The sequence below is a fragment of the Chelonoidis abingdonii genome, chromosome 14, assembly GCF_003597395.2.
Source record: "Chelonoidis abingdonii isolate Lonesome George chromosome 14, CheloAbing_2.0, whole genome shotgun sequence".
Classification (NCBI taxonomy): Eukaryota; Metazoa; Chordata; order Testudines; family Testudinidae; genus Chelonoidis; species Chelonoidis abingdonii.
In genome coordinates, this window is record NC_133782.1 from 26,197,984 (window position 1) to 26,260,094 (window position 62,111).

Genomic DNA, 62,111 nt, shown 5'->3' on the forward strand with positions numbered 1-62,111 from the left:
TCTCCCCCTAACCTAGCTCTCCCACTCGGCACTATCCTTGGGCCCACATTTATACCCTCTTTGTTTCCTGGCTCCAGCTACAGCAGGGGCCAGAGTGACAGAAAGCTCATGAGAAGGCCTGTCTGCATGTGACAACTGGGCCAGGTTTGCATCCAGAGGTTCAGAGACATGGGAATCAAAGTGACTTAAACCCAAGCTGCTGAGAGCCCCTCTCCTCCCCCTATGCCACAGCCATGAGGGGATTGATCTAATTTTTTCCACGGTTCTGTTTGCTCATTCATTTTGTGTGTACTGTGGAGCTGGGAGATAATGGCTCCCTGAAAGCTCCTTGTTTGCTTTCTGACCTCCTGAGGGTAGGGGGAGATTGGGCTCCAGACTTAAGTGATTGAGCGGTTAATGAGTGACTTTAGGCCCGAGGTGGAAGGGTGAGAGGCAAAGCAGAGTTGAAGGGGTAAGAAAGAGTCCATCCAAACCTGGCAGCATCGCTCCATAAACTCCTCAGGGGTGCCCATGTGGCTGGCACAGATGCCCAACATTGAATGGTAATTAATTGGGGTATTTGGGAGGGGAAATGGGCACAGATTTAGCTCCCTCTGAAATGCCTTGGGCGCAGCTGGTCTTTATTATAGCAGAAAGACAGAAAGAGAAAAGTATTTAAAAGTAATAGGTACCAGCTTTATTGACTAGGGCAGGTTGGCCCCTGTGTTCTTTGCACGCACCTGCTGGCATCTGAAGACTAGACTAGCGTACAGGGAGGAAAATGGGGCACGTCAACTAACCCCATAGAAACCCTGGGGCCTGGGGAGTGTTTGAGATGACCAATGTGGAGGAATGGCAACTAGTTGAAATAAATAGAGGCAGATGGCAGGGAGTGTGGGCAGCTTGATTATTGTTTATTGTTGTTATTTAAGTGCAGACAATATGCTCTGCACTAGGTAGGACATAAAAGGAACCTGGCTCTGTCCTACACAGTTTATAATCCACCTGGACGTCTGGCTTGTAAGCAGCCAGGAGTAGCATCCAAGGGCTGATATCATCCCAGGGCTTTGAGGAGTGGGTCACAGTGCCATCGGCCAATGAGAATGCTCTGTAGGCTCCCATTGGCTGCTAGCACTAGAGACAGGCAAAGCAGCTGGGAGGTGTAAATGTAGTGTAGTGGATAGAGCACTGCACTGGGAGTCAGGAGCGTTCTTATTGGCAGCCCTGTCCCTGTGACTTGAGTCAAGTGACTCCACTTCTGTGCCTCCTGTGGCACTTTGGCCATTTTGGATTGTAAGGGCTTTCATCAGGGTCTTTTCTAGGTAAAAGATAAGACCCCATTGTTATCCACTGCTGGTTACAACGGTGGGAAAAGTAACACACAAATGGCTTGGGCATTTTTACAGCTCTGTGAGTTAGATACCACAGGGGAAAAATGCATGCACCTTGTCTACACTACAGCCTCAATGAAGCTACTGCTATTGGTAAAACAGGAGGTGGAACTTCCCGTTCTAGATACACCTAACAAGATTATTATTTATAAAGTCCCCTGAAAGTGTATGGCACCTTACAGAAAAGGGAGACAATGTCCTTGCCCCAAGAGTGCACAGTCTAAAAGTCGAGAGCTAATCTGTCCACCCAGGTCTTAATCAAGTATCTGTCACCATGGGAGCTGTGCATTTTTAGAAAAAGATGGATGCAAGTTTGGAGAGGGAAGCTCAGGGAAAGAGCAGTAAGATCATACCATTGCTTTGATTACTAACGCTCCCTCTTGGTCCCCCATTACCAAAGTAACTAAGTGACTCACAATCTACTGTATTTATCCTGACCACACTCCTGGCTGATAGACATGTGCGGAACTGAGGCATGGATAGGGCCGGCTGCAGGCCACAGCGTGCCAAGCGCGTGCTTGGGGCGGCATGTCGCGGGGGGCACTCTGCCGGTTGCCGGGAGGGCAGCAGACTGCTCCGGTGGAGCTCCCGCAAGCGTGCCTGCGGAGGGTCCGCTGGACCGGTGGCTTTGATGGAGCATCCGCAGGCACGCCCGCGGCAGGTCCACCGGAGCCGTGGGACCAACGGACCCCCTGCAGGGAAGACTGCAGGAGGTCCACCGTAGCCGTGGGACCCGTGAGTGGCAGAGCACCCCCCGTGGCGTGCTGCCGTGCTTGGGGCAGCGAAATTGCTAGAGCCTGCCCTGGGCATGGACATCTATTTTTGTACTACTTTCACTGTATCAGTTTAGGCCTGGTCTGCACACTGTTTTGTGCTGGTATAACAATGTCAGTTAGGGAGGTGATATAAAGCTCATGCCCTGAAATGTACAGGAGTAAGCTATCCTGATATAAGTACCTTTTGTTCTAGTGCAGCTAATGCATTAGGGGTTGTACTGATTTAACTCTATCCAGATCAAAATCATAATAGTGAAATCAGTACAGAAACTCAGGCCTAAGTGACTTGCCCAGAGTCACCCAGGAAGCTGTGGTAGAGCTGGGAACCATATATGCTAAGCAGTGTCCTGACTGCTGGACCATCCATCCTCAGTGGAAGCTTACAAAACTAGTGTATTTTTAATGGTACCATTCCTGAGAGGGATGGGCCCAGGCTTGTAGCCCTGCTGGCAGTCATGAATTTCAGGAAGTGTCTTGGAGGGCAGAGCTGTGGTGGATCAGGTTAGGAAGGGGATTCCAGGTAGTTGGTGGGTGCATGGACAGCAGTGGGAGAACCAGAAGAAAGGGTGTGATGTGCTACACAGAGCTCAGAAAGGAAGCTCCACTCCGTGGCCACAGGAAATGTCCGCAGCTGTGTGACCGAAGGGGGACTGCGGGATAGAACAGAGGTGAATCAGTTTACCGGTGAGCTGCTTGGCTTGCAGCGCCATCAGACACCGCATCAGAGGGTATTTCAGAACCTCCATTAAGTCCTGTCAATGGGGCATTTCCAACACACTTTTCCTGCCTGTGGCCTTGTCTGTTCACATAAATGGCACTTTAAAGGGCAGTCCACATTTCTGTTTTACTGGAATAACTATGTCAGTTGGGGGTGTGGGTTTTTTTTGCCCTCATGGTTATACAAGGAAAAGCCCTAGTGGAGACACAGTTTTACTAGTACAAAGGTGCCTTATGCCGGTAGAACTTATTTCAATTCGTGTCTACCTTCGGGGTATGTCTACACTGCGGCAGAAGGTGTAATTCCCAGCTCTGCTCAAGCTGACGCGCTAAAAATAGCAGTATGGCTATGCAGGTACAGGCAGAGGCTTGGGCAAGCCCCCGAGAACGTACGTAGGATCTCCGGCCTGGTCTACACCAGGGGTTCTCAACCTTTTTCTTTCTGAGGCCGCCCACAACATGTTATAAAAACACCAGGGCCCAGCAGAGGAGGGGGGAACTCAAGGCTCTTGGCTGCGGGGGAGGGGCTCAGGCATAGGTGTAGTTTGACTTTTGTTTTGGGTGGGCAGGAGCCAGAGGGGCTCAAGCCAGCTCCATAAGATGGGGTCTGAGGAGGGAGCATCACCTCCACCCCCGACTCACGTCAGCAGGCCACACAGCCTGTCTGAGTTGTGGGGGGGATGGGGACGCAACCAAAAATTATAACTCAAAGGTGGGGGGCTCAGCTCCAAAAGTTTGAAACCAGCTCAGGGTGGAGGCAGGGGGTAGTTAGGAGCTATGTGCAGGCAGGGAAGTAGCTCAGAGTGCAGGGAGGGGGTAGCTAGAGGCTGTGTGGGTCAGGGGGGTAGATCAGGGTGCAGGCAGGGGGTAGCTAGGGGCTGTGTGGAGTCAGGGGGTAGCTCAGGGTGCAGGGAGAGGGTAGCCAGGGGCTGTATGCAGGCAGGGGAGTAGCTCAGAGTGTAGGGAGGTGGTAGCCGGGGGCTGTGTGCAGGCAGGGGAGTAGCTCAGGGTGCAGGGAGGGGGTAGCTAGGGGCTGTGTGCAGGGAGGGGGTAGCCAGGGGCTGTGTGGGGTCACGGGGGTAGCTCAGGGTGCAGGGAGGTGGTAGCCGGAGGCTGTGTGGGATCAGGGGGGTAGCTCAGGGTGCAGAGAGGGGGTAGCTAGGGGCTGTGTGGGGTCAGAGGGGTAGTTCAGGGTGCAGGGAGGGAGTAGCTAGGAGCTGTGTGCAGGCAGGGGAGTAGCTCAGGGTGCAGGGAGGGGGTAGCTAGGGGCTGTGTGCAGGCAGGGGGTAGCTCAGAGTGCAGGTAGGGGGTAGCCAGGGGCTGTGTGGGGTCAGGGGAGGAGCTGGGGCTCAGGCTCTGGGTTTTAGCCATTAAGAACAACTGGTCTATGCTGTAGAGTTAGGTCAATGTAAGGCAGTTTATGTCTACCTAATTATGTCAGCGTCCGCACTAAGGCTTGCTCCCGCCAATGTTGTGCCCACCTATTCTGATGTAATAACTCCACCTCCATGAGAGGCGTAGGCTTATAACGGTGTAGATAGGGTGACACAGTGTCGCTGTAGATGCTGCCAGTTACTTACATCAGCTGTTGGCTGTCATTCTTGTCAATTTCACGGCTCCTCTTGGGCTGTCAGCCAGGGGTAGGTGGGGGGCTCCTGCCAGAGTCCAGCGGTACCCCCCCACCCGGCTCCCCGTTCCCAGCCGGGCTGCTGCCCACTGCCCCCTGCTCAGAGCTGGGCTGCCCCTGGGGTTCTCAATCAGAGCTGCTGCCCGGGGCTTCTTTGCCCAGCTCCCTGCTTGGAGCTGGGCTGCTGTCCGGGGTCCCAGCTCCCCACTCCCAGCCGGGAGCCTCAGTGCAGCTGGGATCCTAGCAGGGAGCTGAGTAAAGCTAAGAGCCCATGCCCAGGCCTCTCCCCCCACCGCTGCCACTCTTAAGTCAGTGGAAGCGCTCCTGCTGAGGACACGCACTGACAGAAGGAGGGCAGCATGGACATGAATCCCTGACTGCAGTGGCTGTAAGTCGACCTAACATAAGTTGACTTAAGTTTGTAGTGTAGACGTGCCCTCAGTTGCACTTGGGTGGCTAGCCAAAGTCGATGCCCATGTCCTGCAGTCACACTCCTTTTTTTAGTGAAGTAGCTTGAGCAGAGGTAGCGTGTGTACATCTACCAGTATTGTTAAATCAGCAAAGCCTTCTAGTGTAGACAAGCCCTACCTAAATCATTGCAGTTTAAATGGTGCAAACTTCTAATACAGTATAGACACAGTTAAATCAGTTTACACCTGGGTTCAATCAATTTAATTTGAATTAAGTTAAATTGATTTAAACGAGGTGTAAATTGAGTTAATTGTGTCACAGAAGGGGTTTGCTATGGCTAAACTAAATTGATTGCTAACCTGGTGCAACCTTTGAGTACAGACAATGCCTAATAAGAAGTAGATATAATTATCATCATCATTTCAGTTCATTTGCTAGTCACCCTGACTAGCTGTGTCAGTGAATTTTGTGTAGTTCCCAGAGGGAAACAGGCACTATCATTTTCAAAGCAGGTTCCTTTGTGAGGGAAAGAACCTACTTAAATGGCTGCTTTGCAGAATGTCATGTTTTAATCGAGCACCTGAAGAGTTGATGAGTTCTAAATTCATGTATGCTACTGTATTCCTGTGGGCTACATGCACCCAGGGATGCTAAAAGGTGATGCATTGTTGTAACATATAGTCTATATTGCACCTGTGTACAAGCCTGCCAAGAAGCTGAGAAAAATTGTGTTTTTTAAGCTGTTCTGAGGCTGGTTAGGCTTCTCTTTTGGTCTCTTTCTACTTAAGAATGACCATACTGGGCCAGAGCAGTGGTTCATCTAACCCGATATCCTGTCTTCTGGCAGTGGCCAGCACTAGATGCTTCAGAGGGAATTAAAAGAACAGGGGCTGTGATCCATTCCGTGTTGCTGTCCCAGCCTCTGCCTCTCATAGGTTTAGGGACACTCAGAGCATGGGGTTTGCATCCCTGACCATCTTGGCTAATAGCCATTGATGGACCTATCCTCCATGAACTTAGCTAGCTCTCTTTTGAACCGGTTATGCTTTTGGCCTCCATAACATCACATGACATGAATGCCACAGGTTGACTGTGTGTTGTGTGAAGAAATACTTCCTTTTGTTTGTTTTAAACCTTCTCCTTATTAATTTCATCGGGTGACCCCTAGTTCTTGTGTTATGAGGAGGAGTAAATAACACTTCCTTATTCACTTTCTCCACACCAGTCATGGTTTTATAGCCTTCCATTATATCCCCCCTTAGTCGTCTCTTTTCTAAACTGAACATTCCCAGTCTTTTTAATCCCTTCTCATACGGAAGCTGTTCCATACCTCTCATCATTTTTGTTGCCCTTCTCGGCACCTTTTTCAATTATAATACATGTTTTCTGACATGGGGCGACCAGAGCTGTATACAATATTCAAGGTGTGGGCAGACCACAGATTTATATAGTGGTGTTATGATCTTTTCTGTCCCTTTTATATTATCTGTCCAAGGGGTTCTCAAACTCCATTGCACCGCGACTCCCTTCTGACAACAAAAATTACTACATGGCCCTAGGAGGTGGGGCTTGTGTTTCAGCCCTGGGCCCCAGACAGTCTAACACCAGCCTTGGTGACCCCATTAAAACAGGGTCATGACCCACTTTGGGATCCCGATCCACAGTTTGAGAACCACTGATCTATCCCTTTCCTAATGGTTCCTAACATTCTGGTTGCTTTTTTGGCTGCCGCTGCACGTTGAGTGGATGTTTCAGAGAATTATCCACAATAATTCCAAGTCCTTTCTTGAGTGGCAACAGCTAATTTAGACCCCATCATTTTGCATGTATAGGTGGGATTACTTTTTCCAAAGTGCATTACTTTGTGCTTATCATCATTGAATTTCACCTGTCACTTTGTTGCCCAGTCAACCAGTTTAGTGAGATCCCTTTGTTCTTGTAGATCTTTTTCTGTGTGGAGATGGTAAATTAACCATTTGCCTAAAGAAAGCCATGGGAGCACTTTGTAATTCAAATCATAACGTTTTGGATGGACCAACCTGCCCTTGGATTGGCTGTAAAATATTTACTTTGGGTTTAGCATATGTGACAGCTATGGCTGGATAAATGTGATCTCAGAAGTTACTATGGGACAGTGTCCAATCCTCATGCTATCTTCAGCCACTTGAGTTTGTTCTGAGGATGTACCTCTTTTATCTTGTGTTTCATTGGTTGAAAATATTGTCACTCTAGTGTCTGGATGGAGCTAGGCAATGGGAGGAGATTTCCTGCTTTGGGATGCCTTTGTAGTTGAATTAGGCTACTTTATAATTAGCTATTTCTGGGATGCAGTGTGGTAGGGGTTAGAAAGTGGGAGCTGGGAATTTGTGTTCCATTGCCAGTTCTGGCACTGACTCTCTGTGACCTCGTTTAAATCCTTTAACTTCTTTGTGCTTTGGTTTCCCCTCTGTAAAATCAAGTTGACACATACCTGCTTCAAGGGTACACAAAAACGGAAGCACCTAAAATCAGGGGACACTTTGTAAAATTTGGACCTGAATTTCTAGCTTTCTGACTGCAACCTGGAATGGAAATAGAATGACTATGTTCCATGTAGACAATCTAAAAAACAGTAGCTCTGAGATGTGTTAATTACCTCATTCATAACAACAGGGTGTCAAAAGAACAGCATCAACTTGAAATCTAGTCAATTTAATACATGAGTTCAGAGTATTTCAGGTACAAAGCCTGCCCTGCAGTCCTGACCAAATGTTGTGGTTTTAGAATCACAGTTTCTTAATTTTTAAAAAAGTGTTTTTCACTCCCCTGAGGAAACACCCTACAAGCAGAACAGTGAAACTGACTATAAATAAAGGACTTGTTTAAATTTTTGCTACTTTAACTAAACCAGTATAGTTAATGCACTAAAAATAAACCCTTGTGTGAATGCCTTTGCGCCATTATAGAAGTGCTTACATTAGTATAGTTTATTTTAGTTGAAGACTATACTGGTATAATACTGGTATAACTGCGTCCATGCTAAGGCTTATAGCAATATAACTGTAGCAGTAAAAAAAATCACACACACACCCAACAAACATAGTTATACTGGTCAAACTTTTCTAGTGTAGACCAGACCAAAGTGCTGGCAAATGCGCTAAATAAACAAACTGAAAAATATATATGTTCTTCCTTCCAATCCCTTTCAATTCTAAGGGTTTTGCAGGTGTTACTTGTATCAACAGCAGGTACAATGTTATCAGAAGAAGTGAGGTTATTTTCAGTTGACTGTGTCTTTAGCTCTGATACCTGATTTTTAAATGTCAATATTTTTAACTCCCTGTCACTGTTAATTTTAGCACAAATCTCCAGCTAATGGGCTTATCTGGTGCTGTTGGATGCAGCAGCGAAGACAGGAGGACATATAGCTAGCCTCCATCTGCACTACGACTGTAACTGAGTTGGGGACATGGTTACAACAGTTTAAAAAAACGTAGATTACACAGGACCTAGCTATGACCCAGTAAAGTGAGCTGTAACCATTCAGGCACACGTATGTTAGGGTGATGGACACAGTATGGAAACCTGCGTGGGAGTGGGGTTGTCTGGGGTTTAACCTAGGCAGGGCCGGCGCTTCCATTTAGGCTACCTAGGTGGTCACCTAGGGCGCCAGGATTTGGGAGGGCGGCATTTTGCGGCCCTTGGCAGCAATTCAGCGGCAGGGGGTTCTTTCGGGCTCCATGTCTTCGGCGGCAATTTGGCGGCGGGGGGTCCTTCCACGCTCCATGTCTTCGGCGGCAATTCTGCGGCAGGTCCTTCACTCGCTCCAGGACCCGCCGCTGAAGTGCCCCAGAGACCGGGAGAGCGGAAGGACCCCCCCCACCGCAGAATTGCCACCAACTGGGAGCGTGGAAGGACCCCTGCTTAGGGCGCCAAAAACCCTGGCCCCACTCCTGAACCTAGGTTCTGGCAACCCACTATCTACAGCTACACTCCCTCATGTAACTGTTGCAACCAGGTCCCGTGACTTGGTGAGAGCCGCAGTGTAGGCAGGGCCTAACAAGATGCACTGCTCTTAGGGGTGGAGTCCTTGCCTGCCCTGATTCTCAGGGCCATCCTCTGCTCTAGTTGTACTCCCTGCCGAGAGAAGAGGTGGGTGCAAAGTGCGCGGCTCTGGGACTTGTTTGCCGAGGAGAAAGTGAGGGAATAAAAAATAAAAGTTCTCCCTGGCCATTTTTTACCGCTAGCCACTAGTGGCCCCCTCTTGGGGCAGCTCCTGTTCTCTCACTGTGCCCCCTACTTTCTGCTACCCCATGGAGCACAGCAGAGTGGGGAGCCACAGATGCCCGGGGGAGGAGGAGCAGGGGCAGGGCTGATCAGGGAAGAAGAGGATCTTGATTTTTCCTTTGTGGCCTCCTCAAAATGTGCAGTTTAGGGTCCCACAGCAGGAGGGTGCAGGGCCCAGCACAGACCCCCATGCTGCTTCTGGAGGTGGAACCACAGTGCATTTATTATTCATTATCCTTAGTACTGCATTAGCATCAGGGCCCCCCCACTGAGACTGTGCCAGGTGCTGTACAAACACTGAGGCCTGGTCTACACTTAAAAATCAGATTGACCTAGCAGCGTTGCTCAGGGCTGTGAAAAAGTTTGTGCCCTGAACATCATAGTTAGGTTGGCCCACCCCTGGTGTAGACACAGGGACACGTGGAGCTCCCATCGACCTAGTTACCACCTTGGAGAGGTGAATTCACTCCACCAAAGGAAACCCCACTTCCCTTGCTGTAGGAAGCATCTACACTATCCTGCTACAGAGGCAGCTGCTGCACTACAGCCATAGTAAGAGACACCCCCTTCTCTAGAGTGTACCAACTCCTGGCCACTCTGACCAGCTGTGCAGCTGTCTGTCTCTTGGAGGAGAGAGTCCAGAAGAGCAGTCTTTGTTATTAAGGGGGTTCTTCTGGGGGAAATTTGCAAGCTGTGCAAAAGAGAACTATTGAGCTGGAAGTAGATTTGCAAAATGATTGGTGGGGAGTGGGATATGGAGAATCCTCTGGAAATGTTGGGGTCCTGAGAGGCATACACAAGGGGCTGGTGAAGACGCATGGGAAACATGGGGTAAAAATGTCATGCATTGGAATAGCCTGAAAGTGATGGGATTGATCAAAATCAGTATAAACCAGGCTAAAAATCAGTCTAAATGCACTCACAAAGGGTTTTGTGCTAGTTTAACTAATGCAGCGTAAAAAAGGAATTGAACTAAAATGATGCAACTCCGACTATAGACAAGGCCTGAGTTTCTGCACATGCTCACAGAGATACCTGTGGGGAAGGACCTCTCAGAAGAAAACCCTTTCTGCCCCTCCCCCACACCTGGGCCCATGAGTCAGCAATCAGTCCCAGGGAGCTACATTGTCCTGCAGGGTTCTTTGATGAAAAAAAGAGCACTTGTTCAAGGGAATGCCTGTGCCTTTCAATTGATGCCCATGGGAATTGTCCTGGGCAGGTACTTCTGCGCTTGGGCTAATCCACATGCCGGCATCTCATGGCACTGCAGGCTGGGTAGCACGTCCTTCTGCACTCCAGCATCTGCCCAGGTGCAGTGCTGAAACCTCCAGCAGGTCTCTGGCTAATCTCAGGTGGAACAACTGTGCTTTGTTAAAAGGAAGACATCCCCAGGAGCTCCCCAGGATGTAAGGTGAATTTTGTTTTTAAAGTTGTAGTTCCATCCCTTAGACTCTGTCTGCACAACTGGAGCTGGGCCAGGAGACCAATTTACAACATTGTTGTCTCCTAGGTTGGCAACCATATGACTTCATTTTGTGGGATCCAAAGCTTTGGACATGTTGAAGGCTTCAGCATGCTGCAGAGATGCTGTTAAAACAGAGCTGGGGTTTCTCTACACCTCAAGTCTATGGGGCCCCAAAGTGGTGATGTGTAGTGTGGAGGGGGACTTAAGCCCTGATCTTGCAAGGGCATTAACATGTGAGTTGTCCCAGGAAGTAATTGGGACTTGTCATTTGCATAAGTCCTTGCAGGTCCAGGGTCTTAATTGCTGAAAGGAAGAGAGCTGTAGTTATTTTAACAGGAGTAACTGATGTCACCTGATTCTTGTCTTCTTACAGCTTGAGCTCACGCTGAGAGTTGCAAAAGAACATTTGTCTGCTAAACACTTGTGGCTCCCATCTCTTCAGGATACCCACCCACAATTTGCAGCAGAGGTCCAGAGGAGGCGAAATCTAGAGTTCAGTGCCCACAAGCTGTGATCTGGCATCTCAAGGCAGCTGCGTTTAGTGAAAGCTTTTCATGTGGATTCTATCATCGCTGTTGTTAGATTATTTCCTTTGAGCCCTGTGCTTCACCATGCCCCAGAAAATAACCTCCCTATTGTTTGCAAGAACAGTTAGGGGGTATTCTCTGTTATTATGGGGAACTGTCGTGCACGAGGAGATAGAATGCATCTTCTCCCTATAGGGCAAATAGGACTATCTACGTTCATATATCTGGCATGCGTCCAGTGCTTACTTTGTGCCAGGACTTGCCGGGACTAGGCCTGGCAGTTCATAGCCCCAGGACCTCTGGGCTTGCTGCATCAGTTATGAATGTAAAAAAATTGCTCTTTCATTACAAATTAAGCACTGCATGCATGCATTCATCCAGACTGAGACATTGGTGCCTATCACCTTAGCATCCAGCTTCCTGACGATTGTTAGACATTAACAACGCATTTGCTATTGCAAATATTCTAGCAGGTCTGAAACAGTGGACATTGAAATGGAGATTAAGATGGAGACGTCTAATTGGCTGGGTGGCAGGTGCAGCACTTGGGAACCCTCCTAGCTGTAGAGATGGGTCTGTGTCTCACAGCTAGTTTTCAGCACTCTTAGGTGACTCTTGATTTAAACGGACAAACTGGCAGCTTTTCAAATCAGCTCCCTGTGTTTAAAAACAGCCTCTCCTCAGCAACATGCTGTGTGTTGTAAAGGGAGCGACCAACTTCATCAGTTGACAAGGGCGGACTAAGAAGCTTAAGCTACATGAGCAAAAATGTCGGGTAAATGTTCAGAAGACGTTCACAACTTGTATATACAAGCAAATCTGTCACAGAACCTTCTGCCATGAGGGGAGGTGAAGTTGACGTTGACGGAGTAATTCATGGACAGACCCATCTCTCCGGGATAGCACACGATTGAGGCCACCAAGTGGGGCACAGCATTGGGAGGATACAGTGGATAACCCAGCAGAGAGGGCTCTTCCAACCTGGCTGATGCTACAGATGACTGCTTAGGACAAGTTAATCAAAGACAGAAATCTACCATGTGCAGTGAAACAAGGCGGCCTGGTAAATAAGGTACATGCACTCATTGGTATTATATCCTTTATATTTTATAGGTAATTTCAATTTTCTGAACCCCTTACATCACAGATTCTAAAACCACAAAAACATAATTATTCAAATAGAAAACAATTGTTTTTGAAAGAGAGGGGGCAGTTGTGTATTCCTTTCCTTGTCACTGTTCTTAAGGTCTGGATTTGTATTAGATAATAACTGCTGCAAAATGAATGGAAATGGTCTATATGGGTTTATGATTCCCTGCATATTACGTAATATACCCTGGGAATCAGGCTGGATAATATCTGAGGAAATGTGTGTAAGGAGAGGGGAGGTAATCAAAGCACGTGTGTCAGGGTGGAAAATGGATGTCTAGTGGAATGCAGGTTTTCTACTCTACGTACCCAGCATGGCACAGCTGGTGAGGTCAGAGCTGCCGGGGGAGGGGCATGGGCAAGTGGGGCAATTTGCCCCAGACCCCTAGGGGCCCACATGAGAATATAGTATTCTATAGTATTGCAACTTTTCTTAATGGAAGGAGCCCCTGAAATTGCTTTGCCTCGGGCCCCCTGAATCATCTGCGCAGCCCTGGGTGAGGGGTGTTCTGGGGAGGTCCCACCTGTCTCTCAAGCTCTGGGTATTGGCTGAGATGGGAGGCAGGACCTGGGATTGGGTGGATCAAGGCTCATATCCATTCTGGCAAATCCCATGGTCTGCTGTCTCTTGAGTCCAAGTGTAACGCGCACATCAGGAACTGCCATTCATTCATTCCAGTGGGTGACAGACCCATACTGGTGACAGGAGCTGTGACTGGCTTAATGTGGGGAAGGGCTCTTGTCTTATGGACTGCGACACTGGGGAAAGTTAGCCCTGAAACGGAAGGCTAACCGCTGGGGATTATGGGTAAACATTGTCATCAAGGTAAAATGCAGAGCAGGATTTTATTGTTCCTCATTGAGAGGGGCTAATTAGACACACAAATGTTAGTCCCCAGCAGAATGGTTTGACCACCCTTGCCTGGTGTGATTGCAAGATCTGTGCATGGCAAAGCCACCCCCAGGAATGCCTTGTGTGCACGCTCCATCTACCATGCAGCATCTCACCACCAGCACCCGGTAGAGGGACCCCTACCCCTCCTGGTCCATCCCACTGCAAGGATCTGTGCTGGACAGGCTGGGGCATGGCAGGGAAAATACGCAGGGGTCCGTGTGCTGTGCTATTCTCAGGTGAAAGGTGCTATCTAAGTGCAAATTATTATGAGTGCAGAATGGGGCGGGGCCAGCGGGGCCAAGGCAAGGAGGGATTCCCAGTGGGTTAGAAGAACAGAACTTTTAGCTCCAGTATGAGCCTGCTCTGAAATACAGCGAGAGGGTCGGACTGGTGTCGCTGGGAAGAGATTCAATGGCCAGGGGCTAAGCAGCAACCTCAACAGGCCCTCTCAGGGGTTCACACTCTGAGTGGCCATGGATCATATACACATTGCCAGATGCCACAGCACTGGTGAGCTGAGCCCATGATAACTATCCCGCTTTCCTCTGGTCACCTCCTCCATACAGCACTCGAATTCAGGAAGTCAGATCTTTGTGGGAACGGAAGCCACCTGGACTGACCTGCAGCAAACAAGATAGTCGGAGGCCAGGAATGGTTGACGTGCTCGAAGGGCTGAGGGATGGGAGCGTGAAGATTCATCTTCTCCTGGGAGGGGCATTTGTGTGGGGGCCAGCTCGTCCCTAATGCAGAACAGGGTTAAGGCCTCATGTCATGTGCTTTGAGGCATTTTCCATGGGGTCGGCCTGCTGGGACTCGGGGCCAGAGGCAGCACGGGTGCTCAGGGAGGAGGGGCATGGCAGGTGTACAGAAGGTGGGACGGGTGCCTCTCGGCTCTAGTCATCTTTGTCTTTGGCTCCATGCTTGAGAATGCGGGTGAACTCCACGTAGTTGAAGTTGCCTTTCTTGTCGATAGGGGCCTCTCGATACATCTCGTCCACCTCCTCGTCCGTGAACCTGTCCCCCATGGTGGTGAGCAGCTCGCGCAAATGATCTTCGTGAATGAAACCTGCAAGGGGGCAACAAATGGCAGGGAAGAGGAAAGATAAAGGAGGAGGAGTTAATGTAGCTGGAGTGCCCGAGGGAATGCAGCCGGGGAACAGAGCTCTGAACTGGCTCCTGAGAAGCACTCGCCCAGGACAGGATGACCCAGCAGTGTGGAACGGGGTGTTTCTAAAGAGTCTGGTCCAAGGACTTAGTCAGCCCTAGCTACACGGTGTAGCAATTACAGGAACCCAAGAAACTGGGCTGCAAACGTTAACAATGGCACCCCAATGGGACGAGAGCTGCTGCAAACAGGTGGCCGGAGATACAAACCTGAGCCCCTTAGAAACAGGATGGCCTCTTCCCAGTCAGCGCAGCGTGAAAAGCGACCCTGGAGGCTACAGCGAGTAGGATAGTGCCCGTGCCCAGGAGTCCTACTGCTGGGGGACTCATGAGGGGCGGAAAGGGGAGAGCGTGGATCTCAGAAGGAGCTCAATGGATCAGCATCCCCTCCAGGAAGGGTATCCCCCAGGAGGCAGCATTTTCTGAGTTAGTGGTTCTGTGGTACCTGCAGCCTGCACAGTGCCCCTCAATTGCAGCTGTCAGGATCCCCCATTATTCCCCTCCCAGGTGGCATTGAACAAAGGCAGCATCATATCTTTGCTCTGCAGACACACCAAGGGAGGACAAGGATGTTGGGTCCCACTCTGTGAGCTTTTGAACTAGGGTGAAAGGCTCCTCCTTTGGGCTGGGCATTGGATGGGCCCCAGATAACTGGCTTAGGCCCGAACCCTCAATGACACATAGGAGCCTTTCTCCCTTCTGGACCCTCAGCCCCGGGTTAAAGGCAGCCCCCGTGGCTAGCTCCACACTCCCCTGCCTGGGAGCCAGGCACTGGGAGAGCAGAGCTCTGTCTCCACTGGCTGGCTCAGCCCAGCATCCCTGGCTGACCCTTCTCGTACCTGTCGCGTCCTCGTCGAAGCAGGCGAAGGCATTGCGGATGACATCTTCTGGGTCGGTGCCGTTCAGCTTCTCTCCAAACATGGTGAGGAACATAGTGAAGTTGATGGGACCCGGTGCCTCGCTCATCATGCCCTCCAGGTACTCATCTGTGGGGTTCTTCCCTGCCATACGGAACCAGCGCAGGGTGAGCTGCTGCACTCTGATACTTGCTCAGCTGAGGGGCTGTGAGTGCTTGAAACACCACTAAAGCCTCATGACACATGGGCATGATTGTTCCCCATTTTACAGGTGGGGAAACTGAGGCACAGAAGCAACTAGTCCAAGATCACCCAGCAAGTGAGTGACAGAGCCAGGAATAGAACCCAGGAGTCCTGATTCCCAGGTCCCTGTTCTAATCACTCGATTAAACACAAACCCAAGGCAAGCACGTGACTCGGGGACACCAAAATCACTCTTTGGGAGGCAGAAATGAGACCCGCAGCTCAGCTGTTCATTGGTCAGAAATGTCAGCATGGAGGGGCCAGGATCTCGCTGGATCATTCTGTGTATTCAGATGATCTGGGACCTTAAGCAGCTGGTCCCGTTGGCCCTCAGGCTGCATTTTGGGTACATCTGGAGGATCCCCAGTCTGTATCTTCTCTGCCCCTTGGTTCTAAACCCCATGTGTCCTGACTGGACTATATGATAAAAGCAGCAGGTAAAGTCTTCAAAAGCACCTAAATCCCATCTTCCAAAGTGACTGAGGCACTTAACAGCCTGGGTCTCAGTGGAAGTCAATGGCCCAGCTCTTCAAAGGTACCCAGCTCCCTAATACCCTTGAGGATCCGGGCATTAGGTCCTTTTGAAAATGTTACTCTATGGGTTGGGACGCTTGTCTGCCCTTCTAGCTGAGTATCCTGGCCAGCTGAGTAATGCAAAGAAGTGCTTATGAATATTTATCTTCACTTTTAAATGAGCTCGCTTTGGCCACGTTCACACACCTGTAGCATCCGTTTGTCACAATCAGAAACTGTGCCGTGCCAGCATGCGTGTCCCTGCAGTGCCAGCACTCTGCTTGCTTTCCAGGAGGGTTTGCCCCACATACGGGACCATAAGGGTCCCGCCAGCCCACTCAAGGAAATGGACCGCATGACTGCGGACAACTTGAGTGCTGGCATTCAAATTCGGAATGACTGGCCTTGGGGGAAGCTAAATTCCTGAAACATGTCCCCAGGAAGTCTGATTAACCAGCAGAGTGGCGAGAATCCCAATCTACCCCTGACTGATGCCCAGAGAGAGGAGCAACCTTGTCTGACAATCTATTCCTCATCCAGATTCCTTCATCAGCTCTTCCCATTCCATCAGCCGCTTTTCCCTTAGCAGTAGCCAGCCTGTACAGTTCAGTGCCCTCTGGTGGGTGCAGCTGCAAACAGCTCTCTTTATGCCCGGCTTCAAAACACATGGTTTACATTCTGAGACCAGCCCTTCTTCCCCTCGCTTTTGTGTGTAGTTCGGGGCGAATGGGGGGAGCTCTGCCTCCTGGCTGCACTAGGACTTCAGAACAGGTTTGGTAGCCAGGTCAATAATTGACAGACCTCCAGGGGGACTGCGGAGGCAGGAAGAAAAGAAGAGAGAAGATGTTGAAAATTACCTGGCCTGCAGCTAAGCAGAAATAACTTTGGGTGGGGGAGCTTGGCAAACCTTGCAAGTCAAAACGAGCTGGAGCCTTGGGCTCTGCTTCTATCCCCAGAGCGCCTGCTTTGTGCTGGCTGACCTGCTAAACAAGCCAGGGCAGGACTAGCTGGGAATCTCATTCATACACGTACACTTTTCAGAAGGCTCTGGAGAGCAGTGTCTCCAAAGAAGACAGTCCCATACCTCTCCTTCCTCTCCAGTTCAGGCTGTTGTGGCCGTGAACTTTAGTGCTCGGGTAGAGTGGAGAAATAATGTGCAAGAGGGTACAAACAGTAATAACACTTAGTGCTTAAACAGACCTTTTCACCCACTGATCTCAGTGCAGTTTACTAAGGAGGCAGGGGAATCATTGTCCCCTTTCCACAGATGAGGAAACTGAGGTACAAAAGGGAAGAGACTTGCTCAAGATTACAGAGCGACTTGATGGCAGAGCTGGGAATAGTAACCCAGGACTCCCCACCTGGTGTCCTGGAAATACCTACCATCGTGATTTCTCGTGGAGTATTGGCATTTCCCTTATTGTTAGCTGAATGCAAGCAATTGGGGCGGGGGGGAGGGGAGAAAATGGAGTTTTAGCTCTCCCAAAGACCTTCAGAACATGGCACTACTGTTTTCCTGCAGCCTTGTCTACATTAAGTTTTGTCACTTTAATTATAGTTAAAGGGGAAAAAATACCCAAAACCCAAGTGTGGGTGCAATTGTACTGTTATAAAAGTGCTTAAACCAGTGTAGCTTCCTCCTGCTCAGCAAAGTCGACATATAGAGCCTCATACCACTATAACTGCGCCCATGCTAGAGCTTTACTGGCATAAGTGTGCTGGTAACAACACACATGTGTGCGCCACCCACATCTGCTCAACATAGCCATGCCAGTAAAACTTTTCAAGTGTAGACCGGGCCCAAGTCTGCCCACAGATACACAGCTGAGAGGTGGGCCTGCTCCTTCCACACCAAAGGAGTGTGAACATGGGTCTAACTGGGACATATCAGCATTAAAGTGCCAGCAGTGAAATAGTTAAGGAGAAACCTCCAGTTATTACGCTCCCCCCACCCCCTCGGTTAGATTGATTTAAATGACAGTCCACGGGGGGTGACTGAATGGTTTAGCACAGGGGTTCTCAAATTGGGGGTCAGGATCCCTGAGGGAGTCACGAGGTTATTGGATGGGGATGTCGTGAGCTGTCGGCCTCTACCCTGCTTTGCCTCCAACATTTATAATTGTGTTAAATATATAAAAAAAGTGTTTTTATAAGGGGGGGGTCACACTCAGAGGCTTGCTTTGTGAAAGGGGTCACCTGCACAAAAGTTTGAGAACCACTGATTTAGCACATATTTGGGAGGGGGTGTGGGCCTTAACTCAGGACAATGGAAGGGGGAAGACATGCAAGGTCAAAATCCAGTGGGAGGGGGATAGGAAGGAAGCTCTTTGGGGAGCTGTCTGTGCAGCACCTACCATGGTGGGGCCCAACCTGGAGGCCTCTGGAGGCTACTGCAGTATAAACATAACTAATAATCAGCCCCTTTCTGTATGTCCTGAGAGGGGAGAGACCCCTGCAGCATATGATGAGATTTCTCAGGCCCTGGCTCTATACCACAGCCAGAATACTTGTATTTCAGCCTACCTGGCTTCTCTCTTGGCTGCCCAGGAGCTCAACCTGTGCTTGCAACAAGCAGGAGTCAGGACCCATAGGGTATTAGCATGGCCAGGGGGCTGCATTTACACACACACCTCTTTGGGGCAGGGATGGGAAACCCAAATCACACCTCTGTGCCAATGGGGGCTCTGCTGTGGCCCAGGATATTGCCCCCACTCTTCCCTCCCCACCCCAGGGAGCTGCCATTCAGCCTTGGGGTTCTTGCAAGGGAAGGCAGGCAATTTGTAGCCCAGTCTCTCCTGGAGACCCAACCCTGTAGGCTTCCCAGGAAATGTTCTGAACTGCTGCATTTCCCGGGTCATGTTCCCTTCCCCTAACCCCACTAGTGCTACCTGCTTCAGGAGCTCACTACGCCTGCCCCCACCCCCCTGAGCTGGCCTCAGTCACCAGTGACCCCCTCTGGGCCATGACCAGGGAGCCGACATAGTCAGGGCAGATCCTAAACTGTGCTATAAACAGTCGGGCCTCTGGTCATTGGAACCTCAAGTGGCTGGGGTGAGGCAGGGAGAAGCGCTTTGAGTGACATCCCGTCCAACCCAGATGGTGGAAGAGGGAGGGAGAGATCACAAGTGTTGGACTAGCACTACCAAAGGGGTGGATAAAAAGTTTTGTCTTGCCATGGGGGACAGCAACCTGGGGTGGCCTCAAATAGATTTCAATAGCTGGGTGCCGATCCAGAACTCAGCACATTTCTCTGCATAGATGGAACTGTGTCAGGGATTGGGCTGGAGTGTTTGCCGCCCCTACTCTTGTATTTCTCTCCCTGGAGAGAGTGATGGTGCTGGAAGTGGAGCAGCAGAACAAAAGAGTTCACCTACATAACCCACAACTAACAGGTAGCTGTCACCCCCAGTGGCCAGCATGTGTATAGCAGTTTGATTCTGCTCTGTTAGCTCAAGGAATAAAGGCTCCTGTTTTCAGACTCAGAAGTCCTGTGTTTGATTCCCAAAGACACACCAACCCAGGGACAGTTACACATCTACAGAGAAGTATTTTGCACCAACATAGCTGTACCAGTACAGATTCCTTGTGCAGACACACTGCAGCAGTGTAAAAGGTGATGCTCACTGCGGCAAGTCACTTTTTTCACCAGTGTAACTCACCTACACTACGGGTTTGCACTGGTGGAGCAGTGTCAGTGATGCTTCACAGGTGCAAATAGTTCCTGGGATAGACAAGCCCTGGCCTTTATTCAACTCTGCTTCCAGTTTCCCTGAGGGGATAGCTTATTTAAATAGGAGGGTGAGGCAGAAGAGATATCTGAAGAGGTCAGAGACCTTCAACCTAGAGTAATTGTCAAATACCTATAGGAGAGAAGGGCTGCTCCCAGTTCCCCAAGCACAGTTCCTGTGGCCTAGCAGCCACCGAGTGCAGGCACCCTGTTGGATTGGCACTTGTTACCTAGAGACGCCAGCATGTCATGCAGATCCTCCTTGTCAATGAAGCCATCACGGTTCTGGTCAATCATGTTGAAAGCCTCCTTGAACTCCTGGATTTGCGACTGATCAAACATGGCAAAGACATTGGAAGTGGCACGCTGGGGGCGCTTCTTGGTGGTTTTGGCCTTGGCTCTCTTGCTGGACATCTTGGCAGCTGGTGATCTACCTCCTGAGTGAGACAGGGAAAGCAGAAAGGAGACTGACTGACCATGGGAACAGACAGACCCAACAGGAATGGAGTGGAGCAATCTATCTGAGCGATTGCAGCAGGGGCAGGGCTGGGAGACAGGCCATGTGGGTTCTGTTCCTGATTTGTCTGCTGGTCATGCAACCAGACCAGTCATTTAACTGCCCTGCCCCCTCAGCTTCCCCATCTGTAAAATGGGGATAATCATATTTCACTAACTTTTGTCACACAAGGAGAGGGGTGATTTAATTAATTAGCTGGTAAAGCATCCTGTAATCCTTGCAAAACGATAATGATTGTAGGGGAGGCTAGGGGTGACCACTCCCTTGGATTCAGAATTGGTGTATGGATGCAAGAGCAAACACTTGTTTCCTCCCTCTTCCCCCTTTGAAGAAGACGCTGAATGACCCCAGCAGGTAAAACAGTCCTATGTGAATTTCAGCAGATCATGCCCCTTGTATTGCAATACAGGGTTCCCCCCCCGACCACCCCTCTCCTTATAGCTTTGGGGTGGGGTGGAGCTGGAGCTGTTTTCTGTGGTTACATGGGGGCATGGTACGGAAGAGAGTGAGACCCACTGTTCTTGTATGTGGTGGGGAAGTTTAGTTATTTTGATGTATTGGAAATTGTTCAGATGACAAGACATCACTTTAAATTGTAAGGGATTTCCTCTGGTCCTGCTTGCAGCCTAGGGGTCTCTGAGGGAAGCCATGATCTGCGTTTCCTGGTGCAGTCTGCAGAGAGCCAGCATGGAGGTGAGTGGTGGCTCTCTGCTTTGTCTCACTCTGTTTTTGGTTCTTGTGCATTAGGATTCTAAATTCTAAGAAATGAAATTGTGCTATGATGCAACCTTCCGACAAGAGTATTTATGATTTTTTTCTCTGTGTGTGCCGTGAACAGAACAGCCATGACCTGATGTGAAGTTGCTACAGGGTAGCGAATTAGAAACAAGTTTCCCCATGGTAGCACCAGCACCAGTCCTCGCCATGGTGGCAGCATTGCTTTTGGTAGGCTCCAGGGCAGTCTGAGCTTGCTCTGAGCAGGGTTAATGGTTAAAGCACCCTGAAAAGTCTGCACTAACACACCCACCTCTAGGCCCTACAGCTGCTGAGGCACAGGCAGAGCCGCTCCTCTGCCTGCATCTACACTGCCTTTTTCTAGATCTTTTCCAGAGTCAGATCTTACACTGACCCACCCATGCTCCCACCATATCTGTAAGACATTAAAAATGTGAGAAGAGGAAAAATATTCCAGGAACCAAGCTAGCAGCCTTCTTGGCCTAGATCTGCCCATGCGGCAGCTTCTTGTGTGCAGTTACCGGGGCGCCAGATGTACCCACTAGTCTCAGGCTCCAAATTGTCCTTTGGGGCCTTTCTCTTTAGCCCAGTCTGCAGAGAGAGGCTTCTAGCTGAGCATCTCACAGCTTCACCATGCTAGGGACTGTGAGGGTCCTGGATCAAGTCTCAAGTGTCATGATGCTTATGCAACACATCCCCCTGCACTCCTCCAGGGAGGGCCTCCTCACTATGGGCACTTGGAGCCAGATTTTGTTCCTCTTGCTGCTGGTGTAAATCTACTACCCCTAGTGTATGTGCCTGAAAGCAGAATTTGGTCCGTCCTGAACCAGAAGAGCCCTGTGCAATAGACAAGTATCTCTCAGGATATTGGGGAGAGGGGGCTCTGTGGTCAGAGGGGGCCCAACAGGTGGCATGCTGCTTAGCTGCCTGTTACTGACTCCCATCCCCTGAGCCCAAGGGCAACCCCTCAGGTCAGGCAGAGTGTCCCCATCTTTAGGTTCCTTGCATGGAAGGGGTTATAGATGTGCAAAAAATTCCCCTTATCAGGGAAAGAGTCCAGCCATCCTCCCCTTCATCACAAAGCCCTGCAGTGATCTGCTTGCCTTGTACACTTTAAACACACAAAGAAAGGCTCACAAACAAGGCATGGGCTCTGGGCTGCCTTCCCAGTGCCGGCCCTGTTAGGAACAAGCAGGAAGTTGGTTATCTGCTCCTTGCAGATTCCTAGCATTCCACTCCCCTCCCCCTGCCCTCTTTGTTTCGCCAGAGAGCGGCTGCCGAGCTGGGCTCACCCCCGCAGCAGCAGCTTGTGACCTAGGGCTAGGGGGTCCCAGCACACTGAGCAGAGCTAAGAACTGAGCTGTAATCTGGGGGGAGAGGGGTCTGATTTACACTCAGGATGGCCTAATGAGCACATCCAGCAGCCCCGTGCAGGACAGCAGCAGCCTCCCTTGCATTGGTGGGCTCTGTCACGGCAGGGAGAGGGTTAACAGTTACAGATCTCTGGGCACCTGGCCCTAAGTTCACCCTTGCTGCCCTGGCAAGGCCATGGGAGCTCAGCTCAGAGAGCAGCCACTATTTCTCCCAGCTCCTAAGCAGGGTGTGGCATTGCAGCCAGCAGGGGAGAGGCCTGGCCACCCCCATGCAAGGCCCTCTGCTGAGCATTTGCCATGGGGGCTGCTGGTATCATCATGCTGGGCCTGCTTTCTAAACCCCAGCAGGTCTCCTAGCAACTGCCCTGGCTGCCCATTGTTCTGGCGATTGCCCCTGGCCATGCACCTGCCCATCATTCCTGCACTGGTCACCTGACACTCTATCCAGTTACTGGATCAGCTGGGTGTGAACAGGCCCCTAGCCCCAGATCTTCAATAGATGAACAGTCTGCAGCCTGCTACACAGCTGAGTATTTTTCCCCTGTGGCCTAGCTGCGGCTCTTCCTCTGATCGTCTGCTTAGGGATTTAATTGTTCTGATAATTTCCAATCACATCACCTGCTTAGTATGTGCTACTGGTACAATACATCTTGCTGCTGGATGGACTCCCCACCTACTTGGGCCATTTCACCTGCTCAGAACCAGCTAGAGCGAATGGCCCAGGATAGAGGACTCTGGAGATCTGTGGTTGGCGGCCCATACCCCGACTGGGGTGACGGGCATGAGTGAGTGAGTGAGTTCCTGCCTGAGAGCTCAATTAAGGGTGCCATCAGCCCACCCTAACTGACTGATTCCCACATGGCTGCACCTCACCTGCCAACAGGGATTCAAGTCATCTCTGCCCCTTTTCACCAGGCTCCTGCACATGGGAGGTAGAACAGGTGTCACCTGCACCTCCAGGGAAAATTCCCTCGTTCAGGGGGCCTACGCGTTACCACCACAGAAAGCTGTGGGTGGGTGCAGGAATCCTGGACAGGGAACACCTGCATCCCACAGTGGCCATTGTAACAGGAGTGGGAGTTACTGTAGCTGCCAAATGAACTCACACAATCTCATAGCAGCTGGAGGTAGAGACTTAGTTCAAGGCTGTGATAGCCTCTCACTTCATGCAGGTAAAAGCCCCCAGCTAGGGATGAATCCACTGTTATGTTTGCCACAGACCAGCACGGATGGGTCACAACTACTTACTCACCCTTATCGCAGGAGACTGTAACCTGGTAATGTTACTAACCAGTTAGTTGCAATAATACTGGGCACTTATATTGTGCTTCACACAGCTGAGTCCTTCCAACTCCTCTGGGGAAGTAGGTTGGTATCATCCCCCCATTTTGCAGCAAGTGCATTTTACTCCCATTTTGCAGATGGGGAAACTGAGGCAGAGGCAGGAGCCTATACTTCCAAGTGTTCACTCATAGACTCATAGGTCAGAAGGGACCAATATGATCATCTAGTCTGACCTCCTGCACAAAGTAGGCCACAGAACCCTACCCATCCACTTTTATAACAACCCCTAACCCATGACTGAGTTATTGAAGTCCTTTAAATTGTGGTTTGAAGACTTCATGCTGCAGAGAATCCACCAGCAAGTGACCCATGCCCCATGCTGCAGAGGAAGGCGAAAAACCTCCAGGGCCCCTGCCAATCCGCCCTGTAGGAAAATTCCTTCCCGACCCCAAATATGGCGATCAGCTAAACCCTGAGCATGTGGGCAAGACTCACCAGCCAGCACCCAGGAAAGAATTCTCTGCAGTAACTCAGATCCCATCCCATCCAACATCCCGTCACAGACCATTGAGCAGACTTATCTGCTGATAATCCAAGATCAATTGCCCAAAATTAAACTATCCCATCATATCATCCCCTCCATATACTTATCCAACACAAACTGAGTTGTCAAGAGCCTGATTTTCAGAGATGCTGTGCACTCACAGCTGCCATTGTCTTCAGCAGGAGACTAGGGTGCTTCTCTGAAAGCCAGACTGCTTCCTTTAAGGTGTCTCAAGTGGGGCACCAAGAGTTAATGTAGATGTTTAGCCCCACATTTCCAAGCAACTTGCCTAGCATAACTCAACAACCAACAGGAGAGACAGGATAAGAACTGGGGGGCCTCCTGGTTCCGAGCCTCTTGTGCATGGATTTGTGCATCAGGCCTGCTGGCTGATCAAGTTCAGAATGGCCTAGTAGTTAAAGCACAGGACTGGGAATCAGGAGATCTGCATGCTGTTTATAGCCTTCCATGCAATGACCTTGGGCAAATCATGTCACTGCTCTGTGCCTCAGTTTCTCCATCTGTAAAGTGGGGACTTTAGCACACACCTGCTGTGCGAGGGTGGAGGGGAGGTGTGAGGCTGAATTCATACTTGTTTGCAAAGTGCTTTGAGCTCCGTGGCGAGAAGTCCAGATTATTATGATTGGTGCATGCCTTCTATGCCGGGCTGGGGAACACACTCGCCTGCATTCCTGGCTTATGTGGCGTGGGACACAAAGCAGTTAAGACACCATGTCATGTCGCATTAGGCTGCACAATGCCACTCAGTGCTACGTGCCAGAAAACACACCCCGGCTGTTTTGGCCACCTCATGTGAGCTGTTCTGGGTCATTGCTGTTGACAAACCTGACAAGACCTTTGGGATGGCCAGACCCCACAGGGCCAGGATCTCCTCAGAGTCTGCAAGCCAAGGTTGGCCAGCATGCCCCTAGAGCAGGAGAGCCTGTCCCCACGTGATGAACTGGGACATGGGCACCCTTCTCTCGCCTTTTCTGCCATGCCGTGGCATAGCTGCCACCACCTAGTCCCTCACTCCTGTTTTTACTTCTCTCATTCTATTTTCTTTCTCCTCCTCCTCTGTTTGTGGCGTATTTCCCCCTTTCTTTCATGGCTCCTGTTCCCCTTCCCTTTCCCAGCAAAGCTGCATTGGGGGCAGGGCACAAGGGCAGTCAGGATGCAGGGCTGTGAACCACACCGTGTTGTCTGAAAGTGCTCCCTGCTGCCTGGCCCTTGTCTCACACTTGCATCCTTGGGAAGCAGCCTCCTCTCATGGAGCTGTGCTGGTGGGGGACTGCCCCACTGATGTGAGGCACCAGGCCTCCGAGCCCCAAATGCAGTTTTACCATCAGTACATGCCAGTACCGTCTGACATGGCTAGGGAGCCTCCGAGTATTGAATTGGAGCAAGGCTGTCATGACTGCAGCAATCTCCTCCTGCTGCTGCTTCCCTGAACCCTTGTCTGCTTAGCCTGTCTCCTACCACCTCCTACCCTCCTCCTATCTGCTGCATGAAGAGCACCTGTTATTGCCCCGGGCCCCAGCCCTAAGCTTCACCCGCTGAAAAAATGCTACAGGAGACCTTAGTGTTTGGATCACCCAGGGAGGGCTCTGACCAGGGAAATGGTACTACAAGTTAGCCCCTTTCTGAGGAATGACACATTTATGAGCCAATCTGGTAACACAGCTGCCCTCTGAGGGATGCCGGCTCATCTCTGGCCTGGGGGCTGCCTTGTGCCTGCTGCGACATGGGGGTATGTTTCTCAGTGCAACATCACCAACTGCAGGGAGACTTGGAGCACCTAACAGTGACTTCCCAGGGAGAAGCTCTTTGCCCTCCGACTGGGAACGTGGCTGGGCACTGAGGAGTGCACCCCTACTATAGACATGTATTCACCCAAAATGCAGAGAGCTGCAGGAGGGGGTGGGGGTGGGGGTGGGGGAGAGAAAGTGAACCTGAAGCCCTTCTCCATGGGGCGAGCAGGAGGAACCAGTAGCATTTACAGACTATCCTGCATTCCTGCAGCTAACAATCTGAGGCTCACAAATGGAGGTAACCCCTCCCCCTTTCCTTATCCTGCCCTCCCCACTGCTTGTCCTCACCTTGGGATGTGGTGCCCAACACGGGGCCTGACTCTGCAGCCCTCACATGCAATGACCAATGCATTGCACTCGAGGGACTATGTAGGCGAGCAGGTGTCGATCAGCAGGAGGAAAGGTGTCAGAATAGAGCTCCCTTGAGTGGCAAACTCTTTGACTGCAATTGTCTGTTAGCATTGTGCAAATCTATGGCACAGAATGAATAAGGAACAGTAACCAAGTCCTCCCAGCTGCCACGTCGGGCCACACAGATTCCCCCTAGAACATCGCTCCTTCCCCGAGGCCCATGAGGAGATGATAACATAACTGAAGCACCAAGATGTGCACATCTAATCTCCTCCTTCCTCATCCCACCCCTTCCCTACTGCTTTGATGCCCCTGCTTGTCAAGCCCCAGTTAGATTGTCAAGCGCTTTGTGGCAGGGACTGTGTCGATCTGCATGTCTTGGAGAGCACCCAGCACATGCTGGGTCCCTGTAACAATAACTGGGGGTCCAGATGGCTGCAGAGACTCCAGTCTGCCAACAGGAGAGTTCAGCCGATATGCACAAATCACCTGGGGCCTGATCCACAGCCCAGTGAAGTCAGTGGAAAGGCTTCCATTGCCTATGATGGGCTTTGGACCAGGCCTGCACAAAGCCAAAAATACACTGCAAAAATTAGCAAAAGGATAGGAAAATAAACACTGGTTGTGCTCTAACCATTATCCAAATATTTACCCTGCACCCTTGGTGCTTTGGGGACAAAAGAACAACTTGGATTGTTTTCCCTGCTCGATGGTTCTCGTTATGTAGCTGGAACGTGGTTTTGACAGCATGGAGTTTGGTTGCTCAGGGGCCTCAGACCAAAATGTTCCCTGGCAGAATGCTCAATATCAGGGCCTGGCTTGGCTTGCTCGCAACAGTCTAGCTATTTAAAATAACACCATAAGTCTCCATAGAGCTATTTTAATGGAATTCCTGGAAGGTTTTTGCTAACAGACTCACCTAATAAATGATGTAGCTGAGCAGGGAAAGATCAAGTAGCTTGCCTCAACTGCACTTCAGAGCATCTAAACCATTGCAGTCAATGGGATGCTGTCATCCCAGCTATCCTAGGAACCTGAGTCCACTGTCGGCAATAGTAATTAATAATAGGTGCTCCTGAACCAGTGCTGGAAACAGCTTCATGTATGTAGGAAATTGGCAGAAGACCATTCTTCTGTACCGGTGCTGAAAACCTGGTGCCATCTGGGTGAGCAGTTCTAAGCATAACATGCCATAAACAGGTCAGCTTCCTAAAGCAGACAGGGCATGATGGCAGGGAAGCTCCATTTGTCTGGCTTGTTCTTGGACTGTGTCAACGCATCCATGCAGCAACGTGGTTTTTGACAGGCCCTTCTTGGCATGTCCACATGCCGCCCAACTGTGTCTGTACTGATATTCTCTGGGACTCTTTTTCTAGTGCCCAGCACTGTGGCTGGGAACAGGGACTTTTAGGTCTTTTCCAAACACCCTGCACTGCAGAGTTAAGGGGACTGACTGAACTGGTGTAGCTGTAAACCCTATAACTTCCCATTCATTATGGGAGGAAACTGAAGTAGATGCCATTTGCTTAGCCAGACCTGAACAAAAGTCCTCATCCCAGGTGTTGTGACCAGTGGGTACAAGCAGCACTTGCTAATCATCTCGGACAACTGTGATGTGGATACCAGACTTTGAACAAGGGCTTGTAATTGGTGATGTATTACTTACAACAGAGTCCCTTCTCACCCAGTGTGAATGCTGGACAGGGGAAGGCTAACCTATTCCAAAGTGGCCACTGATTTTGGGTGCCCAATCTGAGGCTTGAAAATAGGCAAGTCAAGTTGGCCAAATGGTAAGGAAGGATCGAAAGCCCCGTGAAGTTAAAGGGCGATTTTCCACTGACTTCAGTGGCATTTGAGTCAAGCCATATGTCAGCAGCTGAGTGGGATTAGAATGCAGATGCCTCCAGCCCTATGCATAATCTGCTTGACCATGCTTCCTTTGTAAGCAGCACTTCCAAAGCACTGTATCTAGCCATCAATCTCTTCTCTTTTGTGGGAGCTACACTCCCTCTGCAGTATGTTATCTCTGTCTCAACAGTAGGGCCCCGTGCTGGAGCAACCCATGGAGACATTGCTTCTAATATTACTAGCACCGAGCATCCCAACTCCAGGAGCTAGAGCCTCAAAAGTCATGAGACTAGCTTAAAAATCAGATCTTGTAAATTAGTTTCTAAGAACAGTAGCGAAGAGCTCAGTCATCTGAATACTCAGTGTCTGCTTATTGACATAGTCCAAATGTGCAACCTTATTGCTTTGCTGGGGTCGTTAACAGCTAATTGCACTGCTGTAAGACTTAGAGGCCTCAGCCAAGAGGGAGGCCCCATGATGCTAGGTGCTGTACAAACACAATGACAGACAGATGGATGCATGGGTGAGTGAGGAGGGGAACAGGCACCAAAGATGCCAAAATATGATGATGACATCTGGTCTAAATTGCCAAGCCCCTTAGCTGAGCATGGTGAACAATCTTAGCGTTTCAGAGGTAAAGTTAATAAGTGGCTGCAGTGTTAACGTGTCATTGAGATGAATGAGGGAGTGGGGGAGTTCACACCTCTGAGAGCTATCGTTTCAATAGGCCTGGCTGTAGACTCTGTCATGTGTACTCCCATTTTCTGTCCTCCGTGGTTATATTGTAGCTCAACGTCTCTTTCGTGAAAGCAGTTGGATATTTGCAATCAGGCGTACAAGTCCTCTAGGGATCCAAGGTGGAGGTCTCTCTGGGATCAGAAACACCCACAAAGGCAGGAGGGGGAGGAGAAGAAAGCCACCAGCAGTCATTCAGTTGCTTCCTTTCCTCTGCTATGATGATGTGAAGAGGAAGGCAGCTGGGGTTGGACCTGGACCCACTCAAGCCTTGTCTACACTAGAGAAATGTTGCAACCATTTCTCACTTCTGCCAGCGCTGGCTCAGCTGCTCCACCAGTGTGAGCAACACCTCAGTGTAGGCAATCTAGTGCCTGCCACTGGTGGATTTAATGCCAAGTCATCTAACCCTGCTTAGAGTAGCTCTAGACAACATGGCGGTCAGTAACAGCGGTGCCTAGCCTACACAATGATGCCAGCCATTGCTACCACCTCTGGAGCTGCAACGCTGGGAAATTCAAAGGGCAAAACTTCTAGTGTAGACACAGCCTTGGGGGGTGGGGGTGAGAGTTTCTATTTGTGGAGTGGCAGGGACAACACAGTTATGGGAGAGGGTGGATTTGGGGTGCAGTCTAAGACCCCAGCCGGACTGAGCTGTAATACCAACCAAGCTGCTCTGATCCTATCACTGTATCAACCATCGGTGCTACAAACAAAAAGGGATGTTAGAACATGGGCACCCCTAGCACTGCAAGGCAGCTGTGCCCTGCTACCATGAGACTTGGAATGTAGATGAGGCCCCCAGATATGGGCATATAGGCCAAGATTTCCAAGCTGACTAGTGATGTTGGGTGCCCAAGGTGAAACACCTTAAAGGGTCCTGCTTTTCCAAAGGCAGCTACTCAGCTCTTCTGGAAAATCAGGTCTCTGTAAGGAGTCTCAGGCTTAGCTCCCTTTTGAAAATATTGACCATGGGCTTGCAGCAGATTGGGGCCTGCCTGCAGCGCTCTGCAGGTGGATAATGACAAACCTCTCTTTCTGCTGGCATGTGCTGCTAAAAGCCCCTTTCCGCCTGGCTAGGCTGGACAGTGGGCATCTAAAGCCAATGAAACGCGGGGTTTGTTTTCTGCTACCTTTCAGTTGGGCTTCATGGGGCATAAATAACCAAACGACCTGGACGACCCCAGATTAGGTTCTTGCAGTGTAAGTGACACCTTCGGCTAAGCGTTGGGGCAAATAATCCAGTCGCTCACTAAAACCCAGTCAAACTCTTCTCAGACCAATGAAGTTTGTGGCCAGAAAGTTCAAAACCAGGACAAAGCAGTATTTTGTCAGACTGGGTGTAGTGAATAAGCCCTACTGCTGCTCTAGGTCTAAGCCACCCACTCTAACAGGGTTGTAAAGCGTTATGACAAGTAACTTCGTGTAACAGAGGGGTCATCAGATGTCATGCTGTGGGGCGCTGAGTTGCAGAGGGGTGGGGAGCACTATCCCCAAAGCACAGTGCAGCATGACGTGCCAGCTGCATGGTGGGGGATTCGTGTTGTCCTTTGAAGCTTCAGCTATCAGCAGTGGGGACCAGGCATGGCCTGCTGGAGCACGTCAGATGTGCTTTTTTTGCCCCATCATGCTTTGCTGACTGCTCCAGTCAGACACCTTTCACAAACCCAACTAAGATGGTATTTGGGCACCAAGATGATCCCCCCCATACCCTGCCTCTTTTTTTTTTTTAAACAGCCGTTTCCTCTCCTTCCCCAGCTACTGATGCCACAATCTGCTGTCACTATGGCAAACAACTGAGACATCAGCCACAGCAATGTGGCATCACTGAGAGTGTGTCTTCATTGGGCAATTGGCACCAGGGCTGGCCTGGCCTGAGTGTGAGCAGCCACATCGCAGAGTCCTTCTGGAGCGACTGTGTCCTCACTGGTGCTGTGCTTCCCTGTGTGTGTCAGCTAGGGCTTCTGGGGGTCTCTCCCACATTTCTTTGTGCTGCAGTGAGCTGAGCCATTCTTTGACACTTTCCCAGTGAACTGTGGGAGATCCTGTATGTCCTCTGGGCACACAGGGAATGGTGGGAAGGCATAGGAGCACACCCAGCCCTCCAACAATTTAGCTTGCATCCTCACTGCAAAGCGAGCAGGTTACCAGCCCTGAGTGAAAGCAGCACCCAGGCTCTAACCTACCCCCAGCCAGGCCAGCTAGCTTGGGTTGAAAGCACTATCAAATTTGGGTGAGAGGGTTTTGCGTGTGGATGAGAAGGGGGTTAGGGGCAATACCAAGGTAAGAGCCCAGGCTAACTATGCAGTGAGAATCTGGAGGAGGCTGGGTAGGAAGCTAAAGCTGGGTAGGAAGCTGAAGGCGTTCAAAGAAGGCTGTGTGGATGCATGGGATGAATACAGGATTGAGCAGCTGGACCCCAAGGACCTAATCCCAGCTCACTGTGTAGCTCCAGGACAGAGTGTGCCGCTCTCTATGGCTCAGTAAAACAGGGTAATGGTAGAGGAATTACTAATGTGTAGGCAGCACTTTGACGATTTAAAGGTAGAAACCGCTGCTAACCCCAGTGTGCAGGCTGCCAGCACCACTGGGAGAAGGAAACTCAGGTCAGATTAAGGGGTTGCTGATAAAAGAAGACAAAGCTTGCCAGAGCGTGACTGTGGCTCTTTAATGATCCACACAAATGGTGTCTTCAGAGGCCCAGTCGTCCTTGCTGCAGGGAGTGTCACCTGATAGAAGCCACCCCAGCAACTCCTGGGCAAGACCTTTGGGAGCCAAGAACCTGAGCTGGATTTCTGTGTGCACCTCGTGAGGGTCTGGGAGCAGGGGGGTGGGTGGGTGCGATTGGCCACTCTCCGAACAGTCTGAAATTACCGTTTATATGTTCCTTTTCAAGCTCTGGAGAGGAAAGGTTTATCCTGAGTTTTCAGGCTTCTGGTGACCTTGTCCTTGCCATGCAGAAGATCTGAACTGAATTTTTATTCCCTCTTAGAAGAAATTCTGGACTATGTCCAGGGAGGGCATCCTGGCCCAGGCAAATGAGAGAGGAGGAGGATTTGGGACAGTGCTTAATTTATAGAGGTGCCGGGGCTCAAGCAACATTTTTACTTTCATAACTGATGTGGTGAGTCCAGAGGTGCCAGGGTTCTGAACTGCCAAATTCTAGAGGTGCCAGGGCTGTCACCTGCCAGGCCCAGAGGTCCTGGGGCTCTGAACTGTCAAGTTCTAGAGGTGCCGGGACTCTGAACTGTGAAGCCCTGGCACAAATTAAGCACTGATTTGGGAGCACAGCGAGATATTTAACTCCTCCCACTGGCGACACAAAAAGCCAACAGCAATGGGTAAAGAATTTAAATGCCCAGGGAAACACAGCCATCTTTGGTAACCAGCGACTGTTCATGCCTGGAGCTGTCTCATACAGGCACCGCACACTGGCGAATGCTGCCACTGCCTCCTCTTCCTCCTAGGGTTACATGTTAAAGAGCCTTCCCAACATTATTTTAACACCCCTCTAATATTCCCCCAAATACAAACACTCAGCAAGAGGCTCGATGGAGGAAGTACCTGGGACTAGGAAGCAGCCAGATCTCTGATTCTGATGGGCATTGTCTGAACAGGACAAAAGTTACTCCAGGCGCCGTGGATGCCACAAGCGCTCCAGTGGCACAGCTGCAGCTACGCCATTAGATACTTGCTGTGGAGTCGAAGGGGTTTTCCCGTCGCTGCAGTAAATCTGTCTCCTCAAGAGGTGAAAGCTAAGTTGATGGACAAATCCTTCCAGCAACCTAGCTGTGTCTACACAGGAGGCTGGGTCGACCTAATTTCAGTGCACCACATGCGGCATTTTTCAGAGCCTGGAGCAGCATTGCTAGGCTGTCTGAAGTTTTAGGTGTAGATCAGGCTTTAGGATTGAGAGAGCAAAAAGGAAGTAAATGATGTTTTTCTTATGCAAGAGAATTTATTGCTTCAGGCAGGGGTGGATTGGGGTTTTGTGGGGCCCCTGGGCCCCTGGCCCACACCACTTGGTCTTGCAGTCATCATTCCCCCACAGCGTGCTCCTGCTGGGGAAATGGAACGGGGGCTCAGGGGCTTGCCCTATTCCGCCCGCCCGGCGCTCCAGCTGGGGAGTGGGGTCAGGGTATAGTGGCGTCCATTTTGCCAAGGCCCCCCAACTGGCTGGGGCCCCTGGGCACAGGCCCTGTTGGCCCAGAGGCTAATCCTCCATTGGCATCAGGTCGCTCAATAGATCACTAAGGAGCTCTCTAAGAGCACTAGGGGATCACCCAAGAGAGAGCAGTGTGCATGTTTGCCAGGATCTTGCCTTGTGTCATCTGCAAAAGGACATGGGAGAAAACAACATTCCAGACAGAAGTGAATCTTGCCCAAGAAACCCAGAGGCAGGCCCTAACAGCAAACTCAGAGTACGGAAACAGACGGAAAAGCCCAGCTTGTTTCAGTGCATTGCAGTGTGCTCACGACCGCTCTGATTCCAGGCCCCGTTTTGCCTATATGAGATTGATGCTTCCTGAAAGAAGCCCCCCTGACTGACTGAGCGATCCACGGTCAGTAGGAAACCCCAAGACAGAGCACAGCCAACGCCTGCCACAGCTGCGTGTCAGCGGTTCCGTAATCACGGCTGTGTCATGCTCTACGCGCTCTTCTCATCTCTGTTATGGCCACGGGGCCAGGCTGCGCAGCCTTTACTTACTCTGGCAAGTAGTTACCCCCAAACACAGTGCCACTGAAGTTAGTGGGACTGTCTGGAGGAGCCAAATGCTCAGCAGGGTAAGGGCCCTGTGATGAGAGTGGAGAGCTCTGCCTGTCCCTGTCCCTGTCCCTGTCTCCCTCCTGTCACATCCCAGCAGTGACAGCACTGCGTGGTTCACTCGCTCCCTGGGGATGCCTGCCAGGGTTCTTTGCTGCCATAACAGGTGTTGGTAGGTGAACACCCCACCACGGCAGCACCCAAGACCATACACCTGCCCCCGAAAACGCGCTCTGCTTCAACGTCTTGCCTCAGGGAAGGTAAGAAGTTAAGCAGCGGGAACACAGATCTGGAGGCTTCCCTCCCTTCTCACGCAGGCTCAGACAGGACTGCACGGAATGTGAATCTCTCTACCGGCAACTGGCCTTGTGAGAAGACAACCAGCAAAGGGTCTGCACTTCTCAAGTTCCCATCCCCTGCTGAGGGCCCTGCTCCAGGGTATAGCGCACGTCCCAGGCCATGCCAGCTGTCTAAGAACTCAGACATAGGTTGGGTTTATTTCCTTCCATGCACGTCTATTTGCTCCCTAGACTGATAAACTATTAGCCAAGGCACAGACGCATTTCCTCCCATGTAACTTCTGACAGCACAGTGGGCAGCCTTCTTATCTGACTCCAACTTTCTTTCCTCTTCTGCAGTGAAATGCTAAAGGCACCAGGAACCCTCTGCCCGAATACCCCTTCCTGTGGTGGAGGACAAGTACTCACACAACCCATTACAGGAGATCAGCATCTATTTCAGCAAAGAGGGTATTCTTGACTGGATCCCACTTCTTTCCCTGAGAGGTTCTGATGCTACAGAGCTCTGGTCTTGGTCCACTAACTTGCGTTCGTCCCTAAAACTGCTAGAAGCTTTTAACTTGAGACTGGAAAATGTAAGTGCTCAGTTTTTTGGGAATCTTCCCGCACCCTCTGATTTCATCCATGACACACCTTAGCTGCCCCCAGGAAACCACGCCACATGGAAAGTGAATCAATGGAAAAAGCTCTTACCTGTGTCAGAAACGGTTAAAAACCCAGAGATCCCAAAGGCGTTTCTGACTCCTGCGAATAGAAGAAATTAACTAGCTGTTTTAATCTCCCTGGCTGGAAGGAGCTGGGTCATATGGCAAAGGCAGCCAATGGAGAATGGAGTTTACCTAAATTGTTCCCACCCACCCCCAAGGATTTGGCCATACAAGGCAAAAGAATGCTGCGAGCCTGTGGTAGCAGCCCAGCTGTGGGACATTGGAGTTTGGGATATGAGAACAAGAGGAGAGGGGGGAAAAAAAGAAGGCTCCGGGGAAAGAGCTGATTCTGCCTTATATAGATGAAATGCTGACGGAAAAAGCAGCAGAGGGCCTGCAGCCTGGTGAGCAATGCTCTGCAGTCTGAGCCCAGCTCCTTGGGGGAGATGCAGCTTCCTTTATAAGGGGTTTGCAAGGAGAACTTCAGCTTGTTTTTTTGGTATGGGACTTTTAAACAAAAGTCCAAAAATAAAAGGACCCACTGCTTGGAGAGGTATTTCCAGTGTACAGTTAGTGTGCAGGTTCTTCCAGCTGTTTCCTTCACAGTAAAGGTGCTGTTTAGAAAAGGTCAGGTTTATATTAGCCCCACAGCTAATGCTCCTGCTCCGTGACCTGCAGCGACTCCTGCTGGGACACACTGGGAGCAGTGTAGCTGTGAGCTTCCCCATAGACAAGATTCCTGGTGTCTATCGGGAGTTAAAGCACCAAGACCTCTAACCTTAGGGTGGCCACTCACGCATTCCCAGAATACCAGATGTTCCAGTGCTTCCAGGAATGGCATGGGCCCTCCCCGCCAGCATGACAGCCGCCTTCCCAGCGGCATGACCTCACACACACAGTGCATGGAGAGTCACGCTAGTGAGGGTGGCAGAGCAGTGTGCTCTTTAAAATGGTGTCCCCCATTCGGTACTGGACAACACCATGTCCAGTTTTGTCTGAGTACTGGATGCGGACAAGCCACCCAAAAAGAAGGCTGTCCATGTTAAAACCAGATGGGTGACCTCCCTATCTAACCCTGGGGCCTCAAGCGACCTGGGGGCTCTTCCTAGTTCTGCCACTGGCTTTCTGGGTGACCTTGGGTATGTCTCTGTATTGCTCCATGCCTCAGTTTCCCCATCTGTAAAATGGCAATGATGCTTTGTAAAGCACTCAGATCTATTGATGAAAAGCACTGCATAAGAGGTAGTTATTCTCATTATTACATAACACAGTGGTTAAAATGCTGGCTGTTGCCAATGCCTTGTCTATATTAGTGCTGGAACTGCTGGTACCTCCAGGGGAGTTGAACCACTGAGGCTAACAATAGGAAATCTGGAGCAAAGAAACCTGGTGTAGAAAAGGCTTTTTTACTGATGAGAAGATCAGCAGCCTGTTTTTATTTGCAATATACAGCTCTCCATGTTCATGCTGGTCTATCAGAGGATCGATAACCTAGTGAATAGGGCGCAGGACTGGAGCTTAGAAGATCCAGATAGCATATGTGGCTCAGCCACTCACTTCCTGTGAAACCATGGGCAAATCACTTAAACTAACCCGTGCCTCGGTTTCCCCATCTGTACTAAAGGGCCAATATTTTCTGCATTGTACAGATGTGAAGATAAAATCCATTAATGTGTGTGAGACACTACAGTGAAGAATGCCACATAAGTACGTAGAAGTACATAAATGCACCTTATTTATGTGCACGTGTCTCTCCATTACTAGCTGTGCTAAACACCTGGTTCAGCTATATATTCCTGTTATAACTGCATTGATGCCCCTGTTTAAAATGTCTGGTTCTGAAAGCTTCTAGTGCTTGAGTTAATGGACCAGGTGAGTTAGCTTGATGACAGTAGTAGACTCATAAACAGGCTTGGCAGAATTCATTTTTGAAATAATGCTGATAGAGATTGATGTTTATTTTTAAGTATTTCCCCCCAATTTTTATCGATATAATTTTTCACAGTTGTGCAAAATTATGGGGTTTAAGCACTTTTTAAAATTTGTATCCATTTACATTTTCACAGTTGCAGGAAATTATGTGGGGAGAGGGTCAGACAATAATTATTTAATGAGAGTAGATGTTGAGATTAAAAAAGTTACAGTTTTATAACAACGACAACACAAATTGTCACAAGGTTCTCATTTTTCTGACTTTGCCTATCTGTAAATTTCAATTATTATAGATGGAAATAGCTTTTCATTGGGCACACTGTGAAATTGACGTTTATCAACATTTACCAATAAAAAACTAATCCTTCCAGGCCTACTCATAACCCAGGCCTACTCATAAACCTCTTTTAGTGACCTGACCACTAGAGGGGGTTGCGGAGCTTCAGTGTGTGTGTGGGTGGAATGGGGGGAGACCCTCAGTGGAACAGGGGCTTGCCCCGCCCCTGGGGAAGGGGCAGAAAGGGGTGGGGCTGTGGGTAGGGCCACAGGCGGAAGGGGGGCCACCTGCTGTGGCCCAGGACCCCAGGAAACCTTAATCCGCCTCTGACAACTTGGCCCTGGTGCTCCGTATTTCCAGCCCATGTGCAATGTTGTTACTGACCCGTGTCCCCTCTGAGGAGTGCTGTGGTGCCCAGGCCTCCAAGGCAGCTCTTGGGGAGCGCTAAAGAAGTCCTGCCCCAATGGAGCTGTTTTTGATGCATTTTTCCTTTGCATTGCAGGCTCCATCACTCCTGTTTACGGCTCAGGGGAACTGGCAGGGTGTGTGAAGCTGGTGGTTAGCAGACTCAGATCCAGATGGCAGCAGCTTCTCACCCACATTCCCTTCCTGTTGGCTGGCTTGCTCTGCTGCAACCCCAACCGTTCAACCCCAGAGACTGGTTTACATTCGGAAAGTGATGAATGTGGGGCCCGATCCTGCAAACTCCCACAACAAGGCGTACGGCCATTGAGATGGCACCCAGGAAGTTTTGCTGGATCAGGCTTGTTGTTTTTGATCCTGCCAACTGCAGGTCTCTCCATTCCCCTTGACTCTGATGGAAGTGGAGGATGCTCAGCACCTCATAGGACCAGAACTAGAGCTAGTAGAAAAATGCAGGAAGCTGGGAGGATATGCTATTGAGATCTGGTTTGTTTGGGTTTTTTTAGATTCTTCCCCCCACCCCTCCAATTTTGAAACTGACATCAATGCTACTCTGCCTGTCTGCAGCCAGCACACCCACAGTCTGTTGGATCGGAGCTGTAAGACTATAAACAATCTGGGGTAGGGACTGTCTCTCATGATGTGTTGGTGCAGTGCCTAGTGCAACAGGACCCTCTCGCAGCTGGGGCTTCTCGGTGCTGCCTGAATACAAATCCATGAGAACAGTATAGTACTGTGTCCAGTTGACACTGCCAGGGGAATTTTAGAGAAGCAAAATGCAGTTACCTAAATAAATAGGGATGTGGATAGGACACCGTGCTCAGCACTTTTACTCTTGTAAAAAAAAACAACAAAGAAACCCCAAACCATTGGCTCTTTAATGAGCAGCGGTGGGGGCCTGTGTTTTATGTCTCAGACAAAAGACACAACCAGGGCCAGTGATTCAGGGCTGACTGAATCACAGGGAAGAGCCCTGCTCACTGACTCACCACAACCACTTCCTGCCAAACCCTGCGTTTTCTTTGGAGACTTCCTAGCCAGGCAATGACAAGGCCTGATGCAGAGTCCCTGGCAAAGGCTGATGGGACTGCCGCCCGAGGGGGCAGCCTTTGGTTGCCTCATGCCCCATATGGTGAAGCTGCTGCTAAAGAAAAACAAACAGAGTCCTTTCAGCTTCATGCAAAGCACAAGGAACTGCGGAGAGGGAAAGCAGATGACAAATGAAAACCATTCAGTGCTCTGCTCAATAGTACCCTTTCCCATGAAAGAGGCATGGCTGGAAGATGAGCCAGGCACCACATGGACGGCCCTCAGGAGAAGCATCAATGAAACACTCTGAAAAGCCTGAGGAGTTCCAGGAAATGTTGCCCTTGAATGTCAATGTTTCTGCAGTATGGGGGATTGATGCAGGAAGAGCCAGAGGGTGGTCAGTCATTATTATCCGTCGGCTCAGGCCAGCAACTCTGTGATCCAGACTTTCTCTCCACTCCAGAGCCTTGGTTACATTTGAGCTCTGTCCTGTGGTTGTTCTATAACATTCGCTTCTGGCTTGAAAAACATCACAGGGAAAATGAAAATCGATGCTGACACCTACTGGCCATTCGGAGATTCCTATTGCTTCTCCTGAAGCCAGGGCAGCCAGAAAAGACCCTGAAAGATCGGTTGTAAACACAGGGCCTGGCCCAAAGCCATTACTCCAACACACCCATTGACTTCCTGGGGAGTTTTACAGGAGTAAGGATTTAAGGACTGGGTCCACAGGGCCACTTTTCCTCTCTGATCTGCACATAAAGTATCCTGGTCTCCAGGCTACAAGTCTAACTGCTTTGACTTCAGTTGCAAAATATACAGTAATGACAGGCCAGAGTCAGGAGGGTGATGGGCCAATGTCATGGAGAGGCAGTGTTTCCTAGTGGATAGAGCAATGGACTGGAACTCAGGAGAAATGGGTTCTATTGCTGGCTCTGCTACTGTCCTGCTAGGTGACTGTGGGCAACTCACTTTGCCTCTCTGTGCCTCAGTTTCCCCATCTCTAAAATGGGAACAATGGTACTGACCTGCTATGAGATCTACTGATGGGCAGTGCCCTACTTGTGCATCTGCACTACACTCACTGGAGCAAACTCCCAGTGTTACACTAGTGCTGGTGAATCTCCCCAGGTAGTAGCCAGGGATGTGGGAGCACGAGTGTAGAGAAGGCACCAGTGTTTGTATCACCATGTCACCAAACCCTGCTCAGAGCAGACCTAGATGACACAGCGGTAAAGCTCTGGCAGCCACCTCAGGCCCCTGCACACTACAAATGAAAAGCACAATATAAGAGCCAGGGATTATTACTGCTGCTGCTTCTGGTGGAGATGCAGTATTGCTAGTGAACTGAGGGGTGTGTGTGCACAAATGTGCACGGTAGGGGGTGCCCTCCCAAACAGATCAGTGCACATAAGACCTGAGCAGTCCAATCACTTATTAAATCGTGCCTAGCTCAGAGAAGAGCAGGGAAGATGGCCAGGTAGCTTGGAGGGCCTCTCTGATGGTGAGACGGACAGGAACACTAGCAAGATGTGAGCATAAGAATACCCTGGGGCCTGAGGCCTCCTGTGTTCCAGGGGTTCTATGCTGGTCTAACTCCTCTGACGTCAATGGCATGATTCCACTGTGCTGTTGCAAATCTGGCCCTGGGTTCACAGTTTGACCTGGCCTTTTATGTCCTTGTCTTCCTCCCTGTGAATAAGTGGTGGATGGACAAAAAGAACCACAGAGAAAGCAAACAAGTGGTGCAGTATTGACGTTTAGCATCCCAACTGGGTGAGGTCGGATGCTCAGGACCTCATATCTATAGAGGGCCTCTCAACGGAGTATCCAGAAGTTAAATACAGAGGTTCAGATTTGCATAGCATTCTCCACAGAGGGCCTCAGAGGGTTCTGCTCTTCACCTCTCGCATGGACCCGGGAGACTTTGGTTGCTGTGTATCAGGTATGGGGAGTTTTGGAAGTGCCTTGTCTTTGCTCGGGTGGGAAAGCCATTGTGGCAGGTGCATTTAAATCTTACTATTAGAGACCAGGGTGAGTGAGACTTGTGTAGGGGCAGTTTATCACACATTTGCCTTCTGTGGAGTTCTTGCACCTTCCTCTGCAGTGTCTGGTACTGGCTACCAGAGGCAGGATACTGGGTTAAACAGACCTTGGATCTGATCCAGTATGCCAATTCCTATATTTAGCACTGTGCACTGAGGACAGATCATTTTGGGTTCAGTCTCACCCACCCGCTCCCAGGTAGCTTGTTCCACAGCTGAGCACCCTACGCATAACATACTTATGGCTGGTGAATTCAAACACAAAGCTCTTTCTGTTTATCTCTCTAGGAGCTACAAAGGGAAGCAAAAATCTCAGTTATGTGCACCTGTTTATTGTAAAATGTAGGTACACTTTGAGCTCCTCGCAAGTGGCCAATGCAGCCTTGGCACACTCTGTCCTTCCCCCCTTAATCCTAAATCATCAAAGAGATTGTGACATGTTCCAATTTGTATTATTACAGCTCCTTCAGCACACAGAGGCCATCACACAAAATGCAGGGGGATGGTTTTAATTTGCCTGAACCTGTAGGAAGATCAGCTTTGTCATTTCTTTTACATTTGCCATTTTAATAGGACCTGAAAGCAGTGCTGTTTTTATAGATTTCTTGAGTTTAAGGTGAGGAGGGACCATTAGATTATCTAATCTGACTTTCTCTATAACACAGGCCATTAAATTTCACCCAGTTATCCCTGTACTGAGCCCAATAACTTGTGTTTGGCTAAAGCATCCTCCAGAAAGTCATTCAATCTTGATTTGAAGACATCAAGTGCTGTATAATCTGCCACTTCCCTTGGGAGTTTGTTCCAGTGATTAATCACCCTCACTGTTAAAAATGTGCCTGATTTCTCATTTGAGTTTGTCTGGCTTCAGTTTTCAGCTACTGTTTCTTGATACGCCATTCCCTGAGATATTAGAGCCCTTTAGTACCATGGTGTTTTCTTCTCATCAGGGTATTTCTACGCTGTAATCCAGTCACTTTTCAATCTTCTTTTTATAAAATAAACAGACTGAGCTCTTGATGTCTCTCACTATAAGGCATTTTCTCCAGCCATCGAATCACCTTTGTGGCTTTTTTCTGTACTCTCCCCAATTTTTCAACATCTTTTTAAGAACGTAGACATTAGAACTGTACGTAATATTGCAGTATCTGTCTCGCCACCGCTGGATACAGAGGTAAAATCACCTCCCTGTTCCCACTCACTCCTCCCCTGTTCATACATCCATGGATTGTGTTAACCCTTTTTGCCTCAACAGTGCACTTGGATCTCATGTTCTGTTACTAGTCCACTATTGCTTCCTCAGTCTTTTTCCAAGTCACTGCTATCCAGGAGACAGTAGGTGTGGTCTGTCGCCCTGGTTCCTAGAAGGAAAACTCCGCATTTTGGTTGCACTGAAACGCATTTTGTTTGAATGGGCCCAGCTTACCAAGCGATCCAGATCACTCTGTATGACTGCCCAGTCCTCCTCTTTATTTATCACTCCACCAATCTTTGTGTCATCCATGACTTTTTCCAGCCGTGACTTTATATTTACATCCAGATCACTAATGAAAATGTTGAATAGCATCAGGCCTAGTACTGATCTCTACAGAACCCCCTTAGTAAATCCCCATTTGATGATGATTCCCCTTTTAGAGATCTGTCAGTTAGCCAGTTCTTAATCCATTTAATTGATCTGTATGGCAGAGGTAAAGCCAGCTTCCTTCTCACTGGGTAAGCTATAGTTTAAGCAAATACTGCAGACTCCATGGTATCTTTTTACTCTAATGGTTGCATGTCTGATCCCAGCTGAAAGAAATTCCCAGAGTGAGACAGCAGAGTAGGAACAAGCAGCTGAAGATGTAAATTTCCTGCCATCTAGTGGACAAATGGGTTCTGTTCAATACCAGTCATGCACAGGTCACGTGGGCCTGATTCTCCCCACAGTGGGACAGTAACTCCCAGCAGTCAACCAGGCAGATGTGTGTCGTCATCAGGAAACAGAGGTACAGAGACTCTATATGTCTTGCCCAAAGTCACAATGTAAGCAGTTGGCAGAATTGGGAATAAAACTCAGCTCTCCTGACTCCTAGTCCTCTGATTTAATCGCAAAACCATTTAGTCCAGTAGGACACTTTGTTCTGAGTTAGACTGGTAGGCCTGCTAAAACAGGGAGGATAATCTCATGGCCAAGGTACCAGACTGGAACTCAGGAGATCTGGATTCCATTCCTAGCCCTGCCACAGACTTTGTGTGTCCTTCGTGCCTCTCAGGAGTGCTGTGAGGTGTTCAGAGACTATGGTGACAAGTCTCATATAAGCAGATCAATGGAAGAACCATATACATTTCTCTCTCCATCCATACAGTTTATAAACATATTGTGTGCTCCATTATGGGCCAAAAAGCAAGTATAATGGGGCTCCTCACCTCCTCAAACCTAGTAAGCCTTAACAACAGCAAAGATGTGATGCATCTGAAGCCCTCTGAGCTAGCTCAGCTGCTCTCATTGGTCACCAAATTATAGTTTGCTGGAGCTGAAAAGCATACTTAGATGCATCATGGCCAGATCACATCCCCAATCGGCCCTTAAGGTTTGACATTTGGATTCAGGTATCAGAAACACCTCTCTGTTAAAGTCTTGACTAGGAAAAGTGGTTGAGTCTGGACTGGGCTTAGCTGCCATGTGCTAGCTCAGTCGGAACTAAACTTGTCCATTTTCCTTGTGTAGATGCAGGGTAACACTTTGTCACTCGCAGTTACCCTGCATTTCTACTAGGAAAAGAGGTCAAGTTCAGGTGAGGAGAAGCATGCATGTATGAGCTAAACCTGACCTAACCTCAAGCATTTTTCCTATTCATGATAAACTCAAACCATGCAAGTATGGGCTGTGGCTGTGGACATAGCTTTCAGCTCATATGTAAGTCTGCTATCCATCTCCACCCCACAATTTCTATCAGCCTCGTTTATGACTGCCTGAGGATGTAGAGTACATCCTAAAGAGAAACCACCATAATATTGGTCAGCCAAGGACAGTTTATTATTCCTGCATTATTCCACTGGGATGCAGTTAAAGTGATTCTCAGCTCCCTTTCTCGTAAGAAATACAACTGATCTAGGCTTAATGCTGTTGCTTTCGTAAAGCAGGAATATAATATAATAATGGCAAAGTTATTAGGACCCAGTTGATATTCCAGTTATTGCTTTAATTGCAGATACAACCAACAGCATGATTTCTGGAGCTGGAATGTGCCTTGCAGGCCTCAGATGGTTTGCATGGGTGTCTGATTGAATTAACTGGGACACAGAACTCCTTTTGACCAACCCTACATTTTCTATGTTATGGGATATTCCTTCTTGAGTGCCTTAAGTCCTGTATTCAATAAGGAGTTACTAAGATTTAATGTGTGTCATTTCAAGTAACAGTCATGTAACAGACAATACGTGGTGATATAAATGCAAGATTTTGTAATATGAATAAACATTGTGGGGAGTTATCCCCTGAAAAAATGTCTCCACACATGTGATCCTCACCACCTTAGTGCGTCATCATCATTAAGGGGTTTTATCCTTGCAATACCCCTGTAAGACAGGGAAGTGCTACCTGCATTTTACAACAACTTGCCCAGGAGCGGCGCCAGGGTTTTTGGCGCCCTAGGCGGGGGTCCTTCCGCGCTCCCGGTCTTCGGGGCACTTCAGCGGCGGGTCCCGGAGCGAGTGAAGGACCCGCTGCAGAATTGACGACGACGACCCAGAGCACGGAAGGACCCCCCACCGCTGAATTGCCACCAAGGGTGGCAAAATGCCACCCTCCCAAATCCTGGTACCCTAGGCGACCGCCTAGGTCGCCTAAATGGAAGCACCAGCCCTGAACTTGCCCAAGGTCACACAAGAAGTCTATGATTGAGCTAGGAATTGAAGCCAGGTCTCTTGAGTCATAATTCAGTGCTCAGATCACTAGACCATCCTTCTTAATACCTCAGAATAAGCTTGGTCCAGTATTTTTCATACTTGTCCTCTATTTCCTCAGATAGCTTGTACAGGTGCTGCTGCTGTCAGAGGTGTCATCTGTTGGACTGCACATCATACCAGGAAACTGATTGCCTGTGATTTTTAAGAAACCCTGGGTACTTTATGTCAAAACTGGAGTGTTAACGCAGGTGCCTTGCCACTGAATTGTAGGGAACTACGTTCTGCTTCTCCAAATTACCCAATAGTTTAAATCAACTATGGGGATTCTCGTGACTGTGCTATAGTGGCTGTAGAGGGAAGAGAATGTGGCCTAATGTTTAGAATATTGAACTGGGAGTCAGTACTGCTGTTTTCTGTTACTGGTTCTGCCAGTGACTATGTGTAACTTTGGGCAAATAATTTTTCTCTGTGCCTCAGCTTCTCTATCTGTAAAACAGGGATAAATAATACTGTCATGGTTCAGGGCAAGTGCACTTGTATTTTCCCCTTGTGGTCCAGCAAGGACATCCACTCTACACTCCTGGTGCCTCAGCCTTCACCTCTCTTAGTCAGAGATTCACATCTCTCTTCCTCCTGACAGGAACATTTCCAGGGTGCACAGTTCCCCGCCTAGATGGCAAGTATCCCAGCAAGTCAGACTGCCTAAATGGCAAGCATCTGCACTTCGCTTTCTCTCCAGAGGTTATAAACAGTGTAATTGCCACAGTTACAAGCCCTGTCTAAGCAAGCATATTTACTCTTAAGGTGAAAGCTTGACAGAGGAAACACATTAAAAACAATAAAAGAAATTACAGACATGCTAATAAGCTTACTGGGGATCACCTTCAACTCCAACAAGAACTCTGGTAGGTGATCAGTTATTCAAACCTCACGCAGGGGTTTTGTGGTGACAACTTCATAACAGCTTTTTTTATCAGAACAAGAACACATATGCATAGAAAGCTTAACCTTTCCTTTATATAGCTTGGGTCTTTGATAGGGTTGCCAACTCTTCAGGATTGTCCTGGAGTCTCCAGGAATTAAAGATTAATCTTTAATTAAAGATTGTCAAAACCTCCAGGAATGATCTAACCAAAATTGGCAACTCAATTTTGATCTTCAGAGACCATGAATAGGTAATCAGTCAGACAGTGGTTCTCTTCTCAGGGCATAGCTTTAAAAGGTTGGGTCTGGATGTGAAAATTTGCATGTTCCTCCCCCCCCCCATATTTCCTAGGAAAGCTACTTAATTTTCAGAGGGATAACCATGTTAGTCTGAATCTGTAAAAGCAGCAACCTTATGGACTAACAGACGTTTGGAGCATGAGCTTTGTGGGTGATACCCACTTCGTCGATGCATCTGACGAAGTAGGTATTCACCCACGAGCTCATGCTCCAAAACGTCTGTTAGTCTATAAGGTGCCACAGGATTCTTTGCTGCCACTTAATTTTGTTTGTCCTAAAAGTTCCCTCTTGCATGGCATGTTGTTTAAAACAGTCCCTTGAAGCTCTGAACACTTCCCATGGTATACACTGGCCATGTGTCTCCCCTAGGGAATTTATGTGCAATCCAGCAATAATACATAAATTTTGCATTTATAATGCCATGGATCCCACAGCTATTTAAACTTAATTCAATATGATCTCCCAAAGATATTGCCATATCTCTCACAAATACTTCCTCCCCGCCTCCCAGGCAAACAACTGGTGCTGCCTGCCCTGTGGGCACCTGCTTGCAAAGGGTATCTGTTGGGAGGGATGGTTGGTGTCTAGTGGACAGGGATGGTGTCCCTAGCCATAGGCACTGGCTTCCCCTCTGCTCTAGTGGGTGCTTGACACCCCCAGCTCCTGGTCCTGCCCCTGCCCTGCCTCTTCTCCCTCCCTCCTGGAAAGTCCTAAGCACCGCCTAACAGCTGTTAGGGGGTGGGAAGCGCTGGGAGGGAGGGGGAGGAGTGGAGACACAGCATGCTAAGATGGGGGGCAAGGAGGCAAGGATTGGGGAGCTTGGCTGCAGAGAACCCATTAATTTTTCCTCATGGGTGCTCCAGCCCCAGAGCACCCCTGGAGTTAGCACCTATAGAATCATAGAATATCAAGGTTGGAAGGAACTTCAGAAGGTCATCTAGTCCAACCCCCTGCTCAAAGCAGGACCAATCCTCAGACAGATTTTTACCCAGTTCCCTATGGCCTCCTCAAGGATTGAACTCACAACCCTGAGTTTGGCAGGTCACTGCTCAAACCACTGAGCGGTCCCTACCCTCTGTTTGCCAGAAGCTGGGCATGAGCAACAGGGGATGAATCACTTGATGATTACCCTTTCTGTTCATTCCCTCTGGGGCACCTGGCATTGGCCACTGTCGGTAGACAGGATTCTGGGCTAGATGGACCTTCGGTCTGACCCACTACGGCTGTTCCTCTGTTCTTACTTGCATTGAGGCCCTTGGAGGGGAGGTGCTAGAGGCTGGCAGGGGTAGTAGATCTGAGAAGCTGCTGTGGAGGGGTTAACCTGTGGCTATGCCCCACCCAGATGGTATGGCTCCCCTGTATGGGGTACAGCTCCCCAGAAGAGACCAGCGAGCATGGGAAGCACCAGAGGGACTGTGGGCTCTGCAATGGGACATCTGCCCCCTATCCCACTGCAGTTCCCCTCCTCCCTGCGGTAGAGGTCCCCCACCCTGCTCTTTCCCAAAGCCCCTCCCGCTCGTTCCCAAAGCTCCGCCCCATTCTGATGCTTCTGTCTCCAGCTCTCAGGCCCCACCTTCCAGGGAGTAGCAACAACGCTTTTCAGAATGACCCCTCCCTCTTGCCGTAGGGAAGGAAATGGACCTCCCCCATCGCGCGATAGAGGGCGGTCCGGCTTCAGCCCCTCCCCGGCAGGGAGGGGTGTGATTGGCTGAGCCCAAGAGCCGGCCGTCACGTGCGCCGCTTCCCTTGCCGTGACCGCGGGGCCTGAGGGCGGCCTGTGGTGGGGCCTGGGGAAGATGAGCGGCGCCCGGCGGAAGGAGGAGTCGCCGCTGTCTCACCCGCAGCAGCACCTGGTGGCCAACGGCGGCGGCGGCGCGCTGCGCGGCTCGGTGTGGGGCAAGGCGCTGCGGAGCGACTCCGCCTGGGAGGACAAGGTGCGGCCGGGGCCGCGCGGGGTGGTCCGGCCCTGCCCGGCTTGGCTTGGCTTGGCTTGGCTTGGCTTGGCGGGGGGTGGGGCTCGTCTCCCCCCCAGGCGCTGCGCGGCTGCTGTTGCTCGTTGGGGGTCACCCGTGGGCTCTGGGGGAGGCTGCTGCTGCCTACTGGGGGGTCACCCATGGGTGCTGGGGGGGCTGCTGCCGCCCGCTGGGGGGGATCACCCGTGGGTGCTGGGAGGGTTGGGGGGCTGATGCCGCCTACTGGGGGTCACCCGTGGGCGCTGGGGGAGGCTGCTGCTGCTGCTGCCTGCTGGGGGTCACCCATGGGTGCTGGGGGGGGCTGCTGCCGCCCACTGGGTGGGTCACCCGTGGGTGCTGGGAGGGTTGAGGGGTGGCTGCTGCCTACTGGGGGTCACCCTTGGGTGCTGGGGGGGGGTGTCTGTTGCCCACTGGGGGTCATCTATGGATGCTGGGAGGGTTGGGGGGGTGCTGCTGCTGCCTGCTGGGGGTCACCCATGAGGGTTGGGGGGGCTGCTGCTGCTGCCTGCTGGGGGGCACCTGTGGGTGCTGGGAGGGTTGGGGGGTGCTGGTGCTGCCCACCTCATGGGGTCACCCATGGGCAGTGGGAGGATTGAGGATACTTCTAGCCTCATGGGCTGGGGAAGCCCTTTTAAAAGTGTTTTTCTCTGGCATTTTTTTTTTGGCACATCCTTAGAAATTCTCTTTGAGTATTTTTCAGATATCAGGCTAGTTATTTCTTTCCTGTGAGACTAAAGCACAGAGACTTGGAGTGAAATTGCAGTGCTCTGTGTTGGAGACAGTCTGTGTGCTGATTTCATAACTTTTCTTTAATAATTGGAGCTATAAAACTTCCTATGCAAGCAGCTAAAGGCATTTTCCAACCTACACTGCTCTTTAGGATACTGTGAATTAATTTGTGCTCATTTAGGCCAGGTCTGTGCTATGAGCTTATATTGGTATAACTGTGTTGCTCAGAGGTGTGAAAAGTCCACACCCCTGAACGATGCAGTTATACCAACCTAACCAATGCTGTTGACAGGAGGACTTATGTCAACATAGCTACCGCCTCTCATAGAGGTGGCTTAACTATGTTGACTGGAGAAGTCTGCCATTGGCATAGTAACATCTTTTACTGAAGCGTGTCAGTGGCACAGCTGCACCATTTTAAGTGTAGACCTGTCCTGACTCTTATCAGTGAGCCATGTCTGATGAATGGTGTGAGCTGGAAGGAAGCTGAGATTTTTGGAATGATACAGAAGCAGGTAGTGGATTCCTACTGAATAGGGCACCTAACATCACACACAAACAAGCAATTTCATGTTTTGCATGTATAAAAAGGGAAGGAAAGAAATAGTTAAAATCTCTCTGTGCACGTCTTCTGCAATGAGATGTAGTTGTAGCTGTGTCAGTCCTATGATAGAGAAGGTGAATGAGGTAATATCTTTTATTGAACCAGCTTTTATTCGTAATAGAGACAAGCATTTGAACCACACAGGCATGAAGAAGAACTCTGTGAGGCTTTGAAAGTTTGTCTCTCTCTCCAACAGAAGTTGGTTCAATAAAAGATACCACCATTCACAATGAGAAGCATATGTAGGAATGTGTTAAGTATTGCATGGTGGTTTAGACTAGTTCTGAAGCATGCAATGCTAGTAAAAAGTGTCAGTAGCTAGTCTACACTGGTCCTCCTACTGGTGTTGATAATGCTACAGCATTAGAACAGTGGGTGGATTTCAGAAAACTTCTGGTATAGATGTAGCCTCTAGTGCAGGGGTGGGCAAACTTTTTGGCCTGAGGGCTGCATTGTAAATTGCATGGAGGGCCGGTTAAGGGAGGGGGTCATGGCCTGGCCCCCCGGGACTCCTGTTCCATCCAGTCCCCGCCCACCATTCCCTGATGGCCCCCCGACCCCTGCCCCATCCACGCACCCCTGCTCCCTATCCCCTGACCGCCCCCAGACCCCTGCATCCCATCCAACTCCTCTTCTCATTCCTGACTGCCCCCCCCCGGGACTCCTGCCTCATCCAACCCCCCTCTTCTCCCTGTCCCCTGACTGCCCCTTGCTGTCCCATCCATCCCCCTCCTTCCTGACTGCCCCCTCCCGATCTGTGCCCCCATTCAATCCCCCATTCCTCTCCTGACCACCTGGATCCCTATCCACACCCCTGCCCATTATCCAACCCCCCGCCCCCGGCTCCCTTCCCCTTTACCACGCTGCCTGGAGCACCAGTGGCTGGTGGTGCTACAGCCACACTGCCCAGCTGGAGCCGGGCCATGCCGCCACCACCATGTAGCACAGAGACTGGGGTCAGGCTGGACTCTGCAGCTGCGCTGCCCCAGGAGCTCACAGCCCTGCTGCCCAGAGCATTGCACCAGTAGCAGGGCAAGCTGAGGCTGTGGGGGAGGGGGAACAGCAGGGGAGCAGCCAGAGGCTAGCCTCCTGGGCCAGACAGGATGGTCCTGTGGGCTGGATGTGGCACACGGGCCATAGTTTACCCACCTCTGCTTTAGTGATTGCTGTAGACTTGTCTAGGCTTAAAAACACTTGCTGGCAGTAGTGGTATATTGGCAGACCCCTGTAGTGGAGAGAGAGCTTGTACTAGCAAAAGTTACTTTGTCAGTGTAGCTTAAACCAGGTACCTGAACAGGGTAGTCTGTACAGGCAGAAAGCCTTCTTTGCTGGTATGATTGTGTCTACCTTAGGACATAGCTATGTCAGTCGAAGTGGGGAAAAATTGCGCTCCTGACTGGTGTAACTGTAGTGGCAAATTTTTAAACTGTAGACCAGACCTAAGGCTAGCTGAGTTTCTTTCATTTGGTCACATGAACCACCTCTACTGCAGAAATAAATTACAGGGGAACTGTCTATGTAAAACAAATCATTTAATCTTTCTCTGCCTTAATTCTCTATCTGTAGTAAATGAGAGTAATACCTTCCTACCTCATAGGAGTGCTGTGAGGATGAACTTTTTATCTGTGAGGTGCTCAGATACTGTGTCGGTGATACAAGTAGATCTACAGCTTCCTTTTGCTTTGCACTCTGCCTGTACTGTCACCTTGTGAGTGTCCCAAGTGAATACAACTCCATATTCTCAGTGCAGTTGCCCCTTTCATGTCAATCATTTGTTTGGACTACTGGTTTAAAAGGGTTATTTGCTCCTGTTGTTCAGATCTTAGAATGTAGCGGGTTACAAATGTTCAGTGTGAGTTCTACAACTTATGTATTTAGAGGACCAAAGTCTACTCTGTTACACCAGTATAAATCCAGAGTAACTGCACTGACCGCAGTGCACTCTGGATTTATACAAAGGTAACTGAGAGCAGGATTCAGCTCATTGACTCTGTTTTAGAGTTAAATCAAATTTCTACCTGCACAATCCAAAAATCAAAGCTAGGAATAAACCAAAGGAAACATCCAAATGTTAGTTATCTCTTATAAGATGATGGTCATCCAGCTGGGCTATTTGGGGAGTAGCACAGTGTAACTGATGAATCTGAGGGCAGGTCTTAGCTACTGCTGCCCGTCAATCTAAGCTATGCAATTTGTGTTATGTTAGTAGCATAACTCAAGTTGATGTAGCTTAGATCTATTTACCACAGGGTTCACACTACGCTGTGTTGACGGGAGATGCTCTTCCGCCTCTCATTGAGCCGGAGTACAGAAATAGATGGGAAAGCGTTCTCCCATCAATTGAGCATGTCTTCACTAGACCGGCTAAATTGATGCCACTGCCTGGATTGCAGCAGCGCTTCGCTTTGTAGTGAAGACAGGCCCTGAGTGTCTGTCATGCTGTCATGGCTTAATTTTCTGCATTTTTTTTCAATTATAAAGGTCATGGCTACTCAGTTCATTGTGATTTTCTTTCAGATTTCATTAAAACAACACATTAAGGCCTGGATTCTTCAAAATGGATGCATATACCTGACTTCAAGCACATAAATTGTTCTGCTGAAGTCACTGGAACTACTTGCATGTGTAAATTAAGTTCCGCGTGTGTGTTTGCAGAGTCAGAGTTGTGATCTTCCAAATAGGAGCAGAGCATAAATAATGCAGGGCTGCCTTCATAACTTCGAGAGTAGTTATTTTCTGTTTTTATAAAGTTGTATTTGGAGATGACAGAAAACCTGTAAAACCATGTCATTTAGACATGTTACACATTCCTATTAAAATAAGCCTTAGTATCATTTTATATTTTTAAAAAAATCAGTATTAGTATTTTTTCTATTTGAATCAGATACTTTTTTTAGCAATTTAAAAAAATAACAATACATTTGGAAGAGTGTGAGCCATGATTTTTAGCTGAAATTGTGACATTTTTGCATTTCTTGCTACAAGCGAGCTGTGACTCCGAACTTTTTGTTGTAAGAATGCAATCAGCAGGGCAATGGCTTGAGTTTTCAGTACTGTCTGTCAGTCATTGTGCAAATAAAAGGACTTCTCTGGATTCTTTGCCAACATGGCAAAGGAGTCATTAGAGCTCTTGCAGATGCTGCCATGGTTGAGTCACCTGAGCATCTTTCTTCTATGTGCAAATGATTCTTTAAAAAAAAAAATCTGAACTTGATAGAAGATGAATTGATGAAGATTGCATCATTCAAATAAGAAATATTGAGCTTTTTGGAGAAATTGACTTCTGTATAATATCAATGCATGGAGAGAGGATGTTAAGGCATTCATTTACCTGATTGGCTTCAAAAAAGCTGAGATGCTGGGAAGTGTGGAAACCCAAACTACCTTGTACAACCCCATAATAAAAATTCTGTGGGCCAAATTCTGTCCTAAATTATGCTAGTGCTCGTATTTGAGAGCAGAATTGAATTTTGATTTGAAGTATGTAGCAGAATAGAATACAAGCGTTCTTAGTTTCATGAGCTCTGCAAGGAGAACAGGAATAGAAAGTTATGCATTACTGTCACTCAGCTATTCAGGTATGACTCAATATACAGACATGGGCTGCAGTTTAAGTAGGTGCCATTTTTAGTGTCTTTGGAATAGAATTGAACTTTAAATCTTTTTTCATAACTGATTCTTTCCCTTCCCCCCCCTTTTTTTTAAACAGTCCCATGGAGACTCAAAATCTTTCCTTGCCAATGATGGTTTTTTATCTCCATGATTCATTCATACCTGTTTCTGTCATTTGTGGTGTGCTTGAGAGTGCTGATTTTCTGGCAACGTTTGTTTGTGGGTGATGGGAAAGAAATCAAGAATGATGTAGGCTTTTAAACTGGTAAAGAATGTAAATAGCTGAAAAGTTGGACCTATGAACATTTTTAGTATCTAATTCTAAAACAAATGGACTAAATATCTGTTCTCTGTGTGTCCCACCAGTGGGAGAACTGTAAACTGAAGCCAGAACTTAGAAGAGGAGAGAGGGATGGGATCCATTTAGTGCCATTAGCTACTTTCAAGTACTTTTATATGTAGTTACTTAAAATATTTTTTCTTTTGAAAAGCAATCTGTGTTCAGAGCCTTGATTTTTTTTTTTCCAAGTTAGTTGCATGAGGGGTTCTTATAAATGTTTTATCTAAACTAGATATTGTATGTAAGATATCAAACTGCTGTTTTTTCTCTCTCCTCAGGATGAGTTTTTAGACGTGATCTACTGGTTCCGACAGATCATTGCAGTTATTTTGGGAGTCATCTGGGGTGTAGTTCCACTGAAAGGATTTGTGGGAATAGCAATGTAAGGTTTGTTTCTTTCTTATCTGACGTGGGTTTTTTTTTTCCAGATGTGGAGGTCACAATATCTCTAGTCTATTTTAAAAAGGCAAAGCAGTGGGGTGCTAGCAATGCATTAAAGTCTGACATTTCCTCTAAATACTGTATCATAGTCCAAAGGATAAATCATGTGATTTCATGAGCCAATTGGCACCTGTAACTCTTCCCTCCACCCCCCATTCTGAATAGTTTTTTCACTTGGACTTACTGGAGAAATGTCCAATGTCTGTCTTTTAGAGCAGTGATTCTGAATATTTTCCATACCATGATGCCTTTTTCCCCATACTGGGACCCCCCTGTCCCATGTAACTGGGATCTGTATGGGAAAGGCAGGGTGGTTGCGAACCTGATAATTGTTTGCAGCTTCCAATATATCAGGGGGATTAACATTAAGGAGGGAGAGGAATTATTTAAGCTTAGTACTAATGTAGACACAAGGTCAAATGGGTACAAACTGGACGCTAGGAAGTTCAGACTTGAAATTAGACAAAGGTTTCTAACCGTTAGAGGAGTGAAGTTCTGCGAAACAGCCTTCCAAGGGAGTAGTGGGGCAAAAGACACATCTGCTTTAAAGACTAAGCTTGATAAGTTATGAAGGGATGATGTGATAGGATAGTTAATTTTAGCAATTGTTCTTGGATTATCAGCAATAGTCTGCCTTCATGGTCTGCGATGGATGTTGGATCAGCTGGGATCAGATGTTACTGCAGAGAATTCTTTCCTGACTGCGCTGGGAGCCTATGCCGCAGCATGCTAGGGTTTAAGGCTATCGCCTACTTTGGGGTCGGGAAGGAATTTTCCTCCAGGGCAGATTGGCAGAGGCTCTGGAGGTTTTTCGTCTTCCTCTGCAGTGTGGGGCATGGGTCACTTGCTGGTGGATTCTCTGCTTGAGGTCTTCAAACCACAATTTGAAGACTTCAATAACTCGGACATAGGTTAGGGGTTTTTACAGAAGTGGATGGGTAGGGTTCTGTGGCCTGCTTTGTGCAGGAGGTCAGACTAGATGATCATATTCGTCCCTTCTGACTTATGAGTCCCCTTGTTGTAGAATGTGTTCTGTACAGTCCCACTAGGGATGTTTGTTCCTTTTGAAATCAAAAAGGTGTCTCCAAAACAGTAGAAAATGTAAACTGTAACAAGCAAAACGTCGTTCTTGGGGGTCTTCTGCTGTTCTCTCATCCCTCTCATGCGAGATACTATTTTACCAAAATCTGTACCTTCAGTATCATTGTAAGAGGAAGGGGCATCCAAAACGAACTTTTTTTATTTATATTCATGCATATGTATAATAAAACCTCTCATCTGCCTAGATGTATGGGATCCTTGTTCCTGTCTTAGTAAAGACATCACAGTGTTATAGTGAGCAAACTAATTAATTAATTAAAAATGTTATAACAGAGTTTGGAAAGTTTACCAGCCACCTATGAGTTAAAGGACCAAGCCTGCTAGACAGAAGTAAATAGAGAAAAAGGGAAGAGCACCAGAGCCGGTGCTCTAGGTGTTGAAGCAGAATAGTACTGGGATTTCATATCGGGTGCTGTCCCTCAGTTCTGATGGGGGACTCCATATTTCTGTCTGCCTGTGGCTAGCTGATATCTTTAAAAACTTAAACCTTTACACTCCTCCAAGTTCTGGAAAGGAAGTTTTCTGTCTCCCCCCTTCTCTCAGACATCTTAGCTGCTGCATGAAGGCAAAGGGAAAGAAGGTAGTCTCTGGTTCTCTACACTTTCAGACTGTTTTTGACCACAGGAGTGTTTTCCAGTGCCTGCTTCTGCTAATGCTCATATTTTTCCCAGCAGCAGCAGTGTGATGTTGATACAATTCTGGAGAGTTGCATTGTTGTTCACATGGTTCATAATAGTAGCACTGAACCTGACTAGTCTTGTTAATACCATTGCGAAACCGCCTGGGAAAGCTCCGAGCAGCAGAGACATTGAGGCTGTTTGCAGACTCTGCAAGAAAACGCTGTATCATTTTGCATCTTGAAGATTATCTTCACCACTCTTAGGGCTTGAAACACTTTTTATGTTACTGAAACCTTAAATTCTGCAGAAATTGAGGAGTAAGAGCCCCAGAGAAAGCTTTATATTAACTACTGGAGACCTGGTTTTTCAGTTCCTGTTATAAATAATTAAAACTAAACTACAGTAACAGATGAGAAATACTGTATTCTTGCTTGTGTTCACTTACAAGTTCAGTGTGTCTTCCAGCTGTTTGTGTAAATGAGTTCCGTGTGGAAGGTTATCAAAGTAACTGAAGCTGATATTTGGTAAACAGTGGAATCTTCCACACTGGAGAGCTTGTGTTTAACAGTTTCCTAATGTGCCAGAAATATTTAATGCAACTACAACTATTGTAGGTTCTCTGGTAAATGTTGTGCATGTTCTCTTTTAAGAGCAACATGGAAGGCAGGACTCCTGCCTTCCATTTGGCACAGGGCTCCAGTCTTTTCCCACCCTCCTCCTTTCATCCCACGCAACTCTCCTTGCAAGAAGTGCACTGTTTGAAGGCAAGTTTTCACTTCCCAGATTGTCCCAATCCTGAGCCTCTTGAGGCCAGATTTAACGCTGCACTGGAGCTTGTGTGATCTCTGAGACAGGCTGATGGGTACCCAAAGTTACACCCTAGCTGCGGTGGCCCTTAGCGCTGGCCAGGAGCACAGAATGTCCAGGGTACAGATCTACCCAGGCTGCATCAGATCCCCCCTCTGGCCTGTCCAGGCCTGTCTCCGTGTTGTACCTGATTGTAGGGATCCCCTTCACGCTAGCCTAGGAGGCAATAAAGTGTGGTCACAGGGGAACAGCAGATTGGGCCCTGGGTGTTTTAGGGTGAGATGAGCTCTGTTAGACTTGGGTTTAGTTAATTGGTGCTGAGACCAAGAGACTGATACTGTATTTAAGTCCCTGGGTTTTAGCTTTTATGCTGGTGATCTCCTGAGCATTTAACTACCAGTCCCTGCCTATAGGGCCACAAATCTGTGCTCTACTGGCAGTGTGTGATGGTGGTAAACTTAGGCTTGGATAAGAACTCATTTCCTGCTACAGCTATATGAAGCCAGACTGTAGATGCACTTGTAGATCCAGCACTTGACAGGATGGGGGAAAAAAGGTGGGTAGAGTTAACATTCCCTGCACTGGAGAGACTCTGCTCTTATATGCTTTCTTTCCAGGAGGCAGAAGAGTTTGAACTGGAGCCTCTAGCAAGCTGGGGACAGGAGGAGAACATCCTACTCATTGGCTGTAATGTTGATTAGATCATTAGACTGTTTTATCCTGTAATTTGGAAATGATGGCTCCTAATATCTTTGTCCCCAGATTCTGCCTGATCAATGCTGGCGTCCTGTACCTCTATTTTAGTAGCTTTCAGCAGATAGACGAGGAGGAATATGGAGGCACATGGGAGCTAACGAAAGAAGGATTCATGACATCGTTTGCACTGTTTTTGGTAATTCCCTCCCCTCCTCCCCGCTTCCTTTCCAGTTGCTCTAGTTACTCTCTGTGAAGTAGTAGTGATGAGATGTGAGTGAGTAGGAACATGCCATGGAATCCTAGGTAAGGGAAGGCTAAGGGCCAGAAACTTCACAGCAAGGGGAAAGGTTGTACTCTAGCAGTTGTAAGGTCAGTTAGTTCTTAGTGCTCCCCCTCTCTCCGGCATGCAGATGAGACAAAACTAGAGGAGGTTACCAACGCTTTGGAGGATAGAGTTAAAATTCAGGGGGATCTTGATAAATTGGAAAACTGGACTGTAGACAACAAAATGAATCCAACAAAGACAAATGTAAGGTGTTACACTTAAGGAAGAAAAGAGAACTGGCTTAGCAGCAGCACTGCTGAGAAGAATCTGGGGATTGTGGTGGATCACAAGCTCTACCCAGTGCGGGTTCAGCCTTGGCTGGAGCACTGTGTCCAGTTTTGGTCACCAGTGTATAGAAAGGATGTAGAGAAACAGGAAAGGATCCAGAGGTGAGCAGTAAAGATCAAAGGGATGGAATGCAAGCCATCTGAGCAAAGACTGTAGGAAGTGGGTATCTTTAGTTTGGAAAAGGAGATTAATGGGGGACATGGTAGCAGCCTTCAAATACTTGAAAGGCTGCCATAAAAAACATGGAGAAAAGTTGTTCTTGCCACAGAGGGCAGGGCAAGAGGCAATGGATTCAAACCACAGCAGATTTAGATTAAATCTCAAACATTTTGTAACTGTAAGAACAGTGGGACAATGGAACAGGGAGGTTGTAGAAGCTCTTTCACTGGAGGTTTTCAAAAGAAACCTGGGTAGCCATGTGTCTTGGATGGTGTAGACACAACAAATCCTGCATTTTTGGTAGGGGGTTTGACTAGACCCTTCTAACCCTATGATTGATGATGATGGCAGTGCAACTTTATTTTTAAAATCTGCTCCCCGTCTCCATCAGGGTGTAATCTAGAGCCGTGGCATTTGTTGTTTTGAATTCACTGCTCTTATCTTTCAGGGTCTCTGCTATGACTCGGTAATACTGCACCTTTTAAAGCATTCCCTCTCCTCCTCCCCTCCCCCCCAAATACCTGTGATCCCATTTGGGGCTGTTTTGAAGCTGGCATAGATTCTTTGGTGGCACTTCAGCGTGGGGCATGTAGGACTCCAAGCCAATCAGATGGCAGACTGCACCAGTCTGTGGTATGTGACATTCCTTATAGCTGTCCGCATGGCCCCAAAGTTGAAATTTAGTTTCCTGTCCAGTAGAGAGGCCTCTTGCTGAAAACAGTGAGGGATTTCTGATGGTAAAAATGACTTACCCCCCCTGGAGTTGCACCTTGGATTCTGTTTGTGCTTGTGCTCTAGCACCACTGACAGCACTAGCACGGCTTATTGAAAAATTCATTCTTTTTTGTGATAAGGGGGAGGGCAGTAAATGTTTGAAACCTTTCCACAGAGGCTTGATTAACCTTCACCTTCTCTCCTTGTTTGTCCCCTCTTCAGGTTGTTTGGATAATCTTTTACACTGCCATTCACTACGACTGACAGTCTGCAGCCCTTGCCTCCCATTCCGGTGTTCAATAAATCCAAGAACATTTTAATAAATCAGAGCCTGTAATGGACTGGTGGGAGATGAAAATCAGCCATCTTTTTGTACCAGTGGTCCGAGGAGCCTGGAACAGCCCCAGCTCCCCTAACCGAGAAGCAAGTCGGTCTTGATTTTATACAAGTGTTGCTTATTCGAACTTTTTTAAAAGCCATCACAATTTTTGAAAGCAGTTCAAGACTATTCAACTTTTGAACTTTTTCCATGACTTTAGCACACAGGAGGTTGTTACAGTTATTGAATAAAGGGTGAATCTGTTAATTTCATTTGTGTAAATTACCTCACCCTCTGGATGAAATCTGTCATTAAATTGTGACTTGTCTTCCATTGTTGTCCTTCAGACATACAGTTTTAAAACAGCAGTCACTTTAAGGTACTTTCAGTGGAGAACACTGCAGCATTCAAGTAGTACATGGAGTTCAGTGGTTGCCCTTGGCTTCTTTGAAGATAATTAAAGATGTGATTTATTTGAGTAAAATGACTATTGTTATATATTTTTTTTAAAATTAAGTATCATTTGCTCATCAGAATTTTCAAATGCTCTTGGCTAATGACATTGATTTTTAAATAATTTTGCTGGGGAGAGTTAAAGTGATCTGCTTTGGGAATGTTTAATATGTAAACAGTGTTCATCATGCTTAGGACCTCCATCATGTTTCTGCTAGCCCAGAGGGCTACTAACTCAGTTCCTGGAGCCTACCTCAGAGTTCAGTAGTCTAGATGGACAAAATAATTCCAGAGGCATACTTTTAAATGTCTGAATTTAACTGCTTAAAATCTTAAATTTTTTAATAGTGTGTGTATATATAAGTTAATGGGATTCCAGTTCTCATCATCGACAAATGCAGGAGACTAAAAATAAGTACAATCGAGGCAGCTAATGTCAGGATGCAGAATTACTAGCTCTTTTAAAAGAGGCATTTTCCCAAGGGCGGACGGCCTCCAGATGTCAGAGTTGGGCTCTTCATGATACTGAGCAAAGCACCATCTAAACTAGACATTGCTGAACCATCCCATCAGCTTTGAGCTACTCCTGGGTGTTGCCACAGAGAGAAGCTGGGGGCTGTTTACTTCTCTAAAATGCTTAATTATATATTTTTTCACAACTTGTATTGACAGCGGTAACATGCACAGTTCTGCCTACGCAGTTATCTTCAGGAAGCAGTGCCACTGTGTAGTTTGGTTGTAGAATAGTCCCTGCTGTTCTAACCTATAGTTCAGATAAACTGGGGGAAGGTTTGTACCAAGATTGCCTTATGGTGAGAACTCGACCTACTTTTAATATTCTCTTGTTGAAATCCTACATTGTTTCCTTGTCCCTCTCTTCTGAAAGCTCAAGAGCCCAGAATTCATAGGCTTGCATATAAAGTTAAGCACCTAAATAACTGTTTTCAGTGCTGAAAGTAGGAAAGTTTCCCATTCATTTCCCCCCCCTCCCCTAAAATTTAATAGGGAGGATATCTACTTTGGGAAGGGAAATATGGTTACCTACTAGTCCTGGCGAGCTGTGGAAAAAGAGGAGCTGAGGCTTGCTGCTATAGCAGTCTGAGTTGCCAGTTTAAAAAGCGGATGATCTCATGCAGACTCCTAAACATGCTGCTCTCGTGTGTGTGTGTTAGATTTAAACCCTGCTATGATTTTCTCCTCCTCAGCTGTAAGCATTAATTTCCTTTTGAGAAATGCCCTGTCCACTAGTTTGTTGTTCTTTGCTATCATCATAAGGTTGTGTGTTTCCTTAGTTATCCCCACCCATCAATAAAATAAACCATTGTATACTTGAAAGCGATCTATTAAATAATGTCACCTGACTAACCAGTTGTGTGGCTTCTATCCTCTGTCTTCTCAGTATTATAAAATGTTGGGAGCATGGGGCTTTAATACCCTTATTTGTGACCACTAATCTTGATCTGGAGCCCATCGTGTATAGTTTTGTCTTTTGGACCTGTGTCACAGGGTTGACACATACCCTCCAGAGGGGCAAGGCAGCCACTGGGATTTAAAGCCTCATCTTCACTGAGAATGAAATGAGAACTGACCATTTCCCTCCCTGCAAGCCTTGCGTCCCTGTAGCACACTGGTTCTTGCGCTGTGCTTGGCACATTGGAGCTGGGCACAGAAGCGCTGTGGAAGCCATGCAGACTAGGTTCTCTGTAAGTTTGTTTGTGCAATATGTTTGTGACTCCGTGCGCCACTATAAAACTTGCATTGTGTAAATTGGTACATAGCTATCCTTGACCCTATGAACTGTTCCTTTTTATCATCAATTCCTGAGCAGGAGCACAGATGGTTTTCTTATGCGGCAGAAACTGCACCTTGTTGCAAAACGGGAGGGTTGCTCAAAGTGTCATTACACCGACCCTGAGCGGAGGTGAGCTGTGGCTGTAGGGGGCGCGGGGAAGGCCGCAGGAAGTAACCCGAGGGTGCGGGGGGGGAACCACTCCCCTGCCAGCTCACCTCCAGTCCACTACTGTCTGCTCCCCCAAGCGTGCCACCCGCTCCGCTTCTTCCCCCTCCCTCCCAGGCTTGCTGCACGAATCAGATGTTTTGTGGCAAGCTTGGGAGGGAGGGGGAGAAGCGGTGGCACGCTCAGGGGAGCAAGTGGAGCGGAGGTGAGCTGTGGTGGTGAAGGGCACAGGAAGGGCTGCAGGAAGTAACCTGGGAGGGGTGGGGGGCAAAGGAACTGTTTCTCCTCCCCCACCCCCCCGCCGCAGCTCACCTCCACCTCCTCCCCCGAGCATGCCGCTGCTCCTTTTCTCCCTCCTGGGAGGGAGGGGTAGGAGGGGAAATGTGGCATGCCTGGGGGAGGAGGTGGGGCCAGGGATTTGGGGAAGGGGTTGGAATGGGGTGGGAAAGGGGCAGAGTTAGGGTGGGGCCAGGGGGCTGTGAGAAAATTGTTTTGCCTGGGGTGGCAAAAAACTTAAAGCAGGCCCTGGCAAGGAGGCTGATGGATTGAGGATGCAGAGGGCTTAGGAGCAATCAGGAGCTCTGTTCTAGCTGTGTGGTGTTGGAGGAAGAGGTAGGACCTCCTGGAGGAGATCTGGAGGAGACAGGAAAGGGTGGGAGCCTGGAGAGAAGCTGGGGTAGAGGGGGAGGCTGGGGAACTGAGGTCAGTCACTGTAGGCTAGTTTGGGCACCGAATGGTCAAATGAAATAAACAGCACCCATCTCAGTGACAGAGCACCTGCTAAACAGCCAAGTTTGAATGGGTTCTGCACCTCTGGGGAGTCTGGTGCCTTCTAGATAGGTGCCCACCTTTAAGAACCCAAGTTTGGAAAATGTTGGCCTTAACCTCTGTCTGTGCCTCTAAAATGGGGCTAAGGCTGTGTCTACATTACCACTTAGATTAGTATAATTTGCCACTCGGGTGTGAATACGCCATGCCCCTGAGTGACGTAAGTTACATCAACCTAAGCGCTGGTGTGGACAGCGCTATGGTGGTGCGAGAGCTTCTCCCACCGACATAGCTACAGCCACTCACGGGGGGGTGAATAATGAAGTTGACGGGAGAGCTCTCTCCTGTCAGCTTAGAGCAGCTACACTAGAGAGCTTACAACGGTGCAGCTGTAAACTCCAGTGTAGCCACACCCTTTATCACTGAGGTCCTCTGGGGAAAGGCAGTCTGTAAAGTGCAGCGCTGCTAGTGGAGTGGGTCTGAGTGTGAGATGGATTTTTACACTTTAAAGCAAACAGCAGAAGTTTAGCAGTCCCTGATTCTGCATCTTGGTCTGTAACAGGACCAAGAGGTGGTATAAACTTACAGGGCACTTAATGTATCTACCATTCTACTCAGCAGCCACTTGATGTGTGAGGCCAGGTCTACACTGCGACTTTAAATTGGTTTAATGGCCGATATACCGATTTAACGCTGTACCCGTTCACACGACGTTGTCATTAATATCGAGTTAAACGGCTCCTTAAATCGATTTCGGAATTCCTCCCAGAC

The 62,111-nt window shown here is 48.7% G+C and overlaps 2 protein-coding genes across 3 annotated transcripts; one reads left to right on the forward strand and one right to left on the reverse strand.

Annotated features, from left to right (window-relative positions):
• Positions 1-12,244: 12,244 nt before the first annotated feature.
• Positions 12,245-34,785, reverse strand: MYL9 (myosin light chain 9). Its single transcript, XM_032769615.2, has 4 exons — positions 34,663-34,785; positions 19,938-20,144; positions 15,207-15,368; positions 12,245-14,269 (listed from the first exon to the last, which is right to left on the reverse strand). The coding sequence occupies exons 2-4, from the start codon at positions 20,119-20,121 to the stop codon at positions 14,097-14,099; spliced, it is 519 nt and encodes a 172-aa protein (XP_032625506.1). The 5' UTR covers positions 20,122-20,144; positions 34,663-34,785; the 3' UTR covers positions 12,245-14,096.
• Positions 34,786-47,122: 12,337 nt separating this feature from the next.
• RAB5IF (RAB5 interacting factor) lies at positions 47,123-59,980 on the forward strand. Of its 2 annotated transcripts, XM_032769644.2 has the most exons (4): positions 47,123-47,368; positions 52,971-53,074; positions 56,424-56,553; positions 58,066-59,980. In XM_032769644.2, the coding sequence occupies exons 1-4, from the start codon at positions 47,231-47,233 to the stop codon at positions 58,105-58,107; spliced, it is 414 nt and encodes a 137-aa protein (XP_032625535.1). In that variant the 5' UTR covers positions 47,123-47,230; the 3' UTR covers positions 58,108-59,980. The 2 variants fall into 2 exon arrangements, with proteins under 2 accessions (XP_032625535.1, XP_074928411.1); XM_075072310.1 differs by lacking the exon at positions 58,066-59,980 and having other exon boundaries at positions 47,178-47,368; positions 56,424-56,907.
• Positions 59,981-62,111: the final 2,131 nt, after the last annotated feature.

Bases quoted from the DNA above. Each gene is read 5' to 3' on its own strand.
- RAB5IF (XM_075072310.1), top strand. From the start codon at position 47,231: ATGAGCGGCGCCCGGCGGAAGGAGGAGTCGCCGCTGTCTCACCCGCAG. The intron at 47,369-52,970 runs GTGCGGCCGGGG...CTCTCTCCTCAG, and splicing joins ACTCCGCCTGGGAGGACAAG to GATGAGTTTTTAGACGTGAT. The intron at 53,075-56,423 runs GTAAGGTTTGTT...CTTTGTCCCCAG, and splicing joins GGATTTGTGGGAATAGCAAT to ATTCTGCCTGATCAATGCTG.
- MYL9 (XM_032769615.2), bottom strand. From the start codon at position 20,121: ATGTCCAGCAAGAGAGCCAAGGCCAAAACCACCAAGAAGCGCCCCCAG. The intron at 15,369-19,937 runs GTAACAAGTGCC...TCCGTATGGCAG, and splicing joins TGACATGCTGGCGTCTCTAG to GGAAGAACCCCACAGATGAG. The intron at 14,270-15,206 runs GTACGAGAAGGG...GCCCCCTTGCAG, and splicing joins CTTCGACGAGGACGCGACAG to GTTTCATTCACGAAGATCAT.